The following is a 72,089-nucleotide window of genomic DNA, read 5'->3' as shown; positions in this document are numbered from 1 at the left end:
TATATATGTAGTATGTATGTTGCATGTAGTATTTATGTAGTATGAATGTAGTATGTATGTAGTATGTAGTATGAATGTAGCATGTATGTAGTATGCATGTTGTATGTATGTAGCATGTAATTTTTTTTTTTTTTTTTTTTACATTTAACACATTAGCCGGATGATGGGACTACTACTGTCCCATCATTGGCTAATGTGTCAATCACTGTCATGGTAGCAGGCATCGCCCGATGGGACTTGTAGTCCCATCGGACGATGCCTGCACAGACCCCCGGAGCCTGCACAGCCCCCCGGCAGGCCGGCACAGCCCCCCGGAGCCTGCACAGCCCCCCGGCAGGCCGGCACAGCCCCCCGGCAGGCCGGCACAGCCCCCCGGAGCCTGCACAGACCACCGGCAGGCCGGCACAGACCACCGGAGCCTGCACAGACCCCCTGGCAGGCCGGCACAGCCCCCCGAAAGGCCCGTACAGACCCCAGAGAGGCTGTACAAGGGCAGGAAAGGGTTTTTCTTATTCCGATACCGGAAGTCCCATAGACTTGAATGGGACTTCCGGTATCGGAATCGGCGATACCGATACTTTTTTTAAAGATCGGCCGATACCATCCGATACGATACTTTGAAGTATCGGACGGTATCGCTCAACTCTAGTAGCGACACACCAGCCATCCTGACAAGGTCATATCGTTGTTGGAATCGCTGGTGCGTCGCTATGTGTGACGGGGCCCTAAGTCTTGTGATGAGAACCCACTAAGTCCCTGATCCGGGTGGGTACACGGACCCCAGGCGTTGACGCAACTAGCAGGGTGGCACAAGGGGAGAGAGCATGTGGTCACACATGTGAATCTTGGGAGCAGTGGGACAGATGAAGTGGAAGTCAGCAGGAATTTCAAGCAGGTTAGCACAGTGTGCACAGAATCTGGAGTACACCGAAATAAGGTCTTGAATCTCAATCATGAGACACAGGTGTGGGTCTAAGCAAATTACCATGTTGAGTACAACAGAGGGCAGCAGACCGAGGTGAAGGAAGCAAAGCCCAAAATATCCAGGACAGGTGTATAACACAATTAGTGTATAAGACATTGCCCTTTTCAAATAGGGCACTTCGGAGCCCTATTCTGGGGATCAACGGTGGTTCCAACGATGTGATCCCTGTGGATAATTTCCAAGTAAGGAAAAATGCTTGAATAGGCACCTCTGGTCAACCCAACCCTTTATCTTTAGTCAGTAGAGGGGGCAAGTTCAGAGAAAAACTACCAGGATGGTTTGCGGACTGCAAAGTGTGTCATACGAGAAACAGTTAAAAAATCTGGGAGTGTTTAGCTTGTAAAAAAGAAGGCTAAGAGGAGACTTAATAGCTGTCTACAAATATATGAAGGGATATCACAGTGTAGAGGGATCATCCTTATTCTCATTTGCACATGGAAACCCGAGAAGCAATGGGATGAAACTGAATGGGAGAAGATACAGATTAGATATTAAAAAAAACTTTTTGACAGTGAAGGTGATCTATGAGTGGAAAAGGCTGCCACAAGAAGTGGTGAGTTCTCCTTCAATGGAAGTCTTCAAACAGAGGCTGGACAGACATCTGAGATGGATTAGTGAATTCTACATTGAGCAGGGGGTTGGACACGAAGACCCTTGAGGTCCCTACCAATTCTAACATTCTATGCTTCTATTATTCTTCTATTATTCTATGATCACAAACTCCCCCCTCCTTTTATGCAGTTGTACCTGAGCCCTCATTCCTGAGGGGAACCAAAGCCACTCTGCCACATAAGAAAACATAATAAGTGGCACATTGTACATAAGTGCCCCAGGTTATGCCTGTGGGCACATGAAAATAAAATTCTAGATTTTGTTTATCTGATCTGAAGATATAAAAATTCCATTTTTCACATTAAGATCATTTTACTTTATTCTACCAAAATATAAAGCTCCAAAACAAAAATTATCAGCTATAACGAGTAGAGCATGGAGCCGTACTGTTATTTGAATGTAACACAAAACTCAGCTAATCTCATAAAGCAACCTGGATGTTTGCGAAACCTCAAGAATAATTAGAAGACATGTGGCCACCAGCAGAATTACTTGTCTCATGATCTGCATTTATAACCCACTTTGGATAGAATTGCAGCTTATAATAGAGATGAGCAAATTTGTTCGGATTTCGTCCCCGAATCTGTTTTTGACATATTCGAGCCATATTCGAACAATATATGTGATGAATGTATGTCTTATGATCGGTTCCGAACATATTCGGTAATTTCTACTCCCATTGACTCTAATGACATTCGGCTGTGTTCGACGAATATTGCAAAAACAATATTCAATTCCGATTGTATTCGGATCCGAATCCGAACAAATTTGCTCATCTCTACTTATAAACCGATCTGGAGCCGCATTTTGCAGAGAAAGGTACATGACCGCACTACACTGCCAGGGATTAATACATAACATAATAAAATGTCCTTCCTGTAGCCGTGTTATTACTTTGAACGGAGCAGACAAGCAGATTAATGGCACAATGTCAGGATATTTGAGAGAAGCTCGTCTGAACTTGTCATCCACTTGTCTACTAACTTGCAATTTCTCAGCGCTGAAGGCAGAAGTGTTGATCATTGGGAGGAAAGGTCAGCGTTGTGTTTTCTACAGTATTGAAGTGTTACTGATCAATGCAGGAAGGTAGGATGACTGATTAGTGCCCCCAGCAAAGTCTTTTTTCATAGTTCCCAGAGGTTCATGGGATTGAAACAGTGATCTGTTGCAATATAGGCACATATACCGTAAGCACTTTGTTATCGACTGTGTGTGAGCCACAAAATTCATAAAGCATTATTCTCTAACCTGTGGCTCTGCAGCTATTATGAAGCTACAAATCATATCACGCTCTTGTTACTACTCCCGTCTTGGCTCCGGGGCCGGTCCGTGCATTTTACCTCCCTGGCAGCTGGCTCTTTTTGCTTTCATGCATATCAGGTTACCATAGTAACCAGGTGCGCACCTCTGATGACAGTCTCCTAGGCTTTTTAATGCTGGTTCAAGTGGCTTCATGCTGACTGTCCACCTCCAGATCATTCCAGTACTTTCAAGATTTTGTGGAACTATCCCCACTTCAGTCACATCTGAGTCCACATTAGATTCGCCAATTCTCTGTCTTAGCTCTTCTCGATTGCGCTGGCGTGGTGGTAATGGAATTAGGGGTTGATGTCAGCAGGTGGCGCTGACACCAAGCCCTGGGGGTAGAATGGAGAGGTGTCAGTCAGACACCCTATTACTAACCCTGTAAGTAAATATCAATAAACACACACAGAAAAGTCCTTTATTTTAGCAAAAAATAAACCCAGACACCCTTTCATCAATTTATTTCCCCCAAAAAATCTCACGTCAGTCCATCATTGTCCAATGGATCTGCCTTTATCCATATCCATGTCCCATGACGAGCCTTGTCCAAAAATCAAACATATGGAGCATTCGAAGGCTGTCACACCAGTATACACTGTCGGATCTGTAAGGTTATTGCCAGTCACAGACACTTTTTCCCACTCTCATACAGCGTCTGTGACCAGCAGTAATCCTACTGAAGTCACGCCAGTCACAGACACTGCCGGCTATCGCGGAGCGCTGCAAGATTCAAAAGTGTGCTGGTGTGACAGCCTATAAAGCCCCATTTTCTGAATGGGGCTCCATATACTTGATTTTTGGAAAGGGCTCGTTGTGGTACATTGATAAGGATTACGGCAGATCCACTGGACTATGACAGACCGACATTGGATTTTTTTTGGGGGGGGAAATAAATTGTTGAAAGAGGGTATCTAGGGTTCTTTTCTAAGAAAATAAAGGACTTTTCTGTGTGTTCATTGTGTGTTCATTGATTTTTACTTACAGTGTTAGTAATAGGGGTGTCAGACTGAAACATAGAAACATCCTTCTCACCCCCATGGCGGGTGGTCTTTTTTGTCCTTTCTCATTCTCGGGTCCTCTACCAGAGGCCTGGGAGGTTGAGGGTTTTGCGCAGGATCTTAGTTGTTCACAGCATTGCGCTTTTCTGGACAGAGAGTTCAGATTTTGCTCCTGGGATCTGTTGAAGCCAGTTTCCCAACTTAGGGGTCATTGGTCCAAGTGCTCCTATCACCACTGGAATCACTGTTGCCTTCACCTTCTACATCTTCTCCAGTTCTCCTTTGATGCCCTGGTATTTCTCCAGCTTCGCATATTCCTTCTTTCTGATGTTGCTGTCACTTGGCACTGCCACATCTATTATCATTTCTGTCTTCTGATCCTTGTCTACTATCACAATGTCTGGTTGGTTAGCCAACAACTGCTTATCCGTCTGGATCATGAAGTCCCACAGGATTTAAGTCCTTTCATTTTCCACCACTTTTTCTGGGGTCTCCCACCAGGACTTAGGGTGACTTAGCCCATATGCTGTGCAGATGTTCCTGTATACAATTCCCGCTACTTGTTTGTGGCGTTCGGTATACGCTGTTCATGCTTGCATTTTGCATCTTGTTACTATGTGTTGGGTTGATTCTGAGGTTTCTTTCCATAGTCTGCACCTTGGGTCTTGTCTTGCGTGGTAGATTCCTGCTTCTATGCGGCGTCAGACTGGAGCATCTTGGGCCCACCAGAGAAAATCATTCTTGGGGCCCACTATGTAGCTACATAGAAATAAGTAGTGTGCGATATAACACGCTAATATCAGGGCATAACATAAGGTAGTACACGTCTTAATGATATAGCAAGGGACAGTGCCCACATTTTGGTTCACACTCAATGATAAATGTTCCCTAGTGTTTATTAACCACTAGGCCAATGTGTTATAGCACCAGTGTAGTGGAGGGGATTTTATGACATCTCATCTCATCTATACGCTGAGAAAATCCACGGTGGGAATTCACCGATGCAGATTTAACATATTCACCACCGATTTCATCCTTTGCAATATAAAGAATCAGGTCAGTGATAAAGGTGCGACATTACATAGTAGTAAACGCAGCAATATCTGCACAATGTCTGTGTGGATATTTCCGCTGTTAATTTGCTGTTTGATTTCTGCAGCAAATACATTATGTGAATGCCCCTCTTCTAGTGGTGATGGTCCTAGATCACATATGTATGACATTGAAGTAATATTGAAAGCGCTTTCCCTCACATCCCCCATACACTTTTTACAGAAATCTCTCCACCTCCTATAAGGCCATAACTTTTTATGAAGGGCCTCATTTTATTAGTAGTAGGAAAAGAAAAGTTTTAGTCAGGGGTTATAAAGGGGAGAGGGGTTCAATCATGGGTGATACAACGGGAGGGAACACAGTCAGTCAGGCACGATACAGGAGGAGGTGACGCAGTAAGAGTGGTTTCACATTAGCGTTTCAGGCCGCAGCGTCGGCCTGCGCACGGACGCTGCTAAGCCCTGCCCCTGCCGCGCCTCCTCCGGTGGCTCCGCCTATGGGCGCATGACGCTGCATGCGACCTGCGTCCCTTATCTTTAGCACTGGGGATGCAGGCCATGCGCAGGTATGCGTTTGGCGGTGCATGCGTCCTTTTGACGGTGCGCCAACCAGCGCCAAACGCACCGTCAAAAGAACGCATGCGCCGCCAAACGCATACCTGCGCATGGCCTGCGTCCCCTGTGCTAAAGGTAGGGGACGCAGGTCACATGCAGCGTCATGCGCCCGTAGGTGGAGCTACCGGAGGAGGCGTGGCATGGGGCAGGGCTTAGCAGCGGCCGTGCGAAGGCCGACGAAGCGGCCTGAAACGCTAATGTGAAGCCACCCTAAGTCAGGGGTAATGCAGGGGGAGAGGGGCTAAGTCAGGGTGATACAGAGGAAGGTGGCACTGCCAGGGATGATACAGGGGAAGGGGACACAGTCAGGGTAATACAGAGGGAGGTAGCACTGCCAGGGGTGATACAGAGGGAGGGGACACAGTCAGGGAGATACAGAGGAAGGTGGCACTGCCAGGGGTGATACAGGAGAAGGGGATACAGTCAGGGTGATACAGGGGGAGGTGGCACTGCCAAGGATGATACAGAGGGAGGGGACACAGTCAGGGTGATACAGAGGGAAGTGGCACTGCCAAGGGTGATACAGGGGAAGGGGACACAGTCAGGGTGATACAGAGGGAAGTGGCACTGCCAGGGGTGTTACAGGGGAAGGGGACACAGTCAGGGTGATACAGAGGAAGGTGGCACTGCCAGGGGTGATACAGGGGAAGGGGACACAGGTGATACAGGGGGAGGAGGCACTGTCAGGAGTGATACAGGGGAAGGGGGCACAGTCAGGGTGATACAGTGGGAAGTGGCACTGCCAGGGGTTATACAGGGGAAGGGGACACAGTTAGGGTGATACAGAGGAATGTGGCACTGCCAGGGGTGATACAGGGGAAGGGGACACAGTCAGGGTGATACAGGTGGAGGTGGCACTGCCAGGGGTGATACAGAGAGAGGGGACACAGTCTGGGTGATACAGAGGGAGGTGGCACTGCCAGGGGTGATACAGTGGAAGGGGACACAGTCAGGGTGATACAGAGGGAGGTGGCACTGCCAGGGGTGATACAGAGGGAGGGGACACAGTCAGTCAGGGGTGATACAGGTGATACAGGGGGAGGTGGCGCAGTCAGGGTGATACAGAGGGAGGTGGCACTGCCAGGGGTGATACAGAGGGTGGGGACACAGTCAGTCAGAGGTGATACAGGGGGAGGGGGCACAGTCAGAGGTAATATAGGATGAGGTGGTGCAATCAAGGTGATACAGCGGGAGGTGGCACAGTCAGGGGTGATACGGGAGAAGGGGGGCTCAGCCAGGGTGATTCTGGGGCAAGGGGGTTGAGCAGGGGTGATACAGGAGGAGGGGGTGCAGTCAGGGGTAATTCAGAGGTAGAGGGGCTCAGTCAAATTGATTCCTGGGTGAGGGGGTTCAGCAGGGGTGATACGGGGGAGGGCTGCAGTCAGGGGTGATACAGGAGAAGGGGGGCTCAGCCAGGGTGATTCTGAGGCGAGGGGGTTCAGCAGGGGTGATACAGGGGAGGGGTGCAGTCAGGGGTGATATAGTGGGAGAGCTCAGTCAGGGATGATATAGAGGGAGGGGTGCAGTCAGTCAGGGGTGAAAGGAGAGATGAGGTAATGGGGCCCTGATTTATTCCTAAGTAACTTAGCCCCTCCCCCTCTCTCACCCCAGACTAAAGGCCCCCCATTTAAGGTACTGTTACACTTAGCGATGTACCAGCGATCCCGACAATGATATGACGCGGTCAGGATCGCTGGTGCATCGCTAAGTGGTCGCTAGTGAGCTGCAAAACAGGCAGATCTCACCAGCGACATCGCTGGGGACGGGGATCGCTACTTACCTGTCAGATGAGGCGATCCAGACATCCTCCCGCCCGCGTCCACGTGTCGCTCGTCGGCGCCACAGGAAGCCCAGCAGGAAGCTGACGACGAGAAATGGTCCAGGACATTCTCGCGCGATCAGCGATAATCAGCGGGGAGCCGGTCGAAGGTAAGTATCACACATAGCGATATCGCTAGCAATATCACTGCTGCGTCACAAAACCAGTGACGTTATAGCAATATTGCTAGTGATATCGCTTAGTGTGACGGGGCCTTTACACTTTACTTTTAGGCTGGCAGGGGGGCCCTTGTTCAATCTTTGCAGCTGCAGCAGGGTGTTCTCTGCTGCTTACACTGTGGGGGAGGGGCGTTATAGATGACAGCAGATGATTACATGAGCTGTGCTGTATGGCTGGGGAGAAGAGGACACAAGCAAAGCTAGCACTGATTGGCTGTGCTGTGGCCAATCAGCGTTAGCCTTATCAAGAGCTGCTCCACTCTCCCACAGGGAAGAAAGGTGAGTGACATAGAAACTCATGAGAACACATGAGCGCTCTGTTATTTACAGTGCTCCGCAGGCTGCAGCAGCCGAACATGTCAGCCGTGTTATCAGTGACGTCCGCACTGCTCTCTGAGGAGCTCTCAGGCCATGTGCACACGTTGCGGATCCGCAGCGTTTCAGGCTCTGCGGGTCCGCAGCAGATTTAGGTGTGTTGTACGGTACCATTCTTTTCAATGGTAAACTGAAAAACGCTGTTCACATGCTGCAGATTTTTCAGCGCGGATTTGCTGCGGGTTCAAATCCGCAGCATGTCAATTCTTTGTGCGGATTTCGCTGCCGTTTCACACCTTCTCCATTGTACAGGTGTGAAACCGCAGGGCTAAACCGCAGGCTAATCAGCAGGTAAACCGCAGGTCTTTTGACCTGCGGATTTTGCCAAATCTGCGCGGAAAAATCCGCAGCACCTTTCACTACGTGTTCACATAGCCTAAGGGTACCGTTACACCTAGCGATGCACCAGCGTTCCCGATAACGATATGACCAGGTCAGGATCGCTGGTACATCGCTAGGTGGTCGCTAGTGAGCTGCCACACAGGCAGATCTCACCAGCAACATAGCAGGGGTCGGGGATCACTACTTACCTGTCAGACGCGGCGATCCTGACGTCCTCCCGCCCGGCTCCACGCGTCGCTCGTCTCCACAGCAGGAAGCGCCGCAGGAAGCTGACGACAAGAAATGATCCAGGAGCTTCTCGCACGATCAGCGATAACCAGCGGGGGAGCGGGTCGAAGGTAAGTATCACATGCAGCGATATCACTAGCAATATCGCTGCAACGTCACAAAATCGGTGACTTTACAGCGATATTGCTAGCGATATCGCAGTGTGTAACGGGGGCTTTAGTGCCGGAGCCAGGAGTAGTGGTGATGTCATGCTGGGAGGACATCCTGCTCGTGGCTCCTCCCGCAGATAGTCAGAGGGCAATGCGAGCTTCACTGATTAGGCCTGTTTCACACTTCAGTTTTTTTGTGTTAGTTAAAAACCGTCAAAATGGCGGAAAGCGGATCCGTTGCTAACTGATGTGAACGGATGCCACCGGACCGTTTTTTTGACGGATCCGCCGAATGATGAATTTTAAAGCAACCGCTGCCCGGGAAAGAGAGAGAGAGGAGATAGAGAGAGAGAGAATTTTTCTGTCCGGCAGAAATGATTTCAGGGTTAAATTTCCGGCTGACTTCATTCCTCCGGGCATGCGCACTATAAAAATGCGGATCCTGCAGCACAAAAAACGTTTCATGGTCCATCCAGGCATCTCGGCGGACGCAAAGAAATTGACGGATTCGCAAAAAACCGGATCCAACGGATGGCCATCCGTCAAGATCCGCCGGTAATGCAAATCAATGGGGAAAAAAACGGATCCACCAAAAAAAATAGCGGATCCGTTTTTTTGCAAAAACGGCGGATTTTGACTGATGGTCAAAAACGGAAGTGTGAAACAGGCCTTACACAGCTGACATGTTCGGCTACTGCACACTGCGGTCCCATTACACGCTTCAATGTCCCAGCGATCCCACCAACGATCCAATGTGGATGGGATCTCTGGGACATAGTTAGCTGATAGCTGGTAAGCTGTCACATAGACAGACCCACCAGCGATCAGGACCAGCGAGCAAGCTGGTATCCTAGTCCATGAGCCAAGAGCCAATTTTGACGATATCGGTACCACCCGGAGTGACTAATTCTCTTTGGTGTTTTTAGGTAGATGCATGTCTGTAGTTTATGTTTTGATATGATAGCCCTGACACATCAGTAGCTTAACCCCTTCAGGCCTATTTGTACCCAAATGCCTAGGCCATTTTTTGTAAATCTGACCTGTCACTTCATGCGGTAATAACTTTGGGACGCTATCACCTACCCACGCCATTCTGAGATTGTTTTCTCGTGACATATTGTACTTCATGGTAGTGCTAATTGTGAGTCAATAGATTTTACCTTTCTGCATAAAAAATTACAAAATACACAAAAATTTGGGAAAAATTCGCTATTTTTGAACTTTGAAATTCTCTACTTTTTACAAAAATGCTGATACCCCCCATAACAGTTATTAGTTTACATTCTCCACATGTCTACTTCACATTGGCATCATTTTGGAAATGAAATTTTATATTTTTCGGATGTGATAAGGCTCATAGTTTTATACGCAATTTTTAAAGTTTACGACTAGCTTTCCAAAACCCATTTTTCCAAGGACCAAGTCAGTTCGGACGTCACTTTATGGGTCTTGTATAACAGAACCCACCCATACATTACTCCATTTTGCAAACTACACCCCTCAAGGTGTCCAAAACGGATTTTCAAAACTTTGTTAACCCCTTAGGTGTTGCACAGGAATTCAAGCAAAATGACAGTGAAATATCAAAATTTCAATTTTTTGGCAAATATTCCATTGTAATCCAATTTTACCTGCAACCCAGCAAGGGTTAACAGCAAACCCAAACCCAAAATTGGTTACCCCAATTCTGCAGTTTATAGAAACACCCCACATGTACACGTAAACTAAATTATGGGCGCGCAAGAGGGCTCAACACAGAAGGAGAGCTAGGCGTTTTTTGGGATAATAGATTACACTGGAAGAAATCCAGTGTGCCATGTCGTATTGGAGAGACCCTGAGGTACCCCCAGAGTGGAAACCCCCAAAAGGTTACCGCATTTTGGAAACTACACCCCCTAAGGAATGTTTTAGGGGGTATAGTAACCACTTTGACCCAACAAGCGCTCCATTGGAGTTTCATGCACTTGGTTGAGGAAATTGAAAAGTACGTTTTTTTACCGGAAAAAGTCGCTTTAGTCCCACATTTTTCATTTTGAAAAGGGGGACCAGGAAAAAGTACACCCCACTTTTTATTCCTCATTGTCTCCCGAACACGGCAATACCACAAGTGTTGTCTAAAACCACAGTATTGGCGCATATGGGAGGGGGAGGGGGGGATGTGTAGTGTAGTGTTTTGTTTTTTTTTAACTTTCTTTTACACTTTTTGCCTGCCTGCCCAGACATGCTGGGACTTGTGGTACCACAAGTTCCAGTGAGTGCAGGCAGGTCCGGCCAGCCTGCACAGTGCAGCGATCGTCCCTGTATGAGACCCTGTGCTGACAGGATCTCATACAGGCAGAGGCGACACTGTGTCGGCCCTGCTACATCGCTGCTATGGCTAGAATGATGTTCTAGCCAATCGCAGCACAGGGGGAGGAGATCAGACACTGACATCCTCCCCCTGGCCTGTGGAGTGACTGGTAAATGCACCAATCGCTCCACAGGCACGAACCCCTGCAGCGAATCACGCCATGTTTTACAAGGCATGCTGCGATTCGCTGGGCTATATAGCCCAGTGAATCACAGTGATTCTAGCTGCAGGGGGTCGGCGCGATGGCCACACACGGCGAGGGGACAAGCCCTGCTGCCGGTAAGTGCGGCCATCTACCCCCGATCCCCGCGCGTTTAGCGGCGGGGACGCTAAAGGGGTTGTGCCGTACTAATACTGCTCTTGTCCTTTGGTCCAGGACGAGAGAGCAGTACTGGTACGGCGCTCGGTGCCAAGGGTTTTAATGTTTTTCTTTGTGTTTGCAGGTGTTTACTGACATATCTAATGGCATGATGGAAGTACCAGTGAGGAAGAAATCACGGATCGACTGTATCATACACTGCTCTAATGATGACTGTGATGATCTGGCGTCCCTACAGGATTTGGACTCCTGGAAAACATTGCTTAGGGCTGCAGAGATAAGACAGCATGAATCTGTCCTGGAAGCAGCTAAGGGCCTTGAAGAACGAGAAATACCATACATACAATATCACCGTAAATGTCGTAGTCTCTTTACAATGAAGAAGTCACTGGATTCTATCCTTGCCAAGGGTGTCAATGTCGAAACAGCAAGCGAAATCCCCAGGAGGAGGCTACCGAGGGGTACCCCCAGTGATAGCAGGGTGTATGCCAAAGTATGTATGTTCTGCGAGAAGTCAAGCAAGTATCTCAAAGGAGAAAAAACAAGGGAGCCAATCGTCCAGTGTGTTGAGCTACGAGCAGATGAGACGATCCGCAGAGCAGCGATAAGGAAAGGCACACAGAGAATCCTTGGTTTACTTAGCAGAGATCTTGTTGCTTCAGAGGGGCACTACCACAAGTCGTGCTACAAACTATTCACAAAAGATGATTCCCAAGTGGCCTGTAGGTCTGGTGCAGCAGAAAATCAGGAAGAAAGCAAGGAAGTACGCTACGGAGAGGCAGAGAGAGAAGCCCTTGAGGAACTCTTCTTGTATATAAGAACTGAATTGTTCCCAAACCCAGAAGTACTGCCTATGATAAACCTCACATCTAGGCTTCAGAGATGCATGATGTCCCGTGGTATTATCAAACTGAAACCATCGACAAAGAAACATGTTCGCCGAAAACTTGAAACAGAGTTTGGTGAATCACTCCGCTTTCTCTCTGATGAGAAAGGTAAGCTTCTAGTCTATCCATATAGCCTATCACTGGACGACCTTGCCCGGCAAGCACACAGCATGACAAAAGATCTGCAAGAAGCAAGAGCCGCTAACTCTGGAGATGTCGTAACCAAAGCAGCAATGCAGCTGAGGAATGAGATCAAGAAGCAAGATGTGAGTCAGCCATGGCCTCCCGATACAGATCAGAATGTCGTTCCTGCATTAGTCACTCAATTCCTGCAAACCCTGCTTACAGGAGATTGTGAGTGCCAAACTCCCTCTGAAAGAGCTCAACGTCTTGCCACATCCTTCGGCAGTGACTTGGTTTTTGCTGTTACCAATGGAAAGACAAAGCCACCCAAGCACGTACTGCTGTCCTTTGCAATTAAGTCTTTGACCGGCAATACAGAACTGGTTCGAACTCTGAATCGTCTTGGCCACTGTGTGTCATACTCAACGGCTGAGGAGATCGATACAGCCCTTTGTATCCAGAAGTTGGAATGTTCAACGGATGACATCCCAATGCCAGCAAATATCTACCCTGGTGTGTTCACAACCTTGGCCTGGGATAACATTGACAGACTTGAGGAGACACTAAGTGGAGCAGGTACATCTCATAGAGTCAATGGCATCGCTGTTCAGTCCAATGTTGCATGCTCTGTGACAAAAGTCCTGCCAGATGTAACCAAGTCGAAGAAAAGAAGCATAATTCCGACAGAATTAATGCTACCAATATACAATGTTGGGCGGCGGGGAGGGCCACCCAGGATTGAGACTGCGAATGTTAACACTACCGAGGAGGTCCAGGATTCAAAAACCAAGAACCATATCTGGCTTCTGGCTAGAATGTCAGACCATGAGGATCAGACCATTAGCAGTTGGACTGGGTTCAACATCCACATCCGCAGCGACATTGTAGTGGCCCAGGACACTGTAAGCTACCTGCCCACTATCAATGCTCCTGCAACAGCCATGTCCACTGTGAATGAAGTCTTGGAGCAAACACATGCCATCATGCAGACCCTGAAGCTTAACAGAATTGTGTGCGTGTTTGATCAAGCACTCTATGCCAAAGCTGCCGAGGTTATCCGGAAACAGGAGAAGTTCAAGAACATTATAATTAGAATGGGTGTCTTCCACACAATCTGTAATCTCCTCTCCATCATAGGTAAGAGATTTCTGGATGCAGGCCTTAGAGATCTGTGTGTTGAATCTGGTGTCATCGCTGAAGGATCAGTGTCTGGAGTGATGGACGGCCGGAGGTACAACAGAGCAGTGAGACTACACAAGCTGGTCTATGAAGCACTTATGAGGCTTGCATGGAAAAACTTCCTTCCATGGCTAGAAGAAAACCATGCAAGGGACATTCACCATCTGGATGAAACACTGAAGAACATCACAAACTTTTGCATCAGTGCGTCGCAGGGATCCTTCGAAAAGTTCATGGATAATGAATCTTGCACACTTACCCTGAAGCTCTTTTAAGTTTATCTTGAGACCTTCAGAAATGAACAACTCTCAGCATTCTGGATGTCATACTTGGACATGGTCGAGACCATGCTGGCCCTGGTTCGAGCTTCAAGAGAAGGCAACTGGATGCTACACCTAGGAGCAATCCGACAGATGATACTGTGGTGTTTTGCCTATGACAAGGTCAACTATGCCCGATACCTAACCTATTACTATGCTACGATGTCTCGGCTGCCCATAGACCACCCAGAGGTCCATGAATACTTCATGAAAGGTGGCTTTTCGGTCCAGATCGGTAGCAAGAATCATTTTGGACGGATTCCTGTGGACCAGACCATCGAAGAAACAATCAACAAAGACACCCAGACACCAGGGGGCACAAAAGGCTTCAGCCTCAAAGTTGGAGCTGTCGCCAGATTCTACCTGATATCGGAGTACCGCAGCATGTACTTGAGGCAGCTGAGGGCCCTAGTAGGCCAACATTATACTGACTTCAGTCATTCAGACCTACAGGTGTCCAGGATTAGAAGAGATGAAGCCGATGTCCGATCTTTTGTTGAACTGCTGGAGACTGGTTGGTTGAACCCCTTCAACAAAGAGCATAATGGTGAACTTATCAGTTTATCAACAGCGACTGCAGCACCACCAGATGTAGCCAAAGACCTTCTAGGGGCATACAGTATAGGATAGGATGCATATCACACATTCAAGGATGAGCGTTTGGGTACCGATACGCCAACTACACTGTTTCATGACAAGATGACGAAGAACAATCTTAAAACGTTCTCTAACATCAGAATGAAGACACACAGACAAGGCCTTGGCAAGGAGGTAATTTTGAAGGCTGACAGGAACCTATTTGGCCAGATGATACTTGTAGCTGAGAACAGAAAGCTACAAATGAGTGATGTCTTGACTCATCCCCTGGGGCCATTGCAATGGGCACTTGCCAATGGTGATGGGTCTATCCGCAAGACCAACAAGGCTGCCCTAGCAAGGGAGTTGGAGAGGAATGCTCCTCCTGCAGAGGTGATCCCTGAGCCCTCTGCAACCATCATTGATGGGATGAGCCTGGTTCAGAAACTGAAGGGAAACGATGCAACATTTGCCCAGCTAGCAGGCACAGCAATGAGTCGCGCTATCCATGAGGGTGCTAAGAGCAAGCGCATTGATATTGTCTTTGACGTCTACAAGGAGACATCCATCAAAGATACAGAAAGAGTCAACAGATATGAAGGCACAGGGATCCATTTCAAGAACATTCAACATGGGCACAACATCCAGCAGTGGAGAAAGCTACTAAGTAATTCCTCCAACAAGGCAAGTCTCATAAAGTTTCTGGTAGAATGGAAGGCGAAACACCACAGGGAGAAGCTTGAGCAGAAGGAGATGTATGTCACATGTGAGCAGCTATGCTTTAATATGACCAAAGAACAGTGGGAAGAGGCTGCTGACCTTAAGTCAAGTCAAGAAGAAGCAGACACACGCCTCCTTCTCCATGCTCTTCATGCAGCAGAATCTGGTTACAAGTCTGTCATCATCACTTCAGAGGATACTGATGTCATGGTCCTGTGTCTGGGCATGTGCCACAAAATCCCATCCCACCTGTTCCAGAAATGCGGTACACAGAACCGGACAAGATTCCTGGATATCACCACTCTGAGCAGAACATTGGGAGGCAGCGTGTGTGATTCATTGATTGGTATGCATGCATTTACAGGCTGTGACACAGTCAGTGCATTCGCTGGCCGTGGGAAGATGACGACACTCAAGCAGTTGAAGATGAACAAGACATACCAGGATGCCTTTCAGGAAGTTGGTCGTTCATGGGAAGTGTCTCCCGAACTCTTTGAGAAGTTACACCTGCCACATGTACCTGCCAACTACCCAAACAACTGAGGTAAACAGGCTCCGGTATCAGCTGTTCTGTGCCAGACATGGAGTGGTAGAGTCAAGTCAACTCCCTCCTTGCCAAGTCAACTCCCTCCTTGACAAGACTGCCTTTTCATGCATGCACTGCGTGCAAACTACCAGGCTGCGATCTGGAGGAGAAGTCTGCAGAGCCAGCCATTTGTTGCAAACCCAACAGACTGCGGTTGGATGATAGATAATGACGGAAAGCTTGTTGTCAAGTGGATGCGAGGGGCACCAGCACCAGAAGCTATTATCCAGCTACTGTCCTGCAAGTGTGTGCGGTCATGCGAACTTCCTCAGTGTACTTGCCTCAGCAATGGCCTGGAGTGCACGGACATGTGCAGGTTACAGACATGCCAGAACAAGGGTATTGAAGACGAGCCAGTAGAACAACAGTCAGATTCAGAGTCTGATGTTGAAGATATTATGGAGTAACGTTATATAATTATACATACACACAATATATATATATATATATATATATATATATATATATATATACACACACACACCTACACACACACACACACATTAGTATGGACAAGCCCATGACATGTTCAGTGTGTATTTGCATAACTTGGATTAAATTTTGTTACAAATACTTCATGCATTGTATTGACATTTTGGCATTTCCCCTAAATCGACCTTTAATCATTATTTTTTGGAAATATAGGTAGGATCTATTCAAAAGGTGAAAAATACCATTAACCCCTTCGCGCCGGCCGTCGTAGCGGCACGGCGAATCGTACCCGGATCATATGCCGGGCGATCGCCGCGGGTCGGGAGCCGGTTCCCGGTGCAAAGTGGTTACTGTACCTCCTAAAACATTCCTTAGGGGGTGTAATTTCAAAAATGGGGTCACTTTTTTGGGGTTTCCACTGTGCGGGACCTCAGGGTGTCTCCAAATGTGACATGGCCCCATAGATTTCTTACAGTGAATTTTGCCGCAGCTTCGCTTACGAAGCCTGCCGAGCGCCAATACTGTGGTTTTAGACAACACTTGTGGTATTGCCGTGTTCGGGAGACAATGGGGAATAAAAAGTGGGGTGTACTTTTTCCTGGTCCCCCTTTTCAAAATGAAAAATGTGGGCCTAAAGCGACATTTTTCGGTAAAAAACGTACTTTTCAATTTCCTCAACCAAGTGCATGAAACTCCAATGGAGCGCTTGTTGGGTCAAAGTGGTTACTATACCCCCTAAAACATTCCTTAGGGGGTGTAGTTTCCAAAATGCGGTAACCTTTTGGGGGTTTCCACTCTGGGGGTACCTCAGGGTCTCTCCAATACGACATGGCCCACTGGATTTCTTCCAGTGTAATCTATTATCCCAAAAAACGCCTAGCTCTCCTTCTGTGCTGAGCCCTCTTGCGCGCCCATAATTTAGTTTACGTGTACATGTGGGGTGTTTCTATAAACTGCGGAATTGGGGTAACCAATTTTGGGTTTGGGTTTGCTGTTAACCCTTGCTGGGTTGCAGGTAAAATTGGATTAAAATGGAATATCTGCCAAAAAATTGAAATTTTGATATTTCACTGTCATTTTGCTTGAATTCCTGTGCAACACCTAAGGGGTTAACAAAGTTTTGAAAATCCGTTTTGGACACCTTGAGGGGTGTAGTTTGCAAAATGGGGTAATGTATGGGTGGGTTCTGTTATACAAGACCCATAAAGTGACGTCCGAACTGACTTGGTCCTTGGAAAAATGGGTTTTGGAAATTTAGTCGTAAACTTTAAAAATTGCGTATAAAACTATGAGCCTTATCACATCTGAAAAATATAAAATTTCATTTCCAAAATGATGCCAATGTGAAGTAGACATGTGGAGAATGTAAACTAATAACTGTTATGGGGGGTATCAGCATTTTTGTAAAAAGTAGAGAATTTCAAAGTTCAAAAATAGCGAATTTTTCCCAAATTTTTGTGTATTTTGTAATTTTTTATGGAGAAAGGTAAAATCTATTGACTCACAATTAGCACTACCATGAAGTACAATATGTCATGAGAAAACAATCTCAGAATGGCGTGGGTAGGTGATAGCGTCCCAAAGTTATTACCGCATGAAGTGACAGGTGAGATTTACAAAAAATGGCCTAGGCATTTGGGTACAAATAGGCCTGAAGGGGTTAAGCTACTGATGTGTCAGGGCTATCATATCAAAACATAAACTACAGACATGCATCTACCTAAAAACACCAAAGAGAATTAGTCACTCCGGGTAGTACCGATATCTGGCCCGGCTCATGGACTATCCAGGGTAAACAGCGGGTAACTAAGAGCCGTGCGGCTCTTAGTTACCTGCTGTTTACCCTGGATACCAGCTCCTAGCGTCGCTGATCGTTGGTCTCTTGCTGTCACAGGCAGCGATATGTGCTGCCCAGCGGGAGACCAACGATAGAATTATGGCCCAGAGCATTAAGCAACGATTAATGATCAGCCAACTGATCGTTGATCGTTGCTACATGTCACACTCAACGATGTCGTTTCGACATCGCTGCAACATCATCAAACTTGTGACGTTGCAAAGATATCGTTCACAATGTCGTTGTGTGTAACGGCCCCCTAAGTAACAGAGCACTCTTGTGTTCTAATGACTTTTTCTGTCACTGCTAAGGGAGAGCGGTCCATATGCACAGTGTTGGCACAGTGACTTATGTTCACTGTGCAGACTGTGTCAAACACTGCCAGCTGCTAAAGTGAAATTAATATTCACCCCTCTCCACACCCATTGGGTTATGGAGAGCAGTGAATATTCATTTCTCTTTAGCAGAGGGAACAGGCTTTAGTCGCAGCAGCCGCTGCTCTGCTGGCACTGGGGGCCCTCATAGCAACTGCTCCCAGGGTGGGGGGCCCCTGGAGCAGTGGGGGCCCTAGGCAGCAGCTGCCTATGCCTTGGCCCACCGGAGCCTACTTCTATGGATATGGTACTTAATGCTTGCTCTTGTGCCACTATGATTAGTGCCTCTGTGCTATCTCGGAGTCCAGCTTTCTCCAGCCATTGTCAATCATATCAAAGAAAAAGCACCCAAAGAATCAAAATCCTAAGAAAAATGAAACTTTATTAGGACAACCATGAAAACATTAATATTAAGTGAATAGGGTACTGGCAGCGGCAAGTTAAAAAGGGTGGAACCGCAGTAATGATTAGGCAGACCTACAGGCAGTTTAAACAAGTATGTATGTGCAAAAATGCTCAAAGTGCATGTGCATTGTGCAATGCTGTGTACCCATAAGTATAACATAGGAATTACATATACCCAAACACAAACGTAAACAGAAGGGCAAAGAGGAGTCCTAAAAAGGCTGTGTGCCAAAGTTGGAAGGAATGTGCTGAGTAACAAGCGTGAAAAGAGAAATGCCTAATTGCCTAAAGGGTTACTTGCAAGACTTAGTGCCACCCGCCCCAAAGCGCGTTTCGGCGCAGTGCCTTCTTCCAGGGGAGCCTATGAGCCCTCTCCTATATTCTATTGAGCATCTTTGGAAAGAGCTGAAACATGCTGCCTGGAAAAGGCGACCTTCAAACACGAGACAACTGGAGCAGTTTGCTCTTGAGCAGTGGGACAAAATACCTGTCGAGAGGTGCAGAAGTCTCATTGACAGTTACAGGAATCGTTTGATTGCAGTGATTGCCTCAAAAGGTTGTGCAACAAAATATTAAGATAAGGGTACCATCATTTCTGTCCAGACCTATTTCATAAGTTTTATTTTTTTTTAATTCTGTGGAAGCATGGCTGAAAAGTAATGTCTGACTTTCATTTGTTCATTATCATATATTTTTTAGTTTTTACTTTTGTCAGATTCAAGTTATTTCTGTGACCACTGTGGGATTTTCTGTCATTAAACGAGGGGTACCAACATTTTGACCACGTGTGTACTTTCATTAGCCAGTAGCTGTGGATCATGTCTGGGCCAGGTGCTGTCCAGTTCTTCATGTTCTTGACCCACTGTTGGCTGTCTGCTTCTGTAATGGTGACTGGTTCTTGCTCTAGGTGGTTTCTGTGTTTCATTCTCAGAACTTGCAGCCACATTGCACTGGTGTTGTGTGTTTTATCCTTCTCCCATATGTTCCTTCAGTATTGTTCAGTCTCTGCTATTGGTGGGGTTGCTGCCTTTGTGCTGTTGTAAGGTGGCCAGGGGCCAGGATGGTAGTCGTTGCAACTGGCTTTACTGTTCCCACACCCTGACGCCCTACAGATGAAATACCATGGCCCTTTTGCTGTGTGTGTGATGGGTGCGACCAAGTACTCACTTCCGTTGCTGGAATCCCTTCAATCTCTTTCACTCCAGTTTCTGGCTTCTAAGTTCCATGAAATACTGCAGAGTCATAGTCCTTTTCAGTTGAACTTTACTAAACAATAAGGCATCCATCACATCAGCAGCACAGTTCACACAGGGCAACATCTCCTGTAGTTTCCCTGCCTTCCGGTCAGACTCTATTCTCTCTATAATCTCTCTTTCTTCGCTCCTGGCAATTTCTGCTGTCTCTTTGGACAATCCATGTCCAGCCCATGTCTCTCTTGTACCTGCCATCCGGGCGGCTTCTTTGGACAATTCATGTCCCATCTGTACATTACATGTTACCAGCTCCCTGCCAGCCCCTCATCCAGTTCCATTAGGGAAAGGTGTCGGGAATGCCATCTCAGCTGCTCCCACCCTGGTCTCAGACCCCGAATCATTCCTCGTGATGATTTTCTTGAGCTGGTGCCCGTTTACACTGCTCTCCAGCCTGGGGCCCATTATTGCCATCTGCAGCTTTATCCCCATGGCCTGTAACTGTCTTACTGTATGTATCCTGCCCTTGGGCAGACTACCCGGGCATCTGTCACAACTAGGAAGCGTCTGTGCTGTGCCCCTCCCAGTTACATAACCCCTATGCTACCTATACCTTACTATCTCTTACATGTATTCTATGCTATCCTATCTCTTTGATGCTCCCTTGTACTATAATCCCCTATGGTCTTATACTATGTCCTAATCTATCCCTAAGCTAAAGCACAATACATAACAAATGCATCACATGACAGTACATGACAATAACATTAGGAAACCACACATTAACAATTTGGTGCCGCATGTAACTGTGTGAACAGTGTCCAGGAGAGAGAAGGCACACGAGGGTCCCCGCCACCTCCATACACTCCTCTCTCCTAGAATATTGTCGTCCCTGACCATGGCGGCACCTGTAAACTTAAAACTGTTAGAATTTTTTTAAAACACATATACAATTAAGACAGTCTTTATCTTGTGGGTCAACCGTGACCCTGGATCCACTCAGTTGGCACCCAGGAACAAAAGAGTTCAAGTTCTTGGGTCCATCTGACCCTGGTCTCGTGGCTCCTGGGACTCCTATTAACAATAGTTCAGGTTCATGGGCTGGACCCTCCCTGCTCCGGGTATCCGAACATAGGGGACCGATAAAACAAACACACTGGCCCGACAGCCAACTTGACAACAGTCCATATAGTCCATTCAGCAACAGTCCATGTAGTTCTGACCCAGATCACTCCTCAGGTCCTCCTGACACCAGTTCTCCTCCCTCCCTCCTTTTAGTGGAATATCGGCCCCAAACACGAATGGACTGCTTTATCAAGTTCAAGGTTAAGACAGGTAAAATTCGGGCAAATGCAGGTAAGATGTAGGGTAAACAGCGAACATGGCATAGTTTTTTTGATTTGCTATGTTCGCTGTTTTGAAATAAGTGTTATGGACTCGCAATTAATGGGGACCCTTGACGTTGGGTTGCGAGCTTATCTGTCTTGGCCAATATAGTAACCAATACCCCATTTAATGTATCTATTATATGCATTATTTTTTCATTTTGTTTGCACTTTTTAGCATTTTTTCAGGATGCAGCTAGGCCTCTTTATGTTGGCTTGGTTTTCTGTGTGATACATATATATAGTGTTGAATAGCCCACCTGGTAATACTATGGGCGTGATCAATAGGCTGTTCAGACACTTTGCATCACACTTATCTGTGTGACTTACGTCTTATGCAAGCCTTATTTTTGTGCATTATTCCACTAGGCAGCCAGCCCCTCCATTGTTTGAGTGGGTGGCTGGTTGTTTTCATCAGTGGAATGCACCTGTGCTGCCCCAACTTTTATCAATGGGGGTCTGCTGCATCCTGCTAGTGCATTAGTCAAGGTTTTGGTGAGTCTACCTCTCAAGATGTAGGGTAAAACAACACAGTACTTAAAGCAACCGCACATGCAGTCCACAGTGATCAAGCCTTTCAGGATTCCAGTTCCGTAATCCAGCAGGGGATGTGCAATGGGCGCAAATAAACTGGATGAGGAAGGGGGAAAACAAAATCAGCAGGACTTTACTTGTGACCGTACAGGTCACCCACAACACTCAGTCCTGGTGTCGTCCAGGGCTTCCAGCCCTTCCAGAGACGCGGAATAGTCTCTTCCATTTGTAAGGTGAAACCGGCACAGCAGCAAACATTTTTCTTAAATAGGGCCACATAATTTAGCAGCATAATGAGCCGCATTCGGGCCCTGCACCACTATGTACGTGTGGCCAAAAGATCCACTGGAAGAGGACTCCCCGCTGTTCCTCCTACTCCTATTTTCCTCCACTGGCAGATGCGGAGCGAACAGAGCTTCTAACTCCCGTGATTCAATCGAGGTCATTGCATCTACTGCCCCCTGGCTGATTACAGTGGCTGCGACCATTGCTGCAGGCCACACATCAAACTGGGCAGCACGCACCTGCTGCTCCTGTGGACTGGAGACCATCCTGACGGCCACAGCATATGATCCCCACGGTCCCTGTTTCTTAATAAAGGTCACGCAGTCCCATTCCGGGGGGATCCTTAAAATCAATGCACCCAGCATTGATGTACACTTTTTCTCCAGTTCCGGCTTCCTGTATGAACCCGTACCCTCTCGTGAAGTTAAAGTACTTAATGAGGCCGCGGGTCATCCGACATGGCTCCCCCGCTAGGGCGTTGCAATTCCTTAAAAATTCAGCGCTTCTTTTCGCCGATCACTCCTTTAATCCAACGAGCCTCCTCCACAATGGCCACCCGGTTTTCCTCCAGGTAGCCGCCACGGGTAGCGGATGAGGCCGGCGCAGTCCGCGAGGCCTCAGGAGGTGACAGTGTGGCAAAGGTGACTTGACGGACGGATTTGACTGGAGGGAGAAGGGATGGTTTGTGCACTGGAGATGGTAGTAAAGACAGAAGGGAGACAGCTGGGGGTAGATGAAAGGGGAGTGCAATACCTAGAATTGACCACAAGATGGCAGGGGGGAGCGTAGTTCAGGACTTGACATCAGCTTAGGGCTTAGGAAACCGCTTAGTCATGGGGGGCGGGGAGATAGGAACCCAGGAGAGGATTTCCCAAGGAGGGAGATAAATAGAACAGGAGTGGGTTCCAGAGAGTTCTAGTCCCGGGAGGAGCTCAGGAGCAGAAGACTGACAATGGTGGAGAGCTCGACCAGGGGACTGACGGGAAGAGACAGTCAGGGTGGTGGCCCTAACATCAAGAACCGCAGGACAGACGAGGCCCCGGGGATACCGATTGGACGCCGACCTCGGGCAGGTGAAGTGCTGGAGGTAGATAGGTCAAGGACATCACTACGACTGAAGGAATGGTGAAGGTACCCGGGCCTGAGTACGGAGAGCTGTAAAGGAACTGCGGTGTATGGCTACGGTCATCAGGAGGATGGCCAATAAAACCCGGACCTGTTGCAACTGAAATCTGCCTCTGTCTCGTCTCTGTGTCGGCTGTGCGCAGTAAGCATTGGACCACCCCCCAATCTGGGCCCTACTACAACAGTACCGGAGAAGATGGTGATGTCGGGAGAAGTGATGGGGCCGGAGAGGGTGACGGCACAGGAGTCGAGATGGCCACTAGAACAAGCACAAACTCCCCACTGACCGACGCTGCATCCGATGGCGATCCTCTCATGCGGCCGTGTGAGCCTAGATCAACAGTTGTGACAACTCCTTGCAATACGGCCTCCAGCATCTTTCGATCCTCTTCTGGCTCTGGTTCCTCACATCGCGCGATATTCAGGTTCCAAAAAAACTCCTTCCCCTGCCATCCGAAAGGGAACCATTCTCTGACTAGGCCACAGATCGGTCCCAGTCTTGGCGTCCCACTCCTCCTCTGTAGGACATACTTCTCTGTATGCTATCAGGTAATGGTGTCTCCTCTTCAGACACTCTGGCTTGCCCTTCTGGGCCCCACCCGTTAATGGGTGTAGTCACTTCTGGCTGCCCCACCCATTTCCCTAGATTCTGCTGTGGGGGTCGGGGCCTTCTCTTCTTCTGCCGCGCCCAGCTTTGGCAGGCACCTGTCACTTTGGGTTGTGGCCACATCTCAGACCACTGTCTCTACCATTTTTGTGCCCTTTTCATCCTAGTATACCCACGAAGGTCGGCACCGCCCTCAATTTTCGCCCCAGTGACCACTGTCTTCTTGTCAGTGTTTGGCACCATCTTAAAGTTACTATCATCTTTAACTCTCTCAGAGCTGTCACTTCTAGGGTTTCTCCGCTCTTTACACATAAGGTATTGGCATCCTGCTGACTACGCCAATTCTGTAAGGTGGTCAGGGTGGTAGTCATGGCAACTGGCTTCACTGTTCCCACACCCTGATGCCCTACAGATGAAATACCATGTCCTTTTTGCTGTGTGTGATGGGTGCGACCAAGTACTCACTTCCGTTGCTGGAATCCCTTCAATCTCTTTCACTCCAGCTTCTGGCTTCCAAGTTCCATGAAACACTGCAGAGTCAAAGTCCTTTTCCAACAGTTGAACTTTACTAAACAATAAGGCATCTGTGGCGCCCCTGAGGGTCCGGTCACCACAGAGGTACTGCACCTCATCCAGAGGTGTGGTATCCCACACTCAGGTAAGGAGGGAACACCACACAGGACTCCTATCACTTGCACCCAATACACACCAGACTGGCCAGGAAAGGGTGTTGGGAGGTAGGTGGGAAAGGTAGGTAGAGTGGGAGGAGCTAAGGAGATGGGGTGACAAGGAGTGTAGCCAATCAGACTGAGGAAGGTGACAGTTGGTGGGAAGAGTTAACTCTGAGGTAAATAGATCTTTCCATAGAGTAGTCAGTCGGTGACAGGATAGCGGAGGAGCAGGACTGACGCAGTGTGAGCTCCAGTCAGTGAGAAAACCATTTAGAAGGAAGCTCCTAAGAGAAGAGAAAGGGTCCTAGGGGCACGGATCGTGCGTTAAGCCAACCGTGGGACCCGCATCCTGAAAGGGAGGACCAGGCCGCAGTGAGGAAGCCGGACCCTCAGACTAGTGGAGTACTACAAGGCTCAGCTGGAAAGCCGGAGGCTGAGGTGACTTTAAGTACCTCGGCCACAACCATACACATTCCTAGCAAAGGTGGCTGTAGAGGATCCCAGGGCCTGACCCCTGTCGCCCGGTGAGATCCGTGGCTGCCAGCTTGGGGACATTGTGTGCGAAAGCGCAGGGCAGGAGAGAGAGGAGTGAACAGCGCAGAGAGACGGCCTAGGAAGGTTAACACAAGGAGGAGTCCTGAAAAGGTGAACCCAATATACCTGGGAGTTGGTTGGACCCCTCACCGGAGGACACAGTACCAAGCGGGTCATCAAGTAACCAGAAACTTATGAGTAAAAACCCAGAAACTGCACCCAACTGTGTCCTTTGTCTTTTTACATATCTCCTGCCATACACCGCACTCAACATCACCATCACCGGCTCAACTACCCTGGGACCCAGCTCTACCTGTGGAGAGCTTTACCATCCCCGCTGCCCTAACACCATCCCAGAGGATCTGCAGAGCAGCGTCGGCTTAACACCCGCATTGCCGAATACCACAGGTGGTGTCACGAATCCCCTTTTCCTAATTCATTTTCCTGCCATCTTCCCCCTACATCGGAACTTCCATCATTGACATTGGACCCCAGGGCCACGGACCGGGTCAACATCACCACCGTGACATACTTCCTCTTTGAAAGAGCCTGAAAGGCCCGGTATCAAGTAACCCCGGGCCCGGTGGGCGCTCCACATCCATCACATCAGCAGCCCATTTCACACAGGGCATTTCCTGTACTTTCTCTGCATTCCTGGCAGACTCTATTCTCTCTATAATCTCTCTTTCTTCGCTCCTGGCAATCTCTGCTGTCTCTTTGGACAATCCGTGTCCAGCCCATGTCTTTCTTGTACCTGCCATCTGGGCAGCCTCTTCAGACAATTCGTGTCCCATTTGTACGTTACATGTCACCAGCTCCCTGTCAGCCCCTCATCTGGTTCCATTAGGCAAAGGTGCCGGGAATACCTTCTCAGCTGCTCCCACCCCAGTCTCAGACCCCAAATCCTTCCTGGGGAAGATTTCATTGAGCTGGTGCCTGTCTACACTGCTCTCCAGTCTGGGCCCCTTACTGCCGTCTGCAGCTTTATCCCTACGGCCTGTAACTGTCTTACTGTATGCATCCTTCCCTTGGGCAGACTACCCGGGCATCTGACACAACCAGGAAGTGTCTTTCCGATTTCTCCCTGCTCTGTGGAGCTCTACTCTGTGCCCCTCCCATTTACTTAACCCCTATGCTACCTGTACCTTACTAATGCTTATATCTATTCTATGCTATCCTATCTCTATGATGCCCCCTTGTACTCTAATCCCCTATGGTCTTATACTATGTCCTCATCTATCCCTAAGCTAAAACACAATACATAACAAATGTATCACATTACAGTACATGACAATAACATTAGAAAACCACACATAACAATGAGGTGCCGCATGTAACCATGTGAACAGTGTCCAGGAGAGAGAAGGCACATAAGGGTCGTGTCCCTGCCACCTCCTTACAGTGTTAAGCTCCCGTCACACACAGCGAGATCGCTAGCAAGATCGCTGCTGAGTCACAAGCTTCGTGACGCAACAGCGATCACACCAGCGATATCGCTGTGTGTGACACATATCAGCAACCGGCGCCCCCAGCGATCCTGACAAGGTCATATTGTTGTCGGAATCGCTGGTGCGTCACTGTGTGACGGGGCCCTTACTCTGTGGTTGGGAAAAAAGTTTATAAAGTGTTCTCAGTGAGAGAAACAAAATAGGAATCTTGTGGGTGTGATACCTTTTAATGGCTAACAAATTATAGTGACTGATGTTACAAAGCAAGCTTTCGAGACAACTTACGTCTCTTCATCAGGCTGATATAACAAAATATTTGAAGAAACCTTATTTATATACAGTGGAGAGCACATGCATGGTGTGATATATGGACATTTCAATAAACAAACACTGAGCTTGAAGAGAGAATCCTTAATTAGGTAAGATTAGATAAGTGGTGTGAAAGTTCTGTGAGATCAATGGGCACACCTTGAATGGTTCTTTGGAGAACAAAGCATTTATCTTCTTGGCCTCAGCTTCTCTAGTGTATGGGCCCCATTACAGGCTTCAATGTCCCAGCGATCCCACCAACTATCCGACGTGGATGGGATCGCTGGGACATAGTTAGCTGATCGCTGGTGAGCTGTCACATATGCAGACTCACCAGCGATCAGGACCAGCAAGCTCGCTGGTATCCAGGGTAAACAGTGGGTATCTAAGCGCTGCGCGGCTCTTAGTTACCCGCTATTTACCCTGGATACCCGATCAGGACCAGTGAGCATGCTGGTATCCAGGGTAAACAGCGGGTATCTAAGCACCGCGTGGCTCTTAGTTACCCACCGTTTACCCTGGATACCAGCTCCCAGCATCTGCTGTATGGCACTGGGAGCTCGCTGATCGTTGGTCTCTCGTTGTCACATGCAGCGATGTGTGCTGCCCAGCGGGAGACCAACGATAGATTTATGGCCCAGATCATTAGGCAACGATTAACGATCAGCTAACTGATCGTTGATCGTTGCTATGTGTCACACACAGCGATGTTGTTTCGACATCGCTGCTACTGAGTCACCAAACTGGTGACGTTGCAACGTTATCGTTCACAATATCATTGTGTGTCACGGGGCCTTATGTCCCTAGTCTTGCAGCGAGTTCTGTGATCCTTTGTTTAGCAGTCTCTAGGGCTTCATTTGGGGTCAGGCCTTTATACTTGTCCAGCTTGGTCTTATTCTTGATCTTTACACCCTTCTGTATTTCTGTTAGCTGACTGATTTCCCGTCGTGTCACCTTGATCTTTGTCTCCAGTCTTCTTTTCCAAGTGGGGCACATACTTCTCTTGTTCTTGCTGGTTGTATATGGGTCGCCCTCACACCCAGGGCTGTGGGGTACTCGGTACTGGGCCCGTTGAGCTTCAATGGGAGATATCACGGCAGCTGGGACCCGGCCCGTGGCCCTGGGCGCCCATTGTTAAAGAGGTTGTTTCAGTGTGCTGATGGTAGTGAAAGTTTATAAGTGATTTGTGACGCCATCTGTGGTATTCGGCAATAGAGATGTAAGCCGACGATGCAGACAGATCCTCTGGGACAGATGGTGTGGTGCAGCAGTGATGTTATAGCCCTCCACAGGCAAGGCTGTAGTCCCAGGGCAGTGTAGGTGAAGTGACACTGAGATGGTGTAGTGTCAGGCGCGAGGGATGTAGCGGTGCTGGGCAGGTTGGCGCAGGAATAAGTGGAGGACACCAGGGAATGTAGTTCCAAGGCTTTACTCACAGTCTGTTGTGCAAACAGGTGCCCGCTTCCGTACCGTGTCCTCCGGGTCAGGGACTCAGTCAACTTTCAGGCCAGATGGAATACTCCCTTCAAACACTCCGCCAACATATGTGCCTTTTCTGAACGTCTCCTCTTATAGCGCCTTTGAGTGAAGTACTCACAGTACTGAGTTACACTGGAGTTCCTCCTGTCAGATGTTCCTATGAACTCTACTTGTACGGCAGACAGCTGTAGCCTGCTTCGGGGACTCCTTGCTACTAAGTCCCGGCTCACTAATATGTTGCTGTTGTGCCGCCAAGTCTTGTGTGGGAATAAAGTGGTCACTACTTCTATTCCTCCGGTGTCTGCTGCAGGACTATTAGTATCTGTACAACCTCGGGGACCGAACCCCGGCCTTGCGCTTAAAACTTGAAAAGGGTTCGCCTCTAACCCTGGTCCTTGTGCTCTTATTCTCCTCACGTTCCGTGCTAATCCTTCTTTCCAATGGAGAATCAAGCTTCCTTCCTCTGTCTCTTTCCTGTGCCAGCAGACCCAGATCACAGTGGCCTGCTGCAGCACTTCCCTCTTCCAGCCCTCTCCCGGGGATCTTCTCTGTCTCACATTCTGTCCTTCTACATCTTCACTCACTCACTGAATGAAAGACTGACTGACTGACTCAACTCTTCCCGCTCTTTTGGTGCAAACTAAACTCCAGCCACCTCCCAGCACGTTTCGTGTTCCAAGCAGGGAGCCACCAAGGGGTGCTATGCTATACTCCAAGCAGGGAGCCGCCGAAGGTGCTTTGCTACACTACTTTGTGGTGTGGGGTGCAGGTGTTGGAGCGTGGTCAGGTGCTTCCACCTTACCTGGATGGTGGGGCACCACACCTCAGGAGGAGGTGCAGTACCTCTGTGGCGACTGAGCCTCAGGGGTGCCACATATAGCCAAGCATTTCCATGATTGCTGAGGCAGTAGCACAGATCAGTTTATTAGTTTGAGTTATGGTGGTGGAAGGTATTGATGCAAGTGCTCTATTGGCATCTTATAACATACTGTCTGGTGGTGTTTCCTTGCTGGGCCTTGGCAGTTGATCTCTGGTATTGATGGTATTTAGTTTATCTAAGGTCTTCCAGTTATTAATGAGACATTCTTTATTATTTGACTTGTTCAAATGACTATGTAATCTATCTATTGGAATGCCCCTGTAAGTTGTGGTATGTGGGTGAAACCACATGGGATTTCAAAACCAGTGTAATCCACCATAGATATACAATTAGAAAAAAGAAACTAGACTTACCTTTATCGAAATATTTTTTTGAGCAAGGCCATGCAAAGTATTGCCGGGGCCGTTGAATGACTTCCGCGCATGCACAGGATGACGCCCGTTATTTGCTTTGCGTTCTTCTTCCTGTTCTCTCTTCACTGACATGTGCACTGAGAATGACAGGATGCCGTTATCAGCATATACACTTGCATGAATTGAATGGTGTGAGCCATGAAAATGATTAATAACACACAGCTGTGATGAAATTATCAATTAATATTTGATCTATTATTATAATGTCCTGCTTGCATATATGTCACTGCACTTCACTTTAAAGTATCTTTATATACAGTGGGTGTGGAAAGTATTCAGACCCCTTAAAATCTGCAGTCATTTGGTAAATTAAAAAAAGTTCATTTTTTTCTCATTAATGTACACTCTGTACCCCATCTTGACTGAAAAAAAACAAAAATGTAGAAATTTTTGCAAATTTATTAAAAAAGAAAAACTGTAGGGTAGATAGATATAAAGATGTCAGTGACATGTTAGTTAGTTCAGTACCCTTGTACTCCCATTACAGTATATATCATTTTAAAAGCTAAAATGTGCCATGTTTAATAAAAAAAAAAAAAAAAGAAATACAGGGCAAAAATGAATACTGTACTGTATAAAACTTAAAGGTTATGCCATTTAATAAAAAATATAATTTGATGTTCCATTAATCTAATTCAATACGTACTAATATGTTTCTAGCCACCAATAGCTGTGCCAGTAGATTTACTTGCTTTGTGGGTTCACTAATGTGTCAAGGTGATCCCAGCGATGTCTATGGAAGTGACTGGTTAATTAGCTCATTTCAATAGCTAAGCCAGCCTCCTCTTCTGTCGATGTATTGACTGTGAAAAAGAAGGTTTACAAGATATGAAAATGAGCCAGTCAGCCAGTCCCAATCATACACAGCACTGAAGACATGTTGGAAGAATGATGTGAGTCATGTTGCATAATAAGACTGCTGCAGCCAATCAGCGGCTACTGACTGACTGCAGCTCATCAGATACAACAATGTCTCATCACCTGTTGGCAACAGCAGCGCCAACATCACTGGAATGGCGCCAATGCGGGAAGTGCGAGAGGTCCGAATAGATTGTATTTCTTTTCTATTAGGCTGTGAATTGTTTAGGCAGGGTTAGTACTGAACAACCCCTTTAGGTTTAATATGGTAAAACAATAATTTGGCTACACATCAAATATTATCACTTCATCGGTCACCCATAACCACAGAGTGTGATCCCAGCCATAAAAAACCACCAAGATTGATGGCAGAAAATTTTTCAAAGTGGTAAAAAATGTTTATGGTCCGCTCTATCTGAAAATTCCAAGGGGGATCAATAGAGGTTAACATTAATTTTTCATTGTTTTAAGGGTCTAACCTGCTTGGTGAATTGTAACCTGTTTACTAATGCAGCAGGCTACCAGGGAGAAATGTCACCACTAGACTCACTAATGAATGACCCATCACCCTGGGGGGACATTTGGCATTTGATACACTCTCAGGCTAGCTAATTAACACCACTGAGTGAAACATAATCACTGTCTGAGAAAACAAAGATCCATTTACATAACAAAGAACTTTCTAACAGCTTAACCTTGAATAAACTCCAAATATCAAGTGTGAATTTAAAGGGCATGCACCAGAGGTCCTGTATAACAAAGTTCAACAACCCTGTCTGGGGTCCCGCAGAGAAGATGTAGACCAGTATTTTTGCCTAAAATGCCACTTTACCTGCAAAGGATCCAACTTGATAACAGCGTGAAGTAATCATCTTATATTATCACAAGGTAAAAAAAATACTAAATATGCTGCAGAAAGGGCACAAAGAAATAATAAAAAAATACCAGCAATTCTTTTTCTTCTCCTTTGTACCAATTTTATTTTTACAGTAAAAACTGAGAAATAAAGAAAGAAACCTTTTTGTATACAAGGAGCTCAGCCACGAAAACCACTATACTATCCTGTCTGGCTGTAAGACAATTGGCTGCAGCAGGAGCCTCCTGCCCTTTGCTCTGACTGCAGCACACTAAAGCCCATATGCAATAGATAGCTGCCGGTCTATGTTGGTATGGAGAATCATTAGGCCAATAGCTAGCTCTCTTGACTTCCACACACACACACAGGAGCTCTCGACTAAGCCAAATGCTCTAGTATTTTCTTTAATAGAGCCTCTGACGGACTCCTCTGGTGGCGGCTTATTTCAGGGAGAACAAAATGGTCCTCAATTGGACATGCCGGATCATTCTCTCTCCACGACATAATCTGAGTCAGGAGGCCCCGATACAGATTAGGCTGTTGGCCAATCCCACATTAGTCTAATGTGTATGGGGGCCTTAGAAGGGTTCTCTCACAAACAACGTTAATGTTAATCAACATTTTAATGAATAGATCATTGAAAAATGGTCTGAACATGGTCTGATCATACCACAGCTCCTGGGCAGGGGAGGAAGCAAAAGAGTATACAGACAGGACAGTATGGGATCACAGCTGATTCTTGTCTTTTTTTTCCTGGAAACATAGAGGATTTAACATGTAATAATGCATAGGTTATTATTTTATGGCATTTTTCTTTAATTTAAGTTTAAAATGTAAAAATTGCATCAAAAATTTATTTTTAAGTCAAAAAATCTTTTTATTTCAAATGATAAATTTAATCCAAATTTTCCACATAGAAAATGTATTTAATGTGTGATTTGCATTCCAATGGGAGCCATGCCCTTTCCCTTCAGTCCTCTGCACCCCGAGCAGAACGTCACACTGGAAAGCTGACATGCAGAATAGGGGGCACTGACTGCAATTAGCACCCGGGCTGCTCTGCTCAGAAAAAACCTTTTTAATGGTGACTGAATAGACTGAAATGAACAAAGGATGTCCTGTAGTCGATGTGGCTGGTCTTATGTCATTTTAATAAAAGAGAAGAATAATGATATTCTTGTATTCACCAAGTCACCTGGTTATTGAGATTTCCTAAAAGAAGCCACCAGGCAAATCTTGTCCATTGAAGTATAATCACAGCATTGTAACACTTCATGTGAGCAGATAATTGGTGTGGAATACATATTTTCAATGTCTATACTTAAAGGCACCAAAATCAAAAAAAGTTTATAATGTCAATACACACTCCCTTATCTCCACTTGTTTGGTCATGACCTCATCTGAACAGCAGCAGTATGACTAGGTGACATGACAAGAGATGAGTAAATCAATTTGATGCAAATTTTTGGAAATCCGGTGGACCTGGCAAATTTTTTTACAATTTGCTATTTATGGTCATCATTTTACACAATGCAGTAGATTGCATGATCCAGATTTTTTTCACATAACTTACAATATAGGAGGGCATAAACATTGAATTTTAATCCCATTTTTCGTAGGAATTGTCAAGATTGTGTAAGGAGGTGGTGGGGAACCTCAGTTGCCTCCTTGCTCCTACACACTGAGCCCATGTGGCACCCTAATGGTTCCCTCAAATTTTATGTGTAATGTGTAATATGCTGTCTATGCAATGTAACTGCATATGTATATAGTTAGTTCAGGGATAGAAGGAGTTAAAAAGGGGGTCCAGTCCAACAGGCTGACAGGGAAGTAATTTCCTGTTCCTGTAGCATAGCCCGGACAGGCTTGCCCAGGGCAGGATGCTCTTTACTAACAGGAGCAGAGGGTGCCCCGGTCAGGGGGACACAAGCTGCCACGGACTGTTGGGCAGTGTGGACGGGCCCTGGTGTTGTGGACCAAGCCCAGAAGGACTTTTGTGGTTCCCAGCCTGGATGGAAACTGTTGAGACTGTGCCGTCTCACTAAGTTGCAGGTACAGAGCAGGAGGCATTATATTTTTCTGGTAAAGTTTTCCCGTTGGAACGAACTGTGGCCTGTGGTGTCTTCCTGAGTGCTCATCCCCAGTAGCTGGAGTAAGCGTGTGATGGAGTTAACTGACTGTACCGCAGGACTGGGACTTCACTTGTCTGTTTGTGTGCAAGGGGACGGGGTACTCACTGAGTGTGTCCTAGTAAACTCGACCATGATTACCACCGCGTGCCACCTTGTTACAATTGAAAAACAACAGAATGTTGAATTAATTTTCCATTTATTTTCCATTTTTAAATAATTACCTTAGAGAACTTAAACTTATGATTACCTATGTAATACACTGCAATTAGAGATGAGCAAATTTTTAAAAATTTGAATTCAATGACTTCGACAAATTTACCCCACAAAATTTGCATAAACCTCAACACTGCAAATTATCTAATTACTCAGAAAATACATATATATCACTCTGAGTTCTCCTAGAACTATAGCCTTATTAATGTCAAACTGTCTGACTAGGGAAAATGATGGGACAAGGCAAGCTATGTTCATGTCCCAAAAGCAAACACCTGAAAATTACTTTATTCGGGTTGCGTGTGCAGTTCTGATATTGAATTCTTTAAGCAAGCAAATGTGCAAAAAGCGTTATTTAACTTATTTGCTTTGTGAGATAGACAGTTGTTTAAAAAGAAACAATTCCAAAAAAAGGCAAAAGAAATGCAAAAAGAAACAACTTATGACTTGCCTGTCTCTCAAGCTAGAAACCACGCTTTCTTTGACACACAAGCCTTAGTTTTAGGATTTTTCTTCAGTAGCAAAATTAGGATGGAGGGTTATTATCCTGTCCTCCTTGCTTTCAGTATGTCAAGAATAAGAAAATGTTGTTATGAAGATTCTATCACTGCAGTACATCAGAGATCAATTAATTTATTGTCACACTGTCTATGCAGGTGCAGCACCTCCCTCCATTACTTGACTCCTTGTATTATTATTCTTAAAACTGAGATTACCACTCCCATTCTCAATGTGATCCTTTACTGCAGTAGTACAAAGGTGGAATGAGCTGTGAGCTCTGACCTCCTATGACTGCACTGTACAAGTGTAAAATTGCTGCTACTTGGCCAGAACCATATCTTTAATACAGATTGTGTTAGTACCCCCTGATTGGCTGTGCTAGACCATGTGATGTGATAGCTGAAAGGTATTGGCATTGCAATTGATTGGTATCCCCCATTGCATTGTGTGCAGTGACTGGAGCCGCATCAGAGATTGTCAGGTGGCAGTCATGGTAATACAGTCAGTATTGGTGCAGAATGGAGTGGAGTAATGCATGCCCTCATCTTCTCCCACCTTGACAACTACAACCTCTTGCTTTGTGGCCTCCCTTCTAACACTCTCACACCCCTCCAATCTATCCTAAACTCTGCTGCTCAACTAATCCACCTATCCCCCTGCTATTCCCCGGCCTCTCCCCACCCCTCAATACCTTCACTGGCTCCCCATTGCCCAGAGATTCCAGCCATGGCATACAAAGCCATCCACAACCTGTCTTTTCCATACATCTGTGACCTAGTCTCCTGGCACTTACCTGCACGCAACCTTCAATCCTCACAAAAACTCCTTCTCTACTCCCCTCATCTCCTCTTCCCACAATCTCATAAAAGTTTTTTTCCTGCTCATCCCCCCTACTCTGGAACTCTCTACCCCAACATATCAGACTCTCGCCTACTATGGAAACTTTCCAAAGGAACCTGAAGACCTACCTCTTCCAACAAGCTTACAACCTGCAGTAACTACCGTTCAACCATACCACTGCACAAGCAGCTCTACCCTCACCTACTGTATCGTCACCCATCCCTTATAGACTTTGAGCCCTCACGGGCAGGGTCCTCTCTCCTCCTGTACCAGTTCTTTTTTTTTTGTAAATAAAAAAACAATAAAAGTACACATATTTAGTATCGACGCGTCTGTAACGACCCGCCCTATAAAACGGTCCCACTAGTTAACCCCTTTAGTGAACCCCTTAAAAAAATAAAAAACAAAGCAAAAAACAATGCTTTATCATCATACCGCCGAACAAAAGGTGCAATAATGCGCGATCAAAAAGACCAATATAAATAACCATGGTACCGCTGAAAACGTCATCCTGTCCCGCAAAAAAAGAGCCACTATACCGCATCATCAGTGAAAAAATTAAAAAGTTATAGCTCGTAGAATAAAGTGATGCAAAAATAATTATCTTTTTATATAAAAAAAGTTTTTATTGTATAAAAGTGACAAAACATAAAGAAATCATATAAATGAGGTATCTCTGTAATCATACTGACCTGAAGAATAAAACCATTTTATCAATTTTACCACACGCGGAACGGTGTAAGCGCCCTCCCAAAAGAAATTCATGAAATGCTGGGTTTTGTTCATTCTGCGTCCCAATAAAAAGCGATCAAAAAACGTCACGTGCCCAAAAATGGTACCAATAAAAAAAACTCGTCCCACAAAAAATAAGACCTCACATGACTCTGTGGGTCAAAATATGGAAAAATTATAGCTCTCAAAATGTGGTGATGCAAAAACTATTTTTACAATAAAAAGCGTCTTTTAGCATGTGACAGCTGTCAAACTTAACCCCCCCATAAATAGTAAATCAAACCCCCCTTTATCACCCCCTTAGTTAGTGAAAAATAATAAAATTAAAAAAATGTATTTATTTCCATTTTCCCATTAGGGTTAGGGCTGAGATTAGGGTTAGTGCTAGGGCTAGGGCTAGGGTTAGGGCTAGGGTTAGGGCTAGGGTTAGGGCTCAGATTAGGGTTAGGGATGTGTTGGTGTTAGTGTTGGAGTTAGAATTGGGGGTTTCCACTGTTTGGGCACATCAGGTGCTCTCCAGACTCAACATGGCGTCTGATCTCAATTCCAGCCAATTCTGCACTGAAAAAGTCAAACAGTGCTCCTTCCCTTCCAAGCTCTGTCATGCGCCCAAACAGTGGTTTACCCCCACATATGGGGTATCAGCATACTCAGGACAAATTGTACAACAAATTTTGGGGTCAAATTTCTCCTGTTACCCTTGGGAAAATAAAAAATCGGGGGCAAAAATATCATTTTTGTGGAGAAAAATATGATTTTTTTTATTTTTATGACTCTACGTTATAAACTTCTGTGAAGCACTTGGGGGTTCAAAGTGCTCACCGCACATCAAGATAAGTTCCTTGGGGGTCTAGTTTCCAAAATGAGGTCACTTGTGGGGGGTTTCCACAGTTTATGCACATCAGGCTCTCCACACGTGTCATGACACCCGCAAACCATTCCATGAAAGTCTGCATTCCAAAACGTCACTACTTCCCTTCCGAGCCCTGACGTGTGCACATACAGTACTTTACTCCCACATGTGGGGTATCAGCGTACTCAGGACAAATTGGACAACAACTTTTAGGGTCCAATTTTTCCTGTTACCCTTGGGAATATAAAAAAATTGGGGACTAAAAGATCATGTTTGTGGAAAAATATTATTTTTTTATTTTCACACCCAGGCGTTATAAACTTCTGTGAAGCACTTGGGGGTTCAAAGTGCTCACCACACATCTAGATAAGTTCCTTGGGGGGTCTAGTTTCCAAAATGGGGTCACTTGTGGGGGGTTTCCATTGTTCAGGCACATCAGGGGCTCTCCAAACGTGACATGGCGCCCGATCTCAATTCCACCCAATTTTGCATCAAACAGTGCTCCTTCATTTCGAAGCTCTGCCATGCGCCCAAACAGTGGATTACCCTCATATATGGGGTATCAGCATACTCAGGACAAATTGCACAATAACTTTTTGTCCTGTCTTCCTTGGGAAAATAACAATTGGATGTGAAAGGATCATTTTTGTGGAAAAAATATGATATCTTAATTTTACGGCTGTATGTTATAAACTTATGTGAAGCCCATGAGGGTTCAAAGTTCTCACCAAACATCTAGATAAGTTCTTTGGGGGGTCTAGATTCCAAATTGGTGTCATTTGTGGGGGGTTTCCATTGTTTACGCACATCAGGGGCTCTCCAAACATGAAATGGCGTCCGATCTCAATTCCAGCCAACTTGGCGTTGAAAAAGTCAAATGGCGCTCCTTCCCTTTTGAGCTCTGCCATGCGCAGAAACAGTGGCTCCCCCCACATATCAGGTATCAGTGTACTCAGGCCAAATTGCACAATAACTTTTGCAGTCCAATTTCTCCTGCTACCCTTGGTAAAATAAAAAAAATTGGACCTGGAGTAATTTTTTTGTGAAAAAAAGTTAATTGTTCATTTTTTTTAAACATTCAAAAAATTACTGTGAAGCACCTGAAGGGTTAATGAACTTCTTGAATCTGGTTTTGAGCCCCTTGAGGGGTGCAGTTTTTAGAATGGTGTCACTTTTGGTCACTTTTGGGTATTTTCTATCATATAGATCCCTCAAAGTGACTTCAAATGTGATGTGGTCCCTATAAAATTGTGCTGATGTAAAGTAGACATTTGGGAAATGTTATTTATTAAGTTTTTTGTGTGCTGTATCTCTGTGATTTAAGGGTATACAAATTCAAAGTTGGAAAATTGCAAAATGTTCAAAATTTTCGCCAAATTTCCATTTTTTCACAAATAAATGCAAGTTATATGAATTAAATTTTACCACTAGCATGAAGTACAATATGTCACGAGAAAAACAATGTCAGAATCACCAGGATCCATGGAAGCGTTCCAGAGTTATTACCTCATAAAGGGACAGTGGTCAGAATTGAAAAAATTGGCCCGGTCATTAACGTGCAAACCACCCTTGGGGGTAAAGGGGTTAAATAATGCTGTCGCAGTCTACAACGATATTTAAGAGGGTAATGGACCCCGATCGGTTGAATAACTGGCGGGGGGCAGATACTGCAGGGTGTCAGCTGTCATATACAACTGACACCCGCGAGAATTGCAGCCACCAGGTGGCGCTATATTCTTATTACTCAGCGTCATTAAAAAGCAGTGCTGAGGAATAAGGCCCCTTAACCACGGCAGTTGAAAGGGGTTAATTTTATGTGTGATAAATATATATTTGAAATAATCTCCTGCGAATATTAGCTTCAATGCAAAAGCAACCCAAGAGCCATTGTGATGGGTGCAGGAATATTCATGTCATATGACTGCACCACTTAAATGCCACTGTCAGAGATTGATGGTGGTATTTATATGGATGACATCTGAGTTCGGATCTAGCTATGATCACTGCTGTTAGAGGCTGGGGTTAGCTGTATAACACACACAGCAGGTAATTGCCCTGTATGGAAAAGTCTCAGCTCTTGAGCCTAATATGTTCTTGATGTATGACGTACATGTTCATTACAGCCTTGCAGCACTGGGTTCAAATCCCACCAAAGACATCATCTGCAAGGGGTCTGTATGTTCTCCCCATGTTTGTGTGGGTTTCCTCTGGGTTCTTCGGTTTCCTCCCACACTCCAAAGACATACTGATAGGGATTGTAAATTGTGAGTCCTAATGGGGACAGTGATGATAATGTCTGCAAAGTGCTGTGGAATTAATGGCGCTATATAAGCAAAAGCATAATAAATAATAAATAATTACATGTCAGGAGCAGCTGTCAAGTTGGTGGTTGCTACATCTATATGATCCTAACGCACCAATATGCTAGCAATGTAATTTGGAGGGTGCAGAGTGGGCACCTAGTTTTGTCTTAGCTGTTTAGACTCCTAACATTATGTCATTCCTCTATCCGAAACTGAATCTCTTCCAAATTGAACTTCTCGTTTTCCTCCCTCTAATAACCTACCTATAATGGATATAGCAATGGCCTTGGATGGCTTAACCACAACTCACAAGCAGCGTGCTCGCTGTCTTAGGGTCATATTTGACACAGAACTTTCCTTTATTCCCTATATCCAATCACTCGCTCATGTCACCTGCAGCTAAAACACATCTCCGGAATCCAACCTTTTCTCTCCCTTACTGTTGCTCTTATTCATCTAGATTACTGCAACTCTCTACTAATCGGTCTCCATCTTACTATTCTTTCTTCTCTTCAAAAGATCCTGAATGCGGCAGTCAGGGTCGTACTTGAGCATGCTCGAGTGTCCGCCGAGTATTTTGGCGTGCTCGGAGATTTAGTTTGTCTCGACGCAGCTGCATGATTTGCGGCTGCAGGACAGCTTGACTACATGTGAGGAATGCCTGTTTGTTAGGAAATCCCCACATGTATTCAGGCTGTCTAGCGGCCGCAAATCATGCAGCTGCTTCGACACAAACTAAATCTCCGAGCACGCCAAAATACTTGGAGGACACCTGAGCATGTTCTGGAAAACCCGAGCAACGAGTATACTCACTCATCACTAGTCTCTCACCCACCAAGCTCTCCACAGTTCTGCACCATCATAAATCTCTCCCACATCTCTCTCTACCACCCTTAGTCATGTTCTCCATTCTGCAAATGATCAAAGACTAACATCCTCCATGTACTGAATCTTCCACCTCCATCTCCAAGACTTCTCTCATGCTGCATCAGTTTTCTCGAATGCACTATCATAGACAATCCGATGGATTCCTAGCCCCCACATTTTAAGCGTGCTTTAAAAACACATCTCTTTAGACAGACCTATCACCTCACTTCAGTAATCTAGCTATTCCCTGTTCCCCCTTTCTATATTTTCCCCAGAATCTACTCTCTCCGACTCATCTGTCTCCACATTCTCCATGCATCCAATAGTACTTGGTGCCTGCACTTAGATCCGGGTGGATGACTGAATCATGCAGTTTATTTGAAATGCACAATTTATTATAATGGTGGCTCGGCTGTACATGTCAAGCACTTTTTACCTATTGTGTCCCCCTTTTTTCCCTATAGATTGTAGATTCCAAATAGGGCCCTCACTACTCCTGTTACTATTGAACTGTGTATTAAGTTGTACTGTCTTAATTGTCTGTACATGTCCCCGCTTAATTGTAAGGTGCTACAGAATGTGTTGGCCCTATATAAATAAAATTATTATTTATTAGATTCACTGCTAGAAGATCACACTAAGTTTTTGCAGGTGACTTAAAATCTATCTCAGACGTTGGGTGACAGCCCACATTGACTATCCATATATTTGCTAGAACCGACCATATAACCAGTAAAAGTGTCTTCTTTCCATGTACAATTATATACAATTCACTTAAATGTTTTCAGTGCTTGAAAGAGTCCCAGCTCTGCTCTACCAAATGCTCATAAAACTCATTTCTTAGACATGGATTAAGAGACTGAAGCCGGTCTTTATTTTCCTGTCTGTACCACTAGAAAAATATGGAAGTGATCACAGGATTGAGCGCAGACAGCTGGATGGGCTGTCACACATTTAAAGGCAGTTGGTTTTCTATGTTCCAAATTCCGGCACAGTACCCCCTAAATTACTCACGGTGCTCCATGATGGGCCCAGCTCACATATTTACTGCATCGTAATTATATGCACTTGTTATAATCACCGGGGACCGCGTTTCTCAATGCTCGTGTACTTACATATGAAGATCTTGTCCTGTGTTGAACATTTCATTTCACTACTCCTAAGTGAAGGAGAAATCCTGAGCTAGGAACATGTGCTCACATGGTGCCCATCTGGGTGCACTCAAGAAGATGTTAAGGGATTGCGGCCCTATAACAAATTAGAAACACACGTTAAGCTATGTCAGATTTATTGCTTCATAAGAGATGTGTTGGCTTTATCTCTGAGAGTACGGACAATTATGTAAGTTGCAAATCATTTGGGAAGGCACATTAAAAATAAGTAGATGTTATCAGCATTGCAATATACTGTTTTGCCACTAGGTGGGCACATAAAGGAGTTATAAAAATGGCAAACGCACAGGACTGAGAAAAATATTTGAGAGTCGTCAGTGGTTGATACTTTTTAATGGCTAACTGAAACGATGGTAAAGACTAATCCGGTCTCTCCATCAGGCTCAGTATAACACAAAATCTGAAGAGTCTCATATTTATACACAACAGGGCACAGGAATAACGCAGTAACGAGACAGGTGACGCGAAGCAGAACTATCAATATGGGAATTGGAGAAACAATTGTGGGTTTAAATATTGGAGCAGTTCATAGATAAGGAGTGTGAAAGTTTTATTGTCCACAGATTGAGGTCTGGTCCAGGGTTGTGATGCCCCCACAAGGTCTGAGTAGCACATTCCTTAAAGCGAACCTGTCAACAGTTTTGGCTGATATAAGATGCAGCCAACGCCTTTCAGCATTCAGCATTCTATAATCTGCCAATCCGACCTGAAAGATAAGAAAAATAAGTTTTATTATACTCACCCGGGGGGCAGTCCGATGTGGTCCGGTCCAATGGGTGTTGCAGGTCCGGGTCCGGCGCCTCCCATCTTCATGCATTGCCAACCTCCTGTTGCTTCATTGCTCCCCAACATTGTGCTCCTGCACATATGTAATTATCTGCCTTGTTGAGGGCAGAGTAAAGTACTGCAGTGCGCAGGCGCTGGGCCTCTCTGACATTTCCCAGCTTCTGCGCACTGCAGTACGTTACGCTTCTCTCTTCCTCGCAGCTCCGCTCTCCACCCGCGTCCTGCACTTTCCCTCTGCAACCCCGCCCTCAAGCTGCTAGTGGGCAGGCTATGTGGAGTGGGTGTGGCTTGATACATACACACACACACATACATACACTCAGCTTTATATATATATAGATGTAGGAGATGATTCCTTGATATTCTAGAGACTCTTGCAATCTGGTTTTCAATTGGGTAGTAGCCTTGGTTCAAAAAGATGTTTCTAAAGCCACCAATGTGTTTTTCTGTATCTGTAGGGTTGGATCATATCTGATTGTATCTGACTGCCGGACTGTAGAAAATGGAGGGTTTTTTATATGTTTTGGATGAATGCTGTCATATTCAAGGTATGTGGAATGGTCAATTGGCTCCTGGTATGGGACGACTCTATATCATTGTTCTGTAGCTTGATGATGATACCCAAAAAGTTTGATTTCAATACAGTAGCAGTTGAGTGTTAAGTTGATGGTGGGATGAGACTGATTAAACTGTTCATGGAACGTTTTCAGCTGCTGCTCAGGCTCAGTCAAGATGATTAAAATATTTTCAATGTCCTGATGGGACATGAGGACAAAAAGTCACTTCAAAGCTTGTCCATGAAAAGATTTGCATATTTTGCTTCCCATTGCTGTACATGGCCCCTAGATATATATGTTGTTATCAACTGCAAAGTAATTGTGGATGAGGATGAATGTTATAAGCTTCTCCATAGGACTGAGAGAATAAAAAATACATTGCAGATGACTTTCATGCAGAAAAGTTTCTTTCTGTGACGATTAGTTGTCATCTCTCTAAACTGAAAATGTACTGGTAATGCCACATGAAATCAGTGCCTGCTGATTGGCTGCAGAGCCGATATGAAAGTTTAATAACCCAACAATAAACGTTATCACACATTCACAGTATACGGTAGGTAACAACTTTCTAATCAATCGGTGGGGGTTCCAGTGGATTGCTTGCCGATATATGCCATTACTGGAGCGCAGTTGGCGGTGCCATTTTGTTGAAGGAGAAAAAATTTTGTCTGTAGCAAAATGGCGATGGAGCTTGCGCAGTAGTATCTATCACTACACGATAGATGCTACTGCGCATGTGCAGTCACCAGCGCCATTTTTCTGGATGTAAATTTTTTTTTCTAAGGCTGGAGTCACACACAACCATTAAAAATTCGGTCCGATTTTAACGGTACGAAATCGCAAAAAGATTTCTTGTCCAGGGATCCGTCTGTCATCAGAATTTCCGGCGATGAACCGATTTTATTCGCATCTAAGCATCAAATTGACATCCAATGCCAATGCCTGATGCTCTTTCCTGTTGACCTGGAGAAGTCTTGTGATTTAATCGCAAGTCACACGTGTGGTGCGTTTTCAATGCGATTTTTAATCGCATCCATAGACTTGCATTGGCGAATCTGATCCGAAAATCGGTGACAATCGCAGCATGCTGCGATTGTCTCGGCCCGAGGAACGGATCCTATAAAAAAACGCATGATGGGAGCAGCACCATAGAATAACATAGGGACGAATGCAATGCGATTTTTAATCGCATTGCATTCGTCCGATTTTATCGCTAGTGTGACTCCGGCCTAAGACTCACAAAAGCCACAATATTATAGCAATTATCAAGAATATCATGCAGTATGTAAAATAGGAGGCAGGTCAGTGAGGGATCAGTGAGATGTCATGAGCCCATACAGATGCTTATGTAATCATAGTACCACATAAGGCCTCACCCATGGTCCCCCACAGGCACCAAATAATCCCTGCCCACAGCCCCCTACAAAAAACAGCAAAAGCTGACATTATATGAAGCACAACTCAAGGTTCTCTGTTCATTTGGAGAAGCAGATGAACACTTTAAAGCCATATATGACTTACTGTAGGACGATTCGGGCAAGCTTGTGCAAAATAGTCTGTTTTATATCCAGGAAAAGCATACAATTGTTTATCTGCATGCCGTTTTTTCAACCCTATGACATCCATATGGCATCTGGCTTTTGCAACAGCAATTTAATCCCTTAACGACCGCCGACACATCTTTTAATAGTGCTGAGGCGTAAGAGTGTAGTGCCATCTCGCGCCTGAATTTGGTGCGGGTGTCAGCTGTACATGACAGCTGACACTCTGCAGTATCGGTCCCGGACGGTTTTGAAGCCGATCGGGGCCAAATAACCCCTTAAATACAGCTGTTAATCATGACAACATCCTCCAGCATAATCAGTTTGGCAGTGGGTCAGTAACGGTGTGAAGAGGCATTTCTTTGGAGAGTCGCACATCCCTGCATGTGCTAGCCAGAGGTACCCTGACTACCATTAGGTATCGGGGTGAGATCCTCAGACTTATTGTAAGACCATGTGCAAGTGTAAGCAAGTTAAACGGATGCAGTATGCAGGGATTGCAGAACAGTACGGGATAACAATACTATATATTCTTTTAACAGTAAGAGTTAAAGTAATCTCGCAGGGAGTTGATAGGCTGTAGCAAAGAGCTATTGGAACAACAAGGGTTAAATGAAATAAGTAAAAGGAGCGCGACAGTCTAAGTTTCAAACAACACTTATCGTAGCTCCTGGTGGGGTCCTCAGTCCACAGTCTGATAGGGGTATTAGTACCTGCAAGGTCCTCAGATGGCGTACAAAGTTAACAATCCGTCTTCTGGCGGCAGCGGGCGGTCACCAGTTTTGCCCGCTGAGCCCCTAGTCCATAGGAGCAAAAGAGTAAAGCTCTCTGCAAGTTTACTCGTGGCACGTGTCTCTCTGAGCAGCTGCCGTTGTAGGGTTGGTGGGCCGGACTGGGGGGTGGTCCCTCTTTTACCGCGCAGAGACGTAACAGAGACAATTTGGAGGCAGGTTTCGGGTGCAACAGGTCCAAGTTTTATTCTCTCGCCGTCCACCTGACGGCCTCTCAGCACACAGCAATTCTCTTCAAGGCCCTCCGGTTACAATACACTTTAACACCGTATTCTTCACCAGGGACGTATATATACGTGCCGTCCCTTTTCGCTTATTGATGCTCCTGACAGGTCCGTCACTGTGGCTGCCTTAGGCCCGTAAACCAACAGTAATTTTACTGGTCAGATGTCTTCCTCAATACGGTATGCTTTACCTCTATGCCTCGTCTATATTGCGGTCTTCGTGTCAGGACCACCCCCCTGACTTTCTCTCTCCTCAGTCCCCCTGGTTGGGTTTTTCTCACAGTGCCACAACTGTCACAGTGTCCTTGTCACTTGAGCTCCCTCTGGGGACTGGAACTTTCTGGAACCCTCCTGTCAAATTTATATCTTTCCCGGTTCCCTCTAACTCCGCCCCCCATGATCAATGGTTTCTTAAGCCCTAAGCTGATGTCAAATCCTATGCTCACACTCCTCCCTGCCCTCTAATGGTCAACCCAAGGTACTGCACGTCCACTACACTTTCCTAGCTGTTTCCCCACTGTAAAACTGACACCTTTCTAAACTGTGCAAACCTTCCTTTCTCTATTCTGACAAGTCCGTCTGGACGTCAGGTCACCTTCCCTACACCGTCACCTGATTGGCTGCTCTGCATGGATCTGCTCAGAATGTGCTCCTCTATGTGCCAGCCAAAGTGAGGATCGTTGCAGTAGTCTCTCTTCCACACAGGTGCCGCTGTGGATCTGTCAGCAATGGGGGATGCACCTCAGGGTTCTGCACCGGGGCCTCGCTCCTCTGCGCGAGTGCTGCACTCTGCGTAGCTGGGCTCATGGCACTCTCACTGGCTTAGTGGCCCGTGCGCGAAAACTTTGCCACATATCTGTCCTGCGCTGTCTTTCATATTACGGAGAACACCACACGCCTGCCTCTGCCCTCACTGCCGGCGGGAAACTCTTTGTTTCTTCGCACGCCTTCTCCTCACTGCCTGGGTTAGTCACACCCCCTCTTCCTGGGTCATGGGGCCTGTCCTGTCCCCTATTCTTTACCTTGGGCAACATGGGATGCAGCCTCAGCAGTTCCGGACCCAGCATTATGCAGGCACCTGCAGCCCGGTCTTCCTCCTTACACAGGTGCCATGTACCCTGGGTTTCTTCTGATGCATGACAATGCTAGGTCTCTTGGGGCTAAAGTGTGTCAGCAGTTCCTGCACGATGAAGACATTAATGCTATGGACTGGTCTGCCTGCTCCCCAGAGCTGAATCCAATCGAGCACATCTGGGACATCATATCTTGTTCTATCCACCAACGCCAAGTTGCACCATAGACTGTCCAGGCGTTGACTGATGCTTTAATCCAGGTCTGGGATGAAATCCCTAGGAGAACATCCACCGCCTCATCAGGCATTGTTGGGAGGTCATATAGGCACATGGAGGCCACAGACTACTCAGCATAATTTCCTTGCCTTGAGGCATCACTTCACCATCCCAAATCCAGACCTCCATGGGATAATTTTTATGTTTTATTGTTCTCAAACCATTCCACTATGTAATGAATAAAGATTTGCAACTGGAATATTTCATTCATTGATATCTAGGGTGTGGTATTTTAGTGTTCCTTTTATTTTTTTGAGCAGTATATATATATTGTGACAAAGTCACTGGTAAAGTGCTGAGATATTTTTTGATGCGCTTAATGGCGTTCGTGATGTAAAAGCCAGAGATTTTCCTCCAGCTCATTAAATTCTGTGAGGGGTTAACAGTTAATTTGTTTAGGCTTTTTTGTGGGCAACCATAGAGCAGGTGGGAGGTTGTCCACCTTATCTCCACCTCAGGGAGTGGTCTGAAGCTTAAATAGCTGGCCTCCAGAGGCAGTCATTGTTGAGCATGTGAGAAGAGAGGAACTACAGGAAAGTGGTGATCCTAGAGCTAACCTGAAACATGAGACCTTGCTAACCCTGAGCGGGCGGATCCCCGCAACTACAGAGACTGTGAGGTACCATTTTGTTTTGTTCTCTTGCTTTGCCCGAAGGGCTGTGTTTTTTCTTTGGTGCATGTTGGTTTATGCTGCATATACAATAAACCAACGGACAGTTTAAAGAGACAGTGTACCCATGTCTACCTCAGTGCTCAGCCGAGTGAGACGATCTACCATAATATATATATTGCCTTATAAATTTTACCACTCAATGAATGCTATAAAAACAAAGAAAAAAACAAACAAACAAACAATAATGGTGGAATTGGAGCGCCCGCCAGGGCAAGCGGGATTACTCAGTACTGGGCCACTTCTTAAAGGGGCAGTGTCACAGCGGCAGTGACCCGGTCCGTGTCCCTGGGCGTCTAATGGAAGGGATATATTTACAAGGGAATGACAAATAGTTTTTGTAATAAGGAGTTCGTGATGCCACCTGTGGTATCTGGTCAGAGGCGACCAGCACTGCAGTTCAGATCCTCTGGGACAGATGGTGTGATGCAGCAGTGTTGGAATAGCTCTCCACAGGCAGAGCTGAGTCCCAGGGCAGATGAGAGAGATGTTGAGGTAGATGGTAGATATAGTGTGGAGTAAAGGATGTAGCAATGCTGAGTTGGTGACGCAGGAAGAAGGCAGAAGACACAGTTCAATGCAGTTCCAAAGCTTTACTCACAGTTTCTGGTGCACACAGATGCCCACTTCAATGCCGTGTCCTCCAGGTGAGGGGCTCAATCAACTCCCAGGCAAATGTAGTACACCTTTCCAGCACTCCTTTCAGTATGTGCCTTTCCTGACTGTCTCCACAGTGCTGCTTTCCACTTTTCTTCCTTTCCAGCACTTCACAGTCAGTGTCCCAGTCCAGCTGCCGCGGATCCTGTCGGACAACGTGACCCACTACATTTCCTTGATCCTTTCTGGCTGCCTTCCCGGAGAAGATAACTGTGGTAGCTGGCTGTGGCCCCTAAAGTTGCCACATCTATCGGCTTACTAGCTGAGTCCTGATGTCCACCCCACTAGGTAAAGGGGCCGAGACCCTTCTGCGACCTGGATTCTCCCCCACTTGATGTCCGTCAGCGTGGAACGAGCCCCATGGGGAGCACTCTCCACCCGTGCCTCTGGGAGGACCCCTTTTTCCTCTCAGGAAACTTACTTTCAAAGCTACTCCGTTCAGCAGCTCCTCCTGACTAGGAGCTGCTCCACACACGTCCTCTCACTTCCTCACCCTAAGGGGAACTGTCCTAGGTTCCTACAGTTCTACCGCTCTAACCTAAGCTCCACCCACCTCCCAACACTCTTCATGAACCAAGCAGGTGCCATGTAGGGTGCTCTGCTGTTTTAAGTGTGTGTGGGATGCTACACCTCTGAATGAGGTGCAGTACCTCTGTGGCGACCGAACCCTCAGGGGCACCACAGAATTATTTTTTTTTCAGTATCACCCTACTTGGAATTGTTTTCCAGTACGTTATACTGTATAGTAAAATGAATGGTGTTTTTCAAAAATATAACTTGTCCTGCAAAATTCAAGCCTTCATATGGTTGTATTGACAGAAAAATAGAAAGTTATGGCTCTTGGAGGAAGGAAAGGTAAAAAAACAAAAAAGCAAAAATGAAAATGGGACCACAGTGGGAAAGGGTTAAATAGAGGCTAAAATATGCTTGTATTACAGCGACATAAAAACTGGCATAAGACAGGGTCCCCTGACTGCAGTTTTTTTAGAAACTGAAAATCTACAGAACAGCTTTTACGGTATGTGTAATAGTAAAGCTGGATTTTTCATATAATTATTTTTTTACATCCAGTGATAGATCTATGTGTTAGATTTACCTGCAGTCTTATAAAAATCACACAATATAATATACCAAAACCCAAGCAAAAAAAAAAAGCACAAAACAAAAATGAGCATATACCCTACAACAAGTAAGTCAGTAAATAGTAAGAGTACATGTAAATAACATAGGGTTAATGCTATTTTGATTAAAAAAAACATAAAAGCCATGCTACGGCGACAAGGTGAACCCATCGGGATGATTCTAGCCTGTTTCTAGTATTAAAAAATGTGTCAGACGACCTCAATGTGAATAAGGACAGATCAAGACAGGGCTATACTGAGACACCCACGTATACCAGCTTAGGCTGTGTTCACACACAGCGTTTTTTTTCGCGTTTTTCCCACGGATTTACCAAAAAATCCACTCAAAAAACGCTTAAAAGAAGCTTTGCATTCATTTTAATGCATTTTGCACTTTTTGTGCATATTGATGTGTTTTTTTCCGCAAAAAAAATGCAGCATGCTCATTAATTTCGTGGAAAATTCCACATTTCTAGCTATTTTCTATGTGTGTGGGGATGCGCGGAAAAAATCGCTGCAAAAATCGCGGAAACAAATGCGCGTTTTCTGGGAAGGAATCCGGTTTTTATGCAGACATTTTCTGCATACGTGTGCACATTGCCTTATTGTTCAGCTCAGTTTTTTTATTTTGCTAATATATTATAGCAAAGACACAACCTAACCTCTGCTGCTGACTATGAAAATCTCAGCTCGACTTAATTTATGTCTATGGGTCGCCCTCCCAGGGCTGTGGGGTACTCAGTACCAGGCCGGTGTCAGTTGGATGTGTCACAGCACCGCAGGCTGCAAGACAACAAAGTTGACAGCAAAGAAACATACAACATTTTTTATAATGCTGCATAAACAATTCTTATACAAAGCTTCCTAGTATAGGAGGTACGTATTCTTGAATGTTACAAACAATTCTTATTTAACTATCTAAATTTCAAGTCAAAAAGTGCAATTTTTCATTCTAAGTGCCATTATCTGTGACTCACTATCACTTCAGTATTATTCAGCTTTTCCTTCTCTAGTACACATTTATTTTTCATTTTTCTACTTTCACTGTCTCTTCTAGACGCCACACGCTGACCGCAAATACCTGGTCCGTCACCTGTCACTTTCAATTCTTTATTCATATCACTCATCTCTATATCAGACATTCCTAATTCTTCTATAAAACACATTTCTCAGTTACTAATACTCTTATAAAACACATTATCAAATGCTTTACTGTAAAACATTCAACAGTTATTCTTGTAAGTGTTGGACACCGCTCCCAGCCGGGATTTCTTGCAGTGTCCTTTGAGGTAGACATCATCTTCGAAAAGTGTCCATGCAAAAACATTATCTTCGCAAAGTGTCTTTTTATGTAAAACCAAGAGAGGGCACCTAAAGAGGCGCAACTATTTACAGGTGAGTTTTTGGATCACTCCAAGTTCATGATCGCTAGTTCAAAATTGGAAAAACGCTGCCATTGCAAAAACTAGGCAACAAAAGTGCTACCAGAAAAACATGATAACAAAAAGGCACAACTGGTGCAAACAAACCCTCCTGGGTAACGAGATTTGTAAAGTTTTCTTAGTGCTGATCCCCTCCTGGGGTTCTTGAAGCTGAACTGGAACTCCTACCAGATGTGGTATCTTCGTCCTGCTGACTACTTGCTAGAGGGCCTTGAAACTGTGGCAAATGGAACCCATAATGTATCTCAATGCCCATCAACTGCTACTCCTCAATAGGTGGTTCCGCTGTCCTGGTACGAGGTCTAGCTCCTAGGGCTTCCGCAGCTTGTCGGCGCTGGCAGGCAACTACCTGGGGACTTGGCAGTGAAGGGATCCCAAGATCACCGTCCCAAAACGACCCAGACCCCCCTCTGGCCTGTAGATGGCGGATCAGGCATGCCGACCCCCAACCGTACCCCTAGCAGCAGGGTCCTCCTCCTCCCCATCAACCCATTAGAAAGGCCGGGGTATATACCTGGGAGTTCCCGGCGGTGCGGTCTCTGCTCTGGTGCAGGTGTAGTGGTAGCGGGCGCTGCCCGGTGAGACACCGGGGACGGCGGTGGAGCCCATGGCTGCTCCGGTTCCATGGGGGTCGATGGCGGGGCCTGCGCAGCCGTGTCAGGTCCGAGCAGGAGCTTCTCTTCCTCCGCTTCAGCTCCCTGGGCTGTATACAACTCCTCCGGTATTAGCGGCAAGGAGGGGACAGAGTACGTTGCTGGTGGCATGGCAGCGGCTCCATGCTCCACAAGGTCTGCCAGGAAAAGATCCGGTGCAGCAGCGGCGGGTACCGGTGTTGTGGGTACCGCAGGTGTAGGCCCCTCCCGGGTGTGCTGCAGGTTTAATGTCCATAGCGCTTCTCGCCTCAGTAGCAGGCGGCGCGTCAGCTGGATAATCTCATCCTCCCGCTGTTGGTGATTCATCCCTGAGATCGGGTCGGAGCCTTCAGCCATGGCGCCGGTGAGATCCGTTTCTCCACGCTCCGCATCCACAACTCGATCGGCTCTGCTACATATAGGCGATGAACAGATCGCCTAAATGTGGCAGAATTACAGCATTGCTATGAGCGCCGACCACCAGGTGGCGCTCATAGCAATGCCTCATCAACAACCATAGAGGTCTCGAGGAGACCTCTGGTGGTTATGGCAACGCATCGCTGACCCCCGATCACATGACGGGGGTCGGCGATGCGCGTATTTCCGGCCCCAAGGCCGGAAGCGCTTGTTAAATCCCGCTGTCAGCGTTTGACAGCGGGATTTAACTGGTTAATAGGCGCTGTTGGATTGTGATTCCACCTGCGCCTATTGTGGGCACATGTCAGCTGTTGAAAACAGCTGACATGCCCTGGCTTTGATGCGGGCTTACCGCCAGAGCCCTCATCAAAGCGGGGGATCTGACCTTGGACGTACTATTGCATCCAAGGTCAGAAATGGGTTAATGTGACACACCTTTGGCATAAAAATGTATATATTTACTTAGGTTTTTATACCGTATTCAGTCTCAGTCTGCAATCTAATTTTTTCCATCATTTTCAGGCCATTGATAAGCAGTCTGATCCACATTTCAGGTTTTTCATTTGTGGGAGTGTCTCTACTAGTAATCTAGGCTGGACGTGACATCTGTAGGTATTGAGGATACTACAGTCTTTATTAGGTTATATACAGTAACGGCACAGCTTCTATCCTGCACTTATTTCTTCACCTGCTTTCCTCCTTGCCTGTAGCCTGTCATATATATTTTTTGCTGTTTTTTCTCTTTGCCAGCCTGTTATATATGCCTTCCATGAGTTTGTACATGCCTTCTTCTCTCTCCATTGAATATCTCTGTGCATCCATCACCAAGGTGCCTTGAGGAGGGGGGAGGAGAGCAGAGAGCTATCAGCAGGAGAAGCTTGAAGCATTTTGTAAAATTTTCAGAAAAAGCACATCTAGATAAAATACTCACATACTGCATCAGTATGGTAGAACATTTTTAATGAAGCAAATGGACAATGAAACATAATATGCTACAGTATACATGTCAGTTTTACTAATGAAACCATTAGTATGGGTATTCAGGCTATTTCATTATATTAAAAACCATAATTGTGTTGTAGAAAACCAATGTGCCAATGCTAAGAAATGAACATTTGAAGCAACATGTAAATGTGACTGGAAGTATATCTGAATGGCTTAATAATTTTGCACAATAGAAACACTTAAAAAAATAATCGATTTTTGGGGCAGTAGCTGGGTGGTACCTCAGTATTTACAGTCATATGTTAAAGTTTGGGCACCCCTATTAATGTTAACCTTTTTTCTTTATAACAATTTTGGTTTTTGCAACAGCTATTTCAGTTTCATATATCTAATAACTGATGGACTCAGTTATATTTCTGGATTCAAATGAGGTTTATTGTACTAACAGAAAATGTGCAATCTGCATTTTAACAAAATTTGACCAGTGCAAAAGTATGGGCACCCTTATCATTTTCTTGATTTGAACACTCCTAACTACTTTTTACTGATTTCCTGAAGCACTAAATTGGTTTTGTAACCTCATTGAGCTTTGAACTTCATAGCCAGGTGTATCAAATCATGAGAAAAGGTATTTAAGGTGGCCACTGAATTATTTAAATGCAGATTGCACATTTTCTGTTAGTACAATAAACCTCATTTGAATCCAGAAATATAACTGAGTCCATCAGTTATTACTTAGTTGGTACCCCCACTGCCAACGTCGAGTGACTTCCTGCTCCTTTTGAGACTCCTGACTAGCTCACTCACTATATCACTGGGTAATTTGGCTTATCACCGGCTTGTTCTGTCTAGGCTCTGAGAAACCTAACTCTGTTACGCAACTGGGTACATCATCTGCTATGCCACTAGCCAGTTATGTCTGTTGTGTCTGGACTGTGAGACATACCAAGCTATGCCATATTGCTTGCTGGCTTATTCTGCTATAATGCTAGCCAGTTCTGCCTTGGAGTTTATGAGAAACCCAGTTCTACTACTTCTGATACTCTATTGGGTAAACTTGCTACCGTTTTTCCCCAAAATAAGGCTAGTTTCACACTTGCTTTTTTTTGCAGCGCGTTTTTCCCGCAAAAAAACGCATTGAAAAAACGCATACAAAAGCATACAACTGCTGCGTTTTTTTCAAGCATTTTTATGAGCATGCATGAAAAAAACGCAGCGTTTTTATGCGTTTGTATGCGTTTTTAGTGCGTTTTTACCGCGTTTGCGTTTTTTTCCAACATTAGGTGGCCCCTCACACTAACCCAAACCATGACTTTACTAACCCTAACCCTGACCCTAACCCTAACCCTGACCCTAACCCTAACCCTAACCCTTAACCAAACCATACTTAACCCTAACCCTAACCCTAACCCTAACCCTGACCCTAACCCTTAACCAAACCATACTTAACCCTAACCCTGACCCTAACCCTTAATCAAACCATACTTAACCCTAACCCAAACCCTAACTAACCTTAACCCTAACCCTAACCCTGACCCTAACCCTAACCCTGACCCTAACCCTTAACCAAACCATACTTAACCCTAACCCTGACCCTAACCCTGACCCTAACCCTTAACCAAACCATACTTAACCCTAACCCTGACCCTAACCCTGACCCTAACCCTAACCCTAACCCTGACCCTAACCCTGACCCTAACCCTAACCCTTAACCAAACCATACTTAACCCTAACCCTGACCCTAACCCTTAACCAAACCATACTTAATCCTAACCCTGACCCTAACCCTAACCCTGACCCTAACCCTAACCCTGACCCTAACCCTAACCCTAACCCTTAACCAAACCATACTTAACCCTAACCCTGACCCTAACCCTTAACCAAACCATACTTAACCCTAACCCTAACCCTGACCCTAACCCTAACCCTAACCCTGACCCTAACCCTTAACCAAACCATACTTAACCCTAACCCTGACCCTAACCCTAACCCTGACCCTAACCCTTAACCAAACCATACTTAACCCTAACCCTGACCCTAACCCTAACCCTAAACCCCCTTAACTAACCCTAACTTTACCCAAACCCCTAAATTCCATTGTCTAAACTAATGGTAAAAAAAAAAACGCATGTGCAAAAAAACGCATACATGAGCATGCCAGTGCGCACATATGCGCATCCATAGGCTATAATGGCCAATTTTAGCGCAAAACGTGCGCATACGTGCGCATGAGCTTTTTTGCAGGGCCAAAAAATGCAACATGCTGCGTCTGGAAAATACAAACGCACACCCCAAAAAAACGCAGCGCATGAAAATCGCATACGTGCGCTTACCAGCGCGCAGGTATGCGCACCCATGTTAAATATAGGGGAAAAAACGCATGCGCAGGTATGCGTTTTTTTCCAGAGCAAAAAAACGCAAATGTGAAACCAGCCTAAGACCTATGTAAAAAAAAATCTCTAGCATGAATTAACATGATTTTTGGAGTATGCTTGAAATATGAGCCCTACTACAAAAATAAGCCCTAGTTAGAATCAGGACTGGTGTTTTGGGGTAAAGAGGTAGACTGGTCAATTTCCCAGGGCCGCCACTCTCCTAGGAGTCCATAGCATTTCTATTCTGAGATTAAGAATTCTTAAGGATCTTTGGTGATATCACAGTTATGTGATCATGATGTCACCAAAGATCCTTTATCTGAAAGAATCCAGAGGAACTGAGAAGACAAACTGGCATGTACCATATGTGCAGTGTGTTTATACATGTGTATGTATACATATGTATGTGTTTGCGCAGTGTGAATGTGGCGCCCCCAGGAGTATGGTCGCCACAGTGGCATTGCCTTCCTCCAGGGAGGGTGATGTCATGCTTGGAAGCAATGAAGGGTCTCTCTAGCAGTTAATCATTTTCATGCAACACAGTTCCCACTCCAGGCCAGCAGAGGGAGCTCTGAACCAGAACTGGGGGAGGAGTGCTCTCTGAGGGCCAGGAAGGGAAATTAGTTAGTGTGAGGAGGCCGAAGTGTGTAGATGTGTGGAGAGAAGCTGGAGGTTGAGCTGAGGATAGAGAGCTCCCTCCCAGTGACAGTGCATGATCTGGAGCCTGGTCTCCACGGGTGTATGGATACTAACGGTCCTGCACCAGAAACCAGAGGAATAGGAAGCTGTAAATGCTCTATTCCCACCTAAGACTCAGAGGCACAACAGTGACGGGTGAGCCAAGAGAGATAGAGGGCTACAGCTGTCTGCCATACGAGGTAGTTTAAGAGAAGATAAGGAGGAACTTCAGTGTAACACTGTACTGCATGTACCTCAAGCCAGTGCTAGGAAGGAGACTACACAACCCATCTGATAGAGAGATCCCTGAGTTGCTTCCAGGCTAGCCTGCTCCTGTACTATCTGTAACCAGGACCCTGGACTGCGTTTGCCAAGTAAAGGTAAAGAAACTGCAACTTGTGTCCATGCCTCCTTCCTGCAACTTCCTCAGCACTGCTACATCTCTGTGCCAAACACTGCACCCTCTTCCTAAACATTCAGCCACACTGCCCTGGGACCAACAGCCTCACCTGTGGAGGGCTACACCATCACTGCTGCACCACACCATCTGTCCCAGAGGATCTGTCTGCAGTGTTGGCTTAACATCTTCCTTGCCGAACACCACAGGTGGCGTCATGAATCACTTATAAACTTTATTCCCAACTCAACCCCTTTTACATGGGCGCCCAAGGCCACGGACTGGGTCACCGCTGCTGTGACATTCCCATCTGAGAGACCGGCCCAGTACCGAGTACCCCACAGCCCTGGGAGGGCGACCCATATGTATATATGTCACCACAACAGAGAAGCCAGAAGACCGCACCGTCCGATTTCTCTTACTCCTGCATGGATTAGAAGCACTACACCTTCTTATTAAACATTGTAAATTTATTTGGGCAAAGCAGGGGTTAATCTGCTATGTTGAAAACTCTTGGAGCTAAGGCACACAGCTGTGCACTGTTAGCCACTTCCATCTCCTATATAAACTGAGTCCAGGCTAACACTCATTGTGATAGCTAGCATATGCTGCATGACTGGAGGTTGTTGTTGGTGGCTATTGGAGAAGGCGTTTGGTGAATTTATCTGTGACTGTTGTTGAGTTTTGATTGTGTGATAATTCCCTTTCTTCTCCTACTTTGGTTTAACCCTATCCTCTACTCCCCGATGAATACCTCTGTTGTTTGTGTGTTCCTTTGCATGTTTGGTATTTTTGTTACTCTTGTTCGTATTGCCTTGTCAATCTGGTTGGTGTATTGTGATACACTATTACTCCCCTCTACCCTTGGTGGGGGAAGGGTACAAATTGAGGGCGGATTCAGGAGCTAAGGCAACGTATGTGGCCTCAGCATCTTCACCATTAGAAGTAACCTGGGGAGCAGGGCGAGCTAGGGCGACCCCTAGTGTTAGGGACAGGGATAGAGCACCTGGTCCTGGGACACCCAAAAATAGTTGTGACATTATACATTATACATGTGTATGCACAGTGTGTGTGATGACATTCTTATATTTGAATAAATGTTGATTTTCTTTTTGTTAAAAAATAAATGTGGATGTGGATTGTTGCTCATGGAAAAACAATAAAACATCCCCTGAGAAAAGACCCTAATGCAACTTTCGGGGCACATAATAATATAAGATTCTGTCTCATTTTCAGAGAAACACAGTATATAGTTGCTAGCTCTGCGTTGAACTCTGTGACAAACACAATTTTGCTATATTGCTGAGTCTACTCTGCTATAATGTATAACTCACCTCTGTTTCTTCAGATCTTCTATGCTGAGTTAATTCTACTTTGGTGCCAGACCTGCTCTGCTTTTGAACCTACTGTGTAATTCGGCTCTGCTTCACTGGTTTCTCCTCAATGAGACACCTCTGCTTTCCTATGGATTTTTCATCTGTTGCCACAATCTTACCCTCTTCATTGGATCCCATTATTCCCATTTGATCCTACTGTTGCCGTCCCCCATAACAGCTTCCATTGTTCAATCTGGATCTTCCTGTTGCACCAAAGGTACTGCATGCTTACTGCTCATTAGTACTAAAGCCCACAATACATTTATGGCTGTCGGTCATCTCAGCCATCTCTTCCATAAACAGTCGTTCGTTCGGCCAAGTGCTCCTCTGTTCTCTGTGAGAAAGCCACTAACTGACATCTCATTTGGTTCAACTTCGGGAGAACAATCCGATTGGCAGTCTGAAAGTGGACATGCACGATCGATATCCCCCTCGACCATCTGTTGGCTGGCTCCCCTATCCATATTAACCCGTCAATATCAGCTAGTTAGTCTAACGTGTATGAAAGCCTTAAGGGCTTTGAGTATCCACCTCACCCGGTGAGATATAACATGCTCCTTATGTAAAAAAATGCATTTTGTGTTTTGCACATTAGCATTTTATGAGCCAGTATTCCAACGTCGATCTGAGTAGCAAGATTTGCCTGCCTCAGTACATTGGGTAGACGTGGGGATTCAGTATCTCTGGTTTTCTGTGGTGAGAAGTATTAATTACCACAACTCAATAATCCAATGAAACAGAATAGGTCATCAGCTAACCCAAACCAGAGTTGTAATGTATACATTATTTTCTCAGGCTGACATCCATCTGCATGCCATGCACATATATATATATATGTGGTACACAATATACTATGCAAACCACAAGTGTGTTTGAGGTGAGAATGTTGGAAGTCAAGTCATCAATTAGAAATTTAAGGTTACACGAGAAGGAAACCGATCCCATGGATGACAGGCAGCGCTTAAAATAAGAAATACATAATTGAGTTAAAGCTGAAGTGGCAAATTTGCAAAAACACTTTAGTATTGGAGTGAGCTGGTGATATATGTGATTGCTTTGTATAAAAGAGGCCTGGTGGATAGACATGTGATATAATCTTTCCATCTGGGAATAATCTAAATATATCAAGTTATTTTTCATAAAAGCTATCAAATTCTGTGACCAAAACCGCTAAATCAGGAAAAACATTTTATCCAGTGTCAGTCTGTAGCCGTATGCATGCAATATGCCTCTTTATAGTTTTTTTAAAACGTCTGGGGAAAAAAGTTCCCTAAGAAAAAAGTAACATATGCTTATGTTCTCTAATTTAGAAATCCTTTAATACTTGGTATGTAATAGAACATTGTCCACATAAACTGTATAGTCAAAAGTATGGGGAAACTACACATTGCACCTAAAGGAGCTTTTCTGATCTCCCATTCTACATCCATAGGCATTAATATGGCATTGGTCAGTCTTTAGCTACAACAGTTCCCACTCTTCTGGGAAGGATTCCCACTAGGAATGAGCGAACATGCTTGGCGATATTGAGATATCATTTGAGTATCATGGTCCTAAGATGAGCTTGTTACTCGGCAAGCATTAGCCGGTGCTCGATTTCAAACTTGAATCCCTACCCAGCATGGTTGACACCTTTTACACAGCCAATAAGTATGCTGGAATTTGCCTGTGTGTCACTGTAATGCTGTAGCCATATTTGTTGTGGAATAGTATGGTTGGCTGATGTTGATGATGAATGTTGTGTCTCTGGCCACCCCACTGCCTCTTCCTGCATTTTGTGGTGCTGTGGATACCTCCCCCTCTGGGCTGCTGTCCTCACTCTGCATGTCACCTTCCTAGGTTGGGTCAGTGACTTCATAGTCCACCACCTCATCTTCCACTTCCGCACCCTGGTTCTCCTCCTGACTTGATAACATCACTTGTTGGCAATTCTGTCTCATCATCATCCACCTCTTTCCATAGTAATTGCATTTTCCCACAGTTGCCTTCTTGTGAATGTGGCTGCCAAAATATTTGGGCATCGCTACCTGTGATCTCCTCATGTCCTACTTGAAATGGGTAGGGCAAGAGGCCAGGATCTATAAATAAAAATGTGATCATTAGTGATGGGAAAATCCCTGGATGTTCAGGCCGGTGGGTTCAGCCAAAGAGTTAAAAAAAAAAAAAAAAAGTTTGGTTCGGGTACCAGAACAGTACCCAAACACGAACATGGACCCCATTCACTTGAATGGGGGGCTCGAGCATCCAGTGTTTGCCACACTGACAATGTGAGTTGGCAGCTGTGATCGAAGGTACAAAATATACCTCTGGTCACTGGCGTTGGCTGATTAGACTACTATGCTTCCATTAGCCTACGCCTGCTGTCACTAATAGCAGCAAGATCAGGCGGCGGCTGATGGGTTCCCTGTATTTTTGATAACAAGCCAGGCATAACTGACAGATGTGAACTGCAACCCTCACCATTTTTTAAAATTATTTAAAGTATTAATTTTGAAAAAAAGTACACGGAGTCCCCCCATTTTTTGAAAACCAGCCAAGCTAGATGAGACAGCTGGGGGATGGTATTCTCAGGCTGGTAAGTGGCCATGGACATTGACATCCTCAGCTTAAAATGGACGGACAGGTGAGCGATATGGTTGTTTTATATTTTATTACAGGAGACGAGGGCTTCAATGTGATAGGTGAGTATAACTGTGCTTGTTATTTTTAAATAAAAAATGTGTTTTGCATTTCAGGAAAGGAAGTTGAAATACTTCAAAATGTGTACAGAATAACTTCTTCTTCGTAGTCCAGAACTCAAATTAAATGCAGTGGACCTTAAAAGGTGTGTGCATAAATGATCACCAGATCTTGGTGAGTGAACGCAAAGGTGTTGCACGGTGAAAACAATTTATCACCTACAGTATCTGCAGGATAGGTAATAACTTACTGATTGATGGGGACCTGACTGCTGGGACTGATTGGTATTTTTATCCCCAATTAAGCACTTTTATCCCTATTATAAAATGGAAAGGCAGGTCGGACGTCCAACTGCTGCGCCTTTCATTCTCTACAGAGTTGCCAGAAAAAGCCAAAGCGCAGAGCTCGGCAACCCCATAGGAGATGACTGCATCCCTTATTTATGCTACAATAACATACCCTAGCACAGTCATGCAGAATCTATTTCTTCTACAAGCTATTGATTCATGAGGGGTATTTAAGTTTTTCTGGAATCTGGATACCCCAAAATGGTCTGAGGAGCACATTTCTTAATTGATGTAGAAAGACATAAATCTATGTGATACATTCATTACTGCTCTGAGTGTCACATGTTGTTTTAAATTTGTACTTACAGATTGCTATGTCTCTCTGGGAATTGAAATTACCATCAAATACCAATATTTTCATGTCCATGATGCTGTAATCAAGGATACAAAAATGTTTGGCCACAGGTAGATTTATTTTTTTTTCTTTTATTGTGTGGCAATCAGAATTCATCCCTGTACTGGATAATTCAGTCAAGGTTTTTCCTGCTTCCCTACATATAGATCCCCCAACACTTGGTACATATAACTAAGTAGGCATATTGTTATGAGTGTAGCTGAAGATACTTGGAATCTTAAAATATACTTGGGCAATTTTTCTGGGTGCAGGGAAATGTTCCTGTTGTTGTAAAGGACAGAGAGCTACTGATAATGATGCTTCTCAAATTCGGGGAATCTGTAAATATGGATTTTTTTAATTGAGCATTTTCTTGTAATAGAGGTTGCAGTTTCCGTGCAGCTCCCTTAACACGTCCAGATTTGAACTCTAGGTTCAGTAACTGTTATTGGTAACCGATTGCTTTGTTTGGTTTTGTAAATGGTTTCTTGATTATCTGGTGGTCTTACAATCTGTTTTCTATTTGTTCTAAGATGATAACCCCGATTCAAAAAATATCTTTCTGTAACCAACAAAGTGTTTGTCTCTTATATGTTGAGCTGAAACATATCTGACTGTATCTGTAGATTATAGAGTTTTTTAAGTGTTTGAGATGAACACTGGAGGACAAATTTGTGACAAACTTTGATACACTCAGAGCAGGTATTAATATTTTCACATGGATTTATGTCTTTCTACATCAGTTAAGGAATGTGCCCCTCGGATCTCGTGTGGAAATCACAACCATTGAGTAGACCTCAACAGTGGACAATAAAACGTTCACATTCCTTATATACTGTATGAACTACACAAACTCTTTCTCCCTCTCCCATACTGATAGTTCTGCTTCATGTCACTATGTTGTATCGATTAGAATTAAGCCAAAAAATACACAGGACTGATCCTCCGACCATATCTGTATTCCGAGTCTGCCAGACTAGAATACTGCATACCACCTACTATCAGTGCCATCCCTGGAGCCTCTTCTCATAGGTAAGCCCTCAAAGTCATGCATGTATCGTACACCAAAGTAATGATGTCATAAGCCTACTAATCAGAAGAGGCTTCGAAGATGCTGCAGGGAGTAGGAAGTTTGTAGTGGTCTTGCTTGGCGTCCATGGACTAAAAATATAGTACCCGGACCAGGGTTCTGCAAATCTTTTTGCTCATCTCCACCATGGACCTTTGTAGTAGTATAATCTCCATTAAAGTCATATGGAATAAAATGAGCTGGATTTACCCTTCAACCCACAGAAACTTGGAATCTGTGGTCCTTGCCAGTTGGAGATGGATACATCGGGTACTGACTCATTCTGTATTTTACTTTCTTTCTCAAATTCTTTCAGAGGGTTTTTTAAATGACTAAAACTTAGTTTGACACAACTTGGCAACAGATCTGGAATCAATTTTGCTTTTCTACTGACTAATTTGAGTTTTCATGTTTTTTTTGGGCTCAAAAGCATTTAAGACACAATCCAAAGGGATATAATAAAGAGTAAGAACCAAAGTGTCTTAAAATATCAAAGACTTTGACCAAGTTTGACTTGGAACCTTAGTCACCTCAAAGTCTATAATTTTTATTTCAACTATAAATAACTTTATCGGTCATTAAACGTCAGAAGCTCAGCAAATTATACATCCGCTTATAACTCCGTGTAGTTCACAATGAAAGTACAGTTATTTGGAATATATAAATCTGCAATGTACATGGGAAAACCTAAATATTAGACTTGATCGTGATTAAAGGGCTTGAAAAGCGTATGACGAAGTGACTAAGGATTAATCATTTTTTACATTTGCTTTTTAATAAATGTAAAAGACATAGTGGAAATTTTTTCTTTCCATCAAATTTGATAAATATCTGTTATGAATTCATTTTCAGTGTTAGTGGTAACAACTAGGGATCATCTTTCATCTTTTGGGAACTTAACAGTAAGTGCAGCTACAGGTGGACCTAAAGGACTCAAGCCTATATACAGACTAAAGTTGGCTGAATCTGTTCCTGAATATGGGAGAGTGTATATGGGGTCTTAAGCATTACATATGGTATGTCATATTTGTAACTTTCTGTTTTAGTTAATAGATGAATAGATAAATAAAGATTCCGTTTTATAAAATGGATTGTCCACTTTTTTGATACTTTCACAAATGCATTGCAAATAGAATTATGTGAAACTTGATAATTTGAACATTTACCATGCTGAATGAGGCCTTTAGAATCTGAGCTGTAGCTCTTGAGTTTTTTTTGCTTATATCAAATAACATTGTGAATGGCATAAGATAGCGCATGTGCAGCGTAGTGCGTGGTGTTATCAGATGAAAAGGATCTGGCATCAAAAGTCATGTTTAGGACCAGCATTCCATATGGTCTATGGAGCAGACTATACAAGGTTACATCAACTGAAAAGACTTCAGATCTGAGCTTATACACTGAGTTATTAGGCAACTTGTATTTGAGAGGATTCTTTTTATTATTGAACAACAACTATGTTCTCAATCAACCCAAAAGACACATAAATATCAAAGCTTCATATTTTTGGAAGTTGCAGTGGGGTTTTTTAGATTTGGCAATCTTAGGAGGATATCTGTTTGTGCAGGTAACTATTACTGTGCAGATTTATTAGGCAACTTAATAAAAACCAAATATATACCCATCTCACTTGTTTATTTTCACCAGGTAAACCATTATAACAACACAAAATTTAGAAATAAACATTTCTGACATTCAAAAGCAAGAAAAAAAAATCAGTGACCAATATAGCCACCATTCTTTACGATGACACTGAAAAGCCTTCCATCCATAGATTCTGTCAGTTGCTTGATCTGTTTACAATCAACATTGCATGCCGTAGCCACCACAGCCTCCGAGACACTGTTCGGAGAGGTGTACTGTTTTGACTCCATGTAGATCTCACATTTTATGAGGCACCACAGGTTCTCTATGCGGTTCAGATCAGGTGAACAAGGGGGCCATGTCATTATTTTTTCTTCTTTTAGACCTTTACTGGCCAGCCACGCTGAGGAGTATTTGGATGCATGTGATGGAGCATTGTCCTGCATGAAAATCATGTTTTTCTTGAACGATACCGACTTCTTCCTGTACCACTGGTTGAAGGTGTCTTCCAGAAACTGGCAATAGGTCTGGGAGTTGAGCTTCACTCCATCCTCAACCCGAAAAGGTCCCACAAGTTCATCTTTGATGATACCAGTACCCCACCTCCACCTTGCTGGCGTCTGAGTCGGAGTGGAGCTCTCTGCCCTTTACTGATCCAGCTCGGGCCCATCCATCTGGCCCATCAAGAGTCACTCTCATTTCATCAGTCCATAAAACCTTAGATAAATCAGTCTTAAGATATTTCTTGGCCCAGTCTTGACATTTTATCTTATGTTTCTTGTTCAAAGGTGGTGATTTTTCAGCCTTCCTTACCTTGGCCATGTCCCTGAGTATGGCACACCTTGAGTTGTTTGATACTCCAGTAATGTTGCAGCTCTGAAATATGGCAAAACTGGTGGCAAATGGCATATTGGCAGCTTGACGCTTGATTTTCCTCAATTCATGTGCAGTTATTTTGCGCCTTTTTTTTATCAACACGCTTCTTGCGACCCTGTTGGATATTTGTCATAACGCTTGATTGTTTGGTGATTACGCTTCAAAAGTTTGGCAATTTCAAGACTGCTGCATCCCTCTGCAAGACATCTCACAATTTTTGACTTTTCAGAGTCCGTCAAATCTTTCTTCTGACCCATTTTGCCAAAGGAAAGGAAGTTGCCTAATAACCTCACTTGGAGTATTGTGTGCAATTTTGGATGCCGGTGCTCAAGAAAGACATTACTGAACTTGAAAGGGTTCAAAGGCGGGCTACTAAAATGATAAATGGAGTTGGTTCACTACAATACCCAGAAAGGTTATCAAAATTAGGTCTATTTACTCTAGAAAAGAGAAGACTTAGGGGAGACCTAATATATATGTACAAGTAATCAGAGGGCAATACGGCGATCTCTCCAATGAACTGTTTGTACCAAGGACTGTGACAAGAACAAGGGGGCATTCTCTTCATTTGGAGGAAAGACAATTTCTGCACCAGCATAGAAGAAGGTTCTTCACGGTAAGAGCAGCGAGGCTCTGGAATTCTCTTCCTGAGGAAGTGGTGATGGCCAACTCACTGAATGAATTTAAGAAAGGAATGGATGCTTTTCTTGTGAGTAACAGTATAGAAGGTTACTAATAACATAGTATTATAGGTAGATAGTTGACCCAGCTTAGGGGAACGAATTTTTTTCCCTATGGAGAAAATTGGCTTCTACTCTGTGGGTTTTTTGCTTTCCCCAGGATCAACAATGCAGAACAGCTGCACTAAAAATAGACTGAACTAGATGGACATAAGGTCTTCCTTCAGCCTTCAAAACTATGTTACTATGTATGTTACTAAGCACACCTTATATAGGGTGTTGATGTCATTAGACCAAACCCCTCCTCATTATAGAGATGCAAATCACCTGATTTACATAATTGGCAGTTGGCTTTCAAGCCTATACAGCTTGCAGTAGGACAACATGTATAAAAAGGATGATGTGATCAAAATACTCATTTCCCTAATAATTCTGCACACAGTGTACATTATGGCCCCAATTCATCATTTCCTTAGTGCCGGTGTTTTGTCTAGCTTGGTGTCTTTTTATGTTTGCACACAATTTATTATGATATTTGCTCCTTTTTTAGTCTATTTTATAAGTGCTTTCCAGTTTTGTTTTTTTTCCTCTTTGTAGGTGAAATTTAGTGATTTCAGATGTTTTTTGCCTTAGTCATTAACTACGCAGTCTACTACATCTGAGCGTCTGCCTCCAGTAGGCGTACAGACCAAAAATTATGCACATCAGAGTGCACGTTTGAATCCTGTTTTGCGGGGGGTTCAGATGTAAGCCCCGACGGGGTCACTGAACATGTGCCAAAACGCAATGTGAAAGCACCCTTAGGAGATTATTATATTAATTTATACCTGGAAATCAATTATAAAATGGTTCACATTTTACCCCAAAGCTTGCCCTAGTGGTGGCGACCAGATCCAAGAACTTTTTGTACAATTCTAGTTTTATAAAGGCGATTTAGAGCAAAATGGAGCTCTGAATACTGTAAAGATATATTAAGAAATTATTCAGCACTGTATGTTGGCCAAAAAAAGTCAAGTTCTTAAAAGTGCGAGATTAACTTTAAACCATAAATTTGTTTCAGAATTTATCAGAAAAAAAGCACAAAAAATTGAATTGATTCCTTGAAATACAAGTTTCATATTTGGAAAATGTTCTGTATTGAATGAGTCTGAAATGTATGTGCCAAATAACCTTTTACTACTTTGTCCCTTGACCCTTTTACAATGTTTTAACAAACAACCTACATTTCATTCGGGTTCTGCGCAATCCCTGAAGTGTCTTTCTAGAAATGTCTCTCGTTTCACGGTGCTTCCAAACTGTAGAAGCCAAAAAGGTTGTGGCATTTGTTACTAATACATGAAACTTTAAGATGAGCTTTGCACAACATATTTACACAAAAATAATTGATGGCATTTTTGAAGCCGCCTTAGAGACTCAAGAGTCCTCAAGAAGTAATTAATCCCCTTGCAACGGAGGGAATAAATCTCAGGAATTGCCCCTTAGATTGTTATATAGGTTTCATATAGCTTTGGGCGAGGGGCGAACAAATCTCTTGGAATTCAAATTAATTAACTTGCCAACAAGTCATGAACTAGCCAAAGAGGCTTTCATATTCCATTCCTCATGTCTCTGGCATAAAAAAGAAAGACTTGGCTCAGTGATTAAGAGCAAAAACTCTAAGATGGAAAGATAGAAATTTCAAGTAACTATACTGTAGGTTTGCTGCCAAGCATTTTTTTAACCTCTTGCAACCTAAAAAGCCAGATAAAGTTTGTGTTAGGCTGTTGAATGAAGCGGGAAGTATTATTCTATAAGGATAGAGCATTTGACTTTAACACCACAACCCATCCATTATTAAACCAGAAGTGACTTGGCATCACATCTAGAAAAACATAAGTGACTCAACAGTAAAACAGAAAAAGATTCCGAATATTGAAACAGAATAGACCAACCAGTCAACATTGTAATGCAAACCTATGTACATTTCTTTCAATCGCTTCTTTTGTAGAACCCACAGACTAGATAGGCTTCTATAGTATCTGGTTATGGTTCATTCACATGGCACAACGCCTTTATGTAGAGATCACACCTCTTTATGACCTGTATGCACTCTTCACCACATAGAGTTCCCAGCGACAGTGTATTATCTCCAGAAGTTTTGCTATCTTTTTGGCATGATGTTTTTATTTTTCTGTTGGCTTCCTACCGAGTCTCTAAGAACAAAGAACCTTGGAGAACAATGTGTCCCTATTCATTACAGGCAATAAATTAGGAATCTGTATACCATTTCCATTAATATTCCAATATACAGTTGTGCTCTAAAGTTTACATACCCCAGTAAAATTTTTGCTTTCTTCGCCTTTTTTCAGAGAATATGAATGATAACACCAAAACTTTTTCTCCACTCATGGTTAGCGGTTTGGTGAAGCCATTTATTGTCAAACTACTGTGTTTTCTCTTTTTAAATCATAATGACAACCCAAAACATCCAAATGACCCTGAACAAAAGTTTACATACCCTGGTGATTTTGTTCTGATAACATGTACACAGAAGTTGACACAAATGGGTTTGAATGGCTACTAAAGGTAACATCCTCACCTGTGACCTGCTTGCTTGTAATCAGTGTGTCTGCATAAAAGCTGAGATCCAGAACCAGACAGACTCTTGCCTCTTTCATCCAGCCACTGACATTTCTGGATTGTGAGTCATGGGGAAAGCAAAAGAATTGTTAACGGATCTACGGGAAAACGTAGTTGAACTGTATAAAACAGGAAAGGGATACAAAAAGATATCCAAGGAATTGGTAATGCTAGTCAGCAGCATTCAAAATGTGATTAGCAAACTGAAAATCAGGGGCTCTGTCAAAACAAAATCAAAGGTCATCCACAACAGCCAGAAAAATTGTTTAAGATGCAAAGAAAAACCTACAAATAACATTAGCTGAAATACCTGGACTCTGAAAACTAGTGGTGTGGCTGTTTCAAGATGCACAATAAGGAGGCACTTGAAGAAAAATGGGTTGCATGGTCAAGTTGCCAGAAGAGACCCATTACTGCGCAAATGCCACAAAGTATCTTGCCTACAATACACAAAACAGCACAGAGACAAGCTTCAAAACTTCTGGAACATGGTAATTCGGAGTGATGAAACCAAAAATGGAACTTTTTGGCCACAACCATAAGCGTTACATTTGGAGAGAGGCGAACAAGGCCTATGGTGAAAGGAACATTATTCCTACTGTAAAGCATGGAGGTGGATCACTGATGTTTTGGGGATGTGTGATCTACAAAGGCGCAGGAAACTTGGTCAAAGTTGAGGGAAAGATGACTGCAGCATATTATCAGCAAATACTGGAGGCAAATTTGCAATCATCAGCCCGGAAGCTGCGCATTGGGACATACTTGGATGTTTCAACATGACAATGATCCAAAACACAAGGCCAAGTCGACCTGTCATTGGCTACAGCAGAACAAAGTGAAGGTTCTGGAGTGACCATCTCAGTCTCCTGACTTCAATATCATTGAGCCACTCTGGGGAGATTTCAAGCGTGCAGTTCATGCTAGACAGCCCAGGAATTTACAGGAACTGGATGCTTTTTGCCAAGAAGAGCAGGCAACTTTACCATCTGAGAAAATAAAGAACCTCTTCCACAACTACCACAAAAGACTTCAAACTGTCATTGTTAGAGGGGGCAATACACAGTATTAAGAAATGGGGTGCGTGAACTTTTGATCAGGGTAATTTGGAAAAAGAAAAAACACAGTAGTTTGGTAATAAATGGCGTCACTCAACCACTAACCATGAGTGGAGAAAAAGTTTTGATGTTATCATTCATATTCTCTGAAAAAAGGTCAAGAAAGAAGAAATTCTGCCGGGGTATGTAAACTTTTGAGCACAACTGTATACTGTATAGGGCTGCATTTAAAAGAACTTTTTTTCTATAGAAAAAAAAATTATATGGGCTTTAGTTATTCTCTTATAGCCAAGTTTTTAATTTTTCCTGTTAGATTCAGTAGTGGTTTTCTTAAAAAATCCACCATTTGCAATGTATGTGAGGTGTACGGATCATTAATGTGAAGGAATAAAGGAACATTCAATAAATTGCAGTGGTTGAAATTAGTAAAAATTATATGAACAATTTTTATTCCTATAGCGCCAACATATTCCACAGCACTTTCCAATTCAGAGCGAAGGTATTTATGGAGTTAAAATCTATAATTTGTGCACAATTCATACTTATCATAAGTGCCTTGTAGCAGAAGCAGGCATGATCAGATAATCTTTTTTTTATAGCTACATCTTAGCAAACTACAGTACATCAGCCTCCTCCAATTAAATAACAATTGAAATGACATAGCTCTTTTTCAATTGGAGGAGACCATATACGGGTCTGGTCAGATGCCCAACAGCCATTTTGAGAATAGAAGGGCAGTGCAGTTACTGAGGAGGTAACAAAATCATGTCCCCCGAGACACCTATTAACATATAGGAAAAGGGCCCGATTCATTAACCCCTTCATGACCGAAGGGTTTTTTCAGTTTTGCATTTTCGTTTTTCGCTCCCCTTTCCAGAGCCATAACTTTTTTATATTTCCATCAATATGGCCATGTGAGGGCTTATTTTTTGCAGGACAAGTTGTACTTTTGAATGACATAATTGGTTTTAGCATCTCGTGTACTCTAAAACGAGAAAAAAATTACTTTTGCGGTGAAATTGCAAAAAAAGTGCAATCCCACACTTTTTTTTTTTTGCTAGGTACACTAAATGCTAAAACTGACCTGCCATTATGATTCTCCAGGTCATTACAAGTTCATAGACACCAAACATGTCTAGGTTTTTTTTTTTTTTTATCAAAGTGGTGAAGAAAAATTCTAAAGTTTGCCAAAAAAAAAAAAGAAAAAATTGGGCCATTTTCCGATACCCATAGCGTCTCCATTTTTCGTGATCTCGGGTTGGGTGAGGGTTTATTTTCTGCACACCAAGCTGATGTTTTTAAAGATACTGTTTTGGTGTAGATGTGACCTTTTATCGCCCTTTATTGCATTTTAATGCAATGTCGCAGGGACCAAAAAACGTAATTCTGGCGTTTCGATTTTTTTCTCATTACGTCATTTAGTGATCGGGTTAATCCTTTTTTTATTGATAGATCGGGTGATTCTGAACATGGCGATACCAAATATGTGTATGTTTGATTGTTTTCTTGTTTTATTTTGAATGGGGTGAAAGGGGGGTGATTTACACTTTTATACTTTTTATTATTTTTTTTAATATTTTTAAAATTATTTTTCTTTAAGTTTTGGCATACTTCAATAGCCTCCATGGGAGGCTACCAGCTGCCACAAGTTGATTGGCTCTACTACATAGAGGCAATGCTCAGATCGCCTCTATGTAGCAAGAATTACTGCATTGCTATGAGCGCCAACCACAGGGTGGCAATCCGGCATCAACAACCATAGAGGTCTCCAGGAGACCTCTGTTTGTTATGCTGACGAACTGATGACCCCCGATTACGTGACGGGGGTCAGCGGTGCGCATATTTCCAGCCCTATTGGCCGGAAGCGTGCGTTAAATTCTGCTGTCAGTGTTTGACAGCGGCATTTAACTAGTTAATAGGCACGGGTGGATCGCGATTCCACTCGCGCCTATTGCGGGCACATAGCATAAAACAACAAGGCACTCAAATATCAATATGTCCGTGAAAGGTGCACAAGTTGGGTTTCCAGCCCATATAGTAAATAATAAAAGAACTTGGCACTCAAAATAGTGAAAAATTGATTCTTTGTTTATTGGCATCCAGAAAAATATTTACTAAACGTTTTCCGTCCAACACTGGACCTTCATCCGAGATTCTCTATAGGTTAGCTGTAAGAACACATAGTAAAAGAATGGAAATTAATCTCAGTATTGTAGGGATTTCATTACATATCAAAAAGAATTCAATATCATATGATGCATACAGAAGATAAGGTACATAAATAAACAAACATCGTCTGTCGAATCAACGTGTTTCGTGACTTGGACTCTTAAGATTGATCCATAAGTGTGCGTGGTCTAAGAATAATCTGTGAGAAAAGACACATATACATATATATATATATATATATATATATATATATATATATATATATATATATATATATATATATATAAATCGGTGTTAAGGAAAAGGTAACCAGTTGTGGGTAAGATTCATTGATATTTTCTGCGTGTGGAACGGCCCCTTAGACACCTTATTACAATTTGACCACCATATCAACAACATTTGGCCTGAATTAAAATTTAGCTTACATGATGTAAATAGTATGAGCTTCTTGGATACGTTGATAAACAAAAATGAAAGTGGGATGTTATCGGTTGACTTATATGTCAAACCAACTGATAGCTGTCAAAGTGTAATATTCTATTTCTATCAAAAAGTCAATTCCTAAGTCCCAATACTGTAGGGTAGAGAGAATTGTCACAGACGAGGAAACAAAGGCAAATAGATTATTCGAAATGACAAAGAAATTTACTGAGAGAGGCTATCCCAAGGGGCTATTAACTGAATCAAGATCAAAGAATGTTCATAAAACTTAACTATTCCAATAAACATATACCATTTGTAAATACGTACCACCCTTACTCAAGAAAAATACAAAACAGCTGACATGTCCCGTCTTTGATGCGGGCTCACTGCCGGAGCCCACATCAATGCAGGGGTACTGCTATTGGACGTACTATCCCGTCCAATGGCAGTAAGGGTTAAGACTGGTGTTTCATCATATTCTAATCTTAACCCCTTTCCTACATTAGACGTACTATTCCGTCCATGTGACCTAGGACCTAAGTCCCAAGGACGGAATAGTATGTCTAATGCGATCAGCTGCACTCACGGGGGGATCGCGGCCGGTTCAGCAGCCCATATTCGGACGTTATGGCTATGAACATGTCCACAGATATGGAAGGTCGCCTCATCGCTAAAACACAATCTTCTGCAAAAATCTTGCATCATTGTCGATCTCATGAAGCATATCTGTAGCAAACGCGCATCGTTTGGGTCTATCCGCTGGTTTGATAGCGTGCAACAGCCGCAATTTGTACCCCGCAAAACAGAGATGGCTTATGAACTGTAGACTTGCTTAGGTGTAATTTTGAGCACACGCACAGATTTTTTCAGGGCTCCTTAGGTAGCTATCACGTATAGCCTCTACAGACTCGTCACTGACTGATGGCCTACCAGAATAGGGTTTCTCCACCAAACTGCCGGTTTCCAACCACTGCTTACCACGACCGGATGACACGGACACCAGATGACGTAAGGACGAGGCGGAGACAGAATCCAGTTGTAACAGTTCCAGGTTTATTTCGTCATCCTCCTGATTACCACCAAACACGCATCGCAGCTTCTTCACACTGTTTCCAGGCCTGGGTACCTGTGCCTTCGTTCCAGTCACAGTAACGCAACTCGCAGATCTTTCACTGGGGGCTGTCCTAGACCCATCTACCCCCAGCGCTTCACCTGTCCAAGGTCGTCGTCCAGTTGGTACCTCCGGGGCCTCGCCTGTCCTGCGGTATGTCGTGTCCGACCCACCGCCTTGTTTGTCCTGCGGTACATCGTGCCAGGGCCACCCCCTGACCGTCTTCTCCCG

Source organism: Dendrobates tinctorius, unplaced genomic scaffold, assembly GCF_039654945.1.
Source record: "Dendrobates tinctorius isolate UK_male_01 unplaced genomic scaffold, ASM3965494v1 ptg000084l, whole genome shotgun sequence".
In the NCBI taxonomy this organism is placed as follows: domain Eukaryota; kingdom Metazoa; phylum Chordata; class Amphibia; order Anura; family Dendrobatidae; genus Dendrobates; species Dendrobates tinctorius.
This window is presented reverse-complemented; position numbering follows the sequence as displayed.